The sequence below is a fragment of the Zingiber officinale genome, chromosome 7A (assembly GCF_018446385.1).
Source record: "Zingiber officinale cultivar Zhangliang chromosome 7A, Zo_v1.1, whole genome shotgun sequence".
In the NCBI taxonomy this organism is placed as follows: domain Eukaryota; kingdom Viridiplantae; phylum Streptophyta; class Magnoliopsida; order Zingiberales; family Zingiberaceae; genus Zingiber; species Zingiber officinale.
The window spans coordinates 57361894-57433982 of NC_055998.1; the positions used below are offsets into that span (position 1 = coordinate 57361894).

General features: G+C 39.0%; 1 protein-coding gene across 4 annotated transcripts; it reads left to right on the forward strand.

The window, feature by feature from the left end:
* Positions 1-10702: 10702 nt before the first annotated feature.
* Positions 10703-44121, forward strand: LOC122001417 (3beta-hydroxysteroid-dehydrogenase/decarboxylase-like). Of its 4 annotated transcripts, XR_006117356.1 has the most exons (11): positions 10706-11328; positions 11442-11612; positions 12585-12701; positions 12799-12878; positions 17912-18107; positions 19310-19412; positions 19568-19742; positions 21060-21216; positions 43248-43314; positions 43403-43736; positions 43852-44121. XR_006117356.1 is itself a non-coding variant. In XM_042556138.1 (10 exons), exons 1-10 carry the CDS (start codon positions 10855-10857, stop codon positions 43549-43551), a joined length of 1689 nt encoding a protein of 562 aa, XP_042412072.1. In that variant the 5' UTR covers positions 10706-10854; the 3' UTR covers positions 43552-44121. The 4 variants fall into 4 exon arrangements, 3 of the variants coding, with proteins under 3 accessions (XP_042412073.1, XP_042412074.1, XP_042412072.1); XM_042556138.1 differs by having other exon boundaries at positions 43403-44121; XM_042556139.1 differs by lacking the exons at positions 43248-43314; positions 43403-43736; positions 43852-44121 and adding an exon at positions 37628-38131 and having other exon boundaries at positions 10703-11328.
* Positions 44122-72089: the final 27968 nt, after the last annotated feature.

Below are 72089 nucleotides of genomic sequence, written 5' to 3' on the forward strand. Positions count from 1 at the left end.
CATGCCTTCGAGGTTTCCCAAATAGTCCTACCCATTGAGCTTAATACTATACCTTGGTCTAACTAGTTAGGATTCATTTAAGGGTAGCTTCGGTCAGTTCCACTTGGCCAAATGCACCAGGTCGAAGCCATATCTTCCTAGACATGCGATGCCCAAGCTTCCCTAACGTACTATCATCCAAAAACTTCACCAGTACCGTGGGTCAAGTTAAGCCTAGCCCGTTTTGATCTAACCTTAATTACCCTGCTGAGTAATCTACTCTTGTTTTACCCATTTCGGGTAAATTAGGTTCAGTTACCCTGTCGGGTAGTTCAGTTGGGGGTGCCAGCGAGTCTGGATCCTCCATCTATTTTTATTTAACTTAAGTTGAAATTTACTTTTAATTTTGAATTGAATTTCGATTTTAATTTAATTTCAAATTTTTAATTAAATTTTGAATTTTTAATTGATTTTTTAATTGATTTTTTAATTTTTAATTTAATTTCAAATTTTTAATTAAATTTTAAATTTTGAATTTAATTTTAAATTTAATTTGAATATTAATTTGAATTATGTTCTTAATATTGTTTTTCTATTAGCTCCCCCTGGATCATAGCCTCGATATGGTCTATCAAGGTAATAGACTTGATACTTGGGGATCCAATAGTGACCAGTTCCAACTTGATTAACCAAGTTGGATTTTGGCACCCATGCTTTGAGAATTTTTCTATTATTTCTATTAACTAGCGATAAATATGATTTGTATTTTATTTTAGTTTTAAATCCAAGTCCAGTTTTGTTGTAAACGGCTCGCTGTTTTCCAAGAATCAGATCCAAATTCTTGGAGCCCAAGGTGAACCGTTCCAACGTGTCCTGGAGTTCTTTAATTTGAGCTTTCAAATTGGAATTTTCTTCCTCAAGTTGTTGGACTTGAGTTGAACTTCCAATTTGAACTGACTCAGTTAAAGAGCTCGAGTCAGTCGCTTCCTTAAGGGGGTTGTTACCTCCTTTTGGAGCGACTTAACCCGGACGTTAGATTTAGCCAACTTTTTTACTAAGTAAGGTAATAATTCATGCAAGTTATCTAATTGAAATTCTGCGAGTAGTGAACTTACAGTGGGTTTTGGTCCTTCGGAAACGAATACGGATTCGTGGCTTCGATCAGACTCAGTCTCAGATTCGCTCTCGATTTCTGACTCATACTCGGACTCAGTTTCCGCCACGGTTGCTAGTACTGGTAGAGCGAGGAAGCTCGTTGGTTCTTCTACGTCGGACCCGGATTCATCTGAAGACTCGGACCATATCTTTTCCTCTGTCTTACTTGTACCTGCAACCATCGTAATACCTTCCTCGGCCGAAGTAGTATTATTCTGCTCATCTAATTCAAATAAATCATTTATTAAATTATGCTTACTTACTTGAGCGTCGGAAGTGCCCTCGTGTAGTTTCATCAACCTTTGCCACAACTCTTTTGCACTTGCGAAGGGGCCGATGCGGTTCAGTTCTTCATTGGTTAGGCCACATTGTAGCATGCAGGTTGCTTTGGCATCGGCTTCAACTTTTTTCATTGTGCTAGAATCCCAGTTGATGCATGAGATAAGTTCTCCGGTGTCGTCACGTGGAAGTTCGAGTCCGGTCTGGATGATGATCCACATCTCGACTTGCGTCTTGAGGTGGTATTCCATCCGGTTCTTCCAGTATCCAAAGTCCTCGCCAGAAAAGAGCGGCGGTCGGACGGTGCAGAATCCTTCTTGGAATGCCATTTTAAAAGAACCTTGCACACAAAAAAATAGCAAAAAATTGTACCAGGACTTGATCCTGGATTAGCAGTGCGGTATAGAAGGATAGAAATAGAAGTTCACCAGTTTCGAGAAAAAATAATAAAATAATAATAAAATATTATTAAAAAATATTTAAAAAAATATTATTTCAAATTTTGCCAAATTTAATATTTTATCAATACTAATAAACCGTGAAAGTATGAAAATGAATTTTTCAAAAATAATTTTGGAGGGAAAAAATGAAAGGCGTAAGGTTTTATTTTTACCCTATACAAACGACAAAGCCACGGAAAATGCTTGAATGGTGGTTGCACCAGTTCAAAGCGACCCCGCTCTGATACCAATTGTTGGATCGAGACCGCGCTAGAGGGGGGGTGAATAGCGCTCGTGGCTAAATTTTACGTTTATCGGAATCGTGAAAATATCGGAGTTTAAAACACGCAGCGGAAAGTAAACAAATACACAAAGAGACAAGCTTTTTACTTCGTTCGGAGCCTAAGGCGACTCCTACTCGAAGGCCCGCGATCCTTGATCGCTTCCGGTGGGCAACAACTATAATCACGATAGAAATTACAAATTACACTGAAAGTATTGAAATAAACTTGTACCGACAACTTAAGAAAGAAGAAGATTGAAGCTCCGGGTCGTCGGAATGTCGCAGCAGCACTTCGGAATGACTTTGGTAGCAGCACGTTGAAGAAGGAAAGCTCAGAACTTGTTGATCTGAAGTGCTGGTCGAAACCCCCTTATAAAGGGTGTTCAAGGCGCCTCCATGCTGCCGAGTCTTCCGCGTGGATCAAATCTGATCTGGTCGAACTTCATCCCTTTAAGGCGCCTTATGCCCTGCTCAAGACGCCTTATACCCTCATGAAGGCGCCTCCATTGAGGCTTCGCAGCCAGGTCAGCTTTTGCACCCGAGGCGCCTCCAAGCTCCATGGAGGCGCCTTGGACATTGTTCATCCAAGGCAAATCTTCGTTATTTTGTACCTGCAAGACATGTTAGACCCAAACAACATCCTGCAACATAAAGTTAGCACAAAATAACAGAATGAATAATAAAGAATGTTTATGACAGTCTCCGGACTGTCCGGGTCTGACTTCGGGTTTCTGACCAGAAACCCTAGGTCGACCCGACGTCTACTGTTCCCTCTACGGGGAACGCGTCCTCACCTACTCCCCTCAGGAGAGATTACCTGATGCCAGTTCGATCCTCCAGATCGACTGGACTTTTGCTCGGCACTCGAGGCTCCCGGACTTTCTGCTGGACATCCGCTTCCCGGCTAGTCCAGTCTTTCACCTGGTTCGCGACACCAGGACTTTCCACCTAGGGTTACCACCCCTTAGGACTTTTGCCTGAAGCCATCGACCTGCCAAGACTTTCCGCATAGGGTTACCACCCCCTATGACCTAGGGTTACCACCCCTAGGGTTTTCCCTTTGCCTAACCGCAGCTAGGAGTTTTCTCCACCTAGGGTTACCGCCCCCTAGGACCTAGGGTTACCACCCCCTGGGGTTTTCACCTGCCTAACCGCAGTTAGGACTTTCCTGAAACACTCATTCAACATGTTAGATAACAACACGACTTAACTTTGAACCCTTTGCCATTATCAAAACTTGGGTTCGATCGTCGGATGCTTCCTGCACCAACAAAAGAAAAATTTTAAACGCGCGATATTCACCCCCCCTATCGCTTCAAACGATCTATCAATAGGGTCACACACAAAGAGCAATCAGATGGAGATTAGGTTCATATGATGGGCCAAGAGGATTAGGTTCATGTGATGAACCAAATTGGATTAAGAGTAATCCAAATTAGACTAATTGAGTTGGACTCAATTTGATTCATGTTTCCAATGAGTCTAATTAGATTATGATTTATTGAGTCAATTTAATTTAATGAATATAGATTCATTAAATTAAATTAGTTCAAATCAAATGGTTAGATTTGATCAACCATGGGAGATAAGAGGTCAAGTTTGACTTGATTAGAGAAGGGAAGATGAAGGGTCAAGTTTGACTTGACCAAATGCCACCTCATTGTGACATGGCATGGGGTCGGCCAATGATAGTGTTCCACATCATCAAGGCTTCTTTACTTGGTCAAGATTGGCTTGATCAAGTGCCACCTCATGAGGGAGACCAAGAGCCATGACTCTTAGTATCCCATGGAGGTTTAAAACCCTCCAAATGTGGTCGACCACATAATGGTGCTTGAATAGCATTGTGTGCTCGTTCAATCTATCTTCTTCCTTCCTCTCTTCTTCTCTTCTCTCCCTCTCCTCCTTGGCCGAGACTCCTTGGGGTGCTAGCACACTCTAAGGTTTCCTCTCCATCTCTTGTTTGTGTGGATACTTCTAGAGATGTGTACACTTGAATACACTTGAGATCCGACGGACCTTGGACAAGCGGGATTTGTGAAGGGCTTTGCTTCAAAGGTATACTCACTGTCTTGTAGATCTAGTGTAGATCTAGGATAGGAAATATGTACATGTAAATTTTTATATCTTCGCACGGATCCGTGGCAAGACTTCAGGGTTTTCGCAATGTAAAAAGTGGTTTTTGCGGCCCGAAAGTCCCAACAACAACAATGACACTTGCGGTTTCACATCAACCACAAAGGCAAGGACAAAGTACGTGACAAGGGTAATGATTTTAACCTCTTTGGATTTAGGATTGTTAATCATAGGACTCATTATGGTATACTTGATATGAGAAAAAATTGTCAATACATGATATTTAGATGATCATGTTTTGACTAGCCTAGGCCTTAGGGATAATATTGATTGGATGATAAATTACATAGGATGGAATGAATTGATAAGTATGACATATCCAACTTAACTTAGGATAATCCTTGAATTTAGAGGAGGTTGATATTTTGTAAGGTAAAGGATATCAAGAAGGTCGAATTACTTTTCATTTACTTAACAATGATCATTATACCTTAGAGGAATTTGAATTTGATGTTTATAAAAAAAAATGACCTTGTAATCAATGAATATTATCATATGAGGATTGATCATTGCTGAAACATCCCTAATTTATCCCTCATGTTTTTTTTTAGATAACCCCTTTCGGCATCTGCTATGTAAATAACCCCAATACAATTCCATCGAAATAGACTATCTCATTTAAAGTAAATGACAACATCCCAAACATAAGTTCAACAAATAAGAACAATGTATTCTCGAACATCTCTCTATACAAATAAAGAACCTCCCACAAAGGAACAAGTAAACTCTGCACTCTTAAATGTCCGAACTGTGCCTTGCATCCATCTCGCCTCCTCGTCTACACCGTCCGCATGCCTTCCGTCATATCCTGGGTGATGTCCTCACCTGTAACGTAGGCATCATGAGTCTACGAACGACATCTGTAAAGTAGCAGGTATAGTAAATAGTAGGCAAATAAATTATCTTAAATTCAGTAAACCATAGAAAGATACGATATGTAAAGGTTCCTACATAGCTAATAATGGTGAATATGTCACATATCTGATAACCACAATTAGAGCCAGTCAATAGTCCCATGAACCTAGAGGTACCTCCTAGAGAACATGCAATCAAATAGCCGAAACTAACATAAATTCCAATATCAGTCAAGTTTGGATGGACCCTCCCCGGAGCTCATCCCGGGTCACCCATCCCGTACTGCTACCACATATGCACATATTCAACCAACTAGCTACATAAAAACTTATTCTACCCATAACATAACATAACATAACATAACATTACCTCCATTCATCAAATTCTGTAAACAGGTCAATTTTACCATATTAATCCATATCCAGTCCAACTGTTTCCAAAAGAAAGTTTATGAGCAGGTACCATAATTAACTTGTAGCAAGAATCTAATAATTAGCAACTATGCTTGCAATTCAAAAATAAATGCTTGAAGAAAAAGAAATCATTACCCGTATCAATTTAACAATCCCACCTGTAATCCATACAAATTCTACCACCAGGTATGACATACAAAAAAAAAAGAAATTGAAATTTCTTCTACCGAATTCCTCCAAACCGTATCCACAGGTAGTCCTAACAGCATTAGATCTTCCAGGAAATAAAACTTACTAACAAGGCTGTAAACTCTCAAAAACCGCACAAAGAACACCTACACAAATGAGTCAGCTTAAATCTTTCTACACGTTATAAAGAAATCAACCAACAATACAACAAGACCTTCACGAAATCTTCGAATCAAAAACCCGGAACGATTTCATATAGCAGAGTAAGTGTATCAAGTGGAACAACACCAAGATTTCAGAGCAAAATTCTCAAGGAGACACAAATTCAACTCTAAATCTTCACAACATGTCCCAAACCAAAACCAGAACTCCATGGGAAACTCAAATCACAACAACATTTCGGTCTAACATTTAGACAAACAAATAACGCGCAACTCACTAAACCATGTTCATCACTGAAATCACGAATTCAAACTCAATCCCCAACTCATAGAACACCAGCCAAAACATTCAAGAGAGTATACCGTGGAATACGAACTTCATCGAACTGAACTCACTGCCAAAACTTCAGAATCGTATGCGAACCCAAACAAAACCTTCAGCCGAAACCTCCAACAAGACACATCTCTACAGAGAAGAAGCCAATCCAAAACGTCTACCAATCCAAAACGTCTACAAGGGAAAACCAATCGGATGCTTCCACAAGAGAAGAAAACAATCGAAAGCGTCAACCAGAAAGCAAATCGGAACATCTCCAAGGAAAAACCATTCAAACCGAACGTCTACAAGAAGGGAACAGGCGAAACCCATACCAAACCTCACCTTCCTTAGGTTTCTCCACCCCTCTATACCTCATAGATCTCAAATTATCACAGTAGATACACTTGCAAAATGAATCAGCACTGTAAACCTTACAGGAAGATGCAATAACAGCATAGAAACTTCAAGCCACATTATTAGGACATCGCTGAAACCTTAAGAAATCTTTGCGCTGAAACCATAACACTGGACCACAATCCCTCAATCCACCATGAAAGCCCAATCTATTCTCGAACCAAATTATGAACGCTCAAATCCGAATCGGAAACCAGAACAATGCAAGTCAAACACGAGATCAATCCGGAAAAGAAAAACTCGCATCACAATTCAAGCAACTGTTGAGCATCTCATTCGAGCATTTAGACAAACATATAAATCGCAGGAACCCGGAGCACTAACACCATGGATCAGTAACCCAAAACGAACACAAATCCATTCAGAGTCAATCAAGCTTCGGCATCGAACAATCGACTTCTACCAGTTTCCTAGACCTTACCTCATAGAAGTCATGCCCACATAAAAGAAGTACTTGCCTTTCCTCTTCCTCGTACCACCGCTCGAAGCTCTCGTCGAGGCTTTTGCGCCGTCGGAGAAACTGTAGCAAGCTCCGCGTCCAGTCGCGCCATTTCCAGAAGCTCGTCCGCAGGTAGTGGCGCCTGACCGAAGCTTAGGGCACGGTGGGAAGCACCGTGCGGAGGTGATTAGCGAGGAGGTGTCGGCGACTTCGGGGAAACTATGAGAAATCGGGCGAGAGAGGTGAATACCTAGGTTTTTTTATTCCTAACCTTATGTTAATTAAGTTAATCAACTCTCGACATAACCGAGTATCATAAACTTCCCTCAAATTTAATAGTTATATCCCTTAAAATATGTTGTATAAATTCAATTAAAATTTAGAAAAATTCTTAGAATTCATAGAATATTTCATAAATTAATCCTTTAATTAGCACTTGTGCAACCTTAGACAGTTTCATAAATAAATTTGTTAATGTCACTCATGGGTCCTTACAATTGTCATAGCCTGAGCTCTTGATTATGATTTGATTATGACTTGAGAAAGCTAGAGAAAATTCGAGGATTACATGGAGTCTTGCATTGTAAAGCATATGACTATTTGGAATGGTGATTTTTCCTACTAGCTTCTTAAGGACCATTTAACCCATCTCCTGAGCCCCAACCTCAATTATCCACACAAGTTGTCATATTTATACATTCTTTTCTTTCTTTTGTTAGTTCTTCTATAGGGCATTTGGCATATGATTTTTTTTGACATCATCACTACCCTCTCTGCCATTATAGAGGAGCAAACTAAGCAGAAATAATTGGAGCTATACTACTAGAGAGACAATGATCATTATCACTAAATGGAGGAGCGCCCTATAGATGGGCAAATATCATCGACAATAAAATGACTTATATTCTTTGCACACATTACTTGGTAACCTCCTTAACTTCCCTCCTTTTCCATTTCCTCTACAATAAATTTTGAAATAATTGAGGACAATGTTTTATTCAAGTCTAGGGGGTTTGGGTTTAGTTAGTTTGTTAGTATTTAGTTTAGATTTGTTAGTTTTTGTCATGTATGTTTTTGCATCATAAAATTTTCTTTTTAATCATGCTTAATGTTAGTATGCATGCATTACTTGTTTGTTTCCTATAGCATCACATTAGCATGATAGACTTTATATTCTTGTGATAGTATAAGTATGCTTAGCGATCTATTTTCTTTTATCAGTAGTAGTATAACTTAAGTATTATTTTTGCTGTAAGAGTTTTGGTGTTGGCCTAGTTATTTAGAATCTTTTGTCACATCATGCTTGATTTTGATAGTTGATATATATGAAAATAGTCATGATTCATAGAATCAGACCAGTACTATTGTTTCCTAGGTTATCTCTCATTGCATTTTGGTTATTAGAAAGCTCGAATCATGATACTCATTGGGAAAAATCAAAATTCTAGAAAAAAAAATGTGAATAAGCAAGTTTCTCAAGCATTGCACATTAAAGATAATAAAGATTAAAATATGGGATAAAAATAGTTGACATAAGTGGAAACTGATAAGGTACCCCTTTGAAATCGAGTTAGGTTATTAAAGAAATACCTATCATGTTTCTCTTGATACCAAGTACTCCTTTAAAACCTTATGTAGACACTACAAAACACTTTAGGGGAATGAACCTTATGTGTGGCAGGTAAGTGTCTATCGCCGAAAGCATTAGTAACACCATTTTCTAAAGACATCGACAATGCAACGCTAAGCATCTCTTCTCTTTCTTCCATTTTGGATTGTAAGCATGCTTTATTTTATGTCTTTGATTTGTAAATCCTTTACTATAGAGTAGACCTCTGATTCTTAGGATGTAGGAAGTAATCATGATATGTTGTTGATACATGAACTATGTATTTGTTTATTTTCTTGTTCAATGAAGTGTTTATAATTTGTTCTATGTATGTTGTATCTTGTATATGTTTGACAAAATATGTATGTGATGCATGAATGTAGATGTGAGGGATTTGTCTTTATGTTAAGTTTGACTGGACTGGATAACTAGGGGATCCTTAATGATAGAGGATATCTACTTTTTGGACATACTGTGCCCTTAGTGACAAAGGGCATCGATATTACCCCACTTTTTGGAGGCCTTGATATAGCGACCAATCCTTTGCTAAAGAGGCTAATTAGAGCTTTAGGATTTTTTTTTCTCAAATTAATGTTAGCAAGTGACTTATGTAATCTAGCGATTGTATGACCGAGGGACCCTGTAACAGAAGGTATCCCTTTAATCGGACTTTTTAGGTTACCTCTTCTAATTAATATCATTAATCTATCATTAGGAAGTATATTAGATAACTTTAGCGATTGTATGACTAGGGGACCCTAGGATATCCCTTTATCCAGACTTTCTAGAGTTATTTTTTTACTTAATGGCCTTAGAACTATTGTTAACTCTATGGTGCAACCTATGCGAGGTTGTACCAGACTTTAGTTAGAATCCCTACACGAGTGTAAGCATGGAGTTAGGTCAATGAAAAATTTATAGGGTCATTAACTAGCATCATAGTAATACCGAAACCCTATAATCTTCCCCCCAAACCAATTTCTCTCTTCAATCTCTCTCTCTCTACACTCTCTTCTCTTCCTCTCTCTCTCCTTCTCTCTTTCTTTCTCACAAGAGTTTAACGAAAATAGTTGACACACTGAATTACAAAGCTAAACTCAAATAGAATTGATTACAAGTGTTGTTCTTATTTTTTCGGATCAGGGCTGTATTTATAGTCCTGATTGGGGCGCCTAGAAGGGGTTCAGGCATCTGGACGTGGATAAAATTTTATCCAGATCGCAACGAATCGCGACATGTTGAGTTTCGATAAACTTTTTGATCCGAGCACCTGGACCAGGTTGGGGTGCTAGGACTGTCTGAGCGCTTGGACTTGGTCTAGGTGCCCAGACTTAGGTCAACTTCCATGTTGACTTTTTGGTCCGGGCTCTCGCTCTGACTCTGTTCGCTTGGATGATTTCAATCATCCAGAATAGGGCTCACCGGAACCCATTTTTCAATATTCTCGAACAACCATTTGCTCTTGCTTCTCGTCCCTCGGAACCGCCACACGCTTCCTTCTCGTCCGCCAGCATACTCTTCGGCAGCACCTCATTCCTCGGATGTACCGAGCCTGTCGACTCTCTTTTGTGTCGTCTTTCTCACTAGTTACGTCTTTTGCTTGACTTTCTGTGCTCCTAAACTTCTGCACACTTAGACACAAGGATCAAGTCATAACAGAACCTAACTTGACTTGATTGATCACATCAAAATTATCATGAGGTATTTACATAACATACTACCACAATAAAATATGTGAGTAGTCCAGTACTCTCGTATAAAGCTACACTTAGAGTTTTCATTTTTAGAACTTCATTTTACCATATTTATTATTCCACTTTAATCTTTTTTATCATTTTTATTAAATTCTAAGTTGATATCTTATTGATAATGTAAAGGCATTTTAAATAATTTATATTAAATAAAATATTCATTTGATTTTAATTGAAAATGGAAAAGCTTATTCAATTTTTTTTTGAATAAGATGATTTTAGCCAAATAAATTTTAGTTTGCTCTTTATTCCTTGCTGGCTGCCTGGCTCGTGGCTACTTCCTTTCACAAAATCCTAAACTGGCAAAACCTAATTAATATCGCTCATCGTTTTGTTTCGCGAACCCGATCCTCAGACCTTGCTAAACTACCGTTACGTTGCTATAAAGCCGTTGCCTTTTTCGCCTTCTACTCCTGTTCGCCTGACTTCGCCATGGCGATCGCCGATCCCGACCGTCCTCCGACCTCTGCGGATCTCGCGATCTGCACGGTTGTCTTCGGCCATTCCACATTCCTTGGTCGATCTCTCGTCTCCTCCCTCCTCAGCTCCGGCCGCTGGACCGCCCGGGTCGCCGACACCCTCCCCCCTCCCTCTCCCGGCCCGATCCACCCAGACCTGGCGTCCTACTGCCATGTCGACGTCACCGATCCCTCTAGCCTTCGTTCCGCCGTCGCTGGCGCTGTTGCCGTCTTTCTCGTTGATCCCCTCCCTTCCTTTCCCTCGCGGCCGCCAGCTGGGGACTTCCCGCGCCTCCATGAACTTTCCGTTATCGGCGCCAAAAGCCTCATCTCCGCATGCCGGCAGTCAGGCGTCCGGCGCCTCGTGTATACTGGCTCCGCAGACGTCGTCTTTGACGGGGAGAATGATGTTTGCGACGCCGACGAGTCGTTGCCCTACCCTGATGCGGTTTGTGCCTCTGGACGCTTTAGTTTTTATTCTTATTACTGATTTTTACAGAGCTACGGTGCAATTTAACGGGGAAAGACATGCGTTTTAAAGGTTTTGTTGATCTTCATCAGTATGAGGATGCGATAAATGAACTTCGGATGCAAGTGGAGGTACTGGTGTTGAGTGCTAATGGAATGGATGACTTGTTGACCTGCGCACTACGGCCAAGCATTATTTTTGGGCCAGAAGACCCATATTTCGTGCACTTTATTGTGAAGGAAGCTAGATCTGGAATAGCGAAGGTTTGGAGATGGCTATCTTGAACTCAATTATTTGAATATTCTATTCCGTGTCCTCATTTTTTTTAATACTTTTTCAATAGAATAATTAAATTTTTTTTAGGTTTTTTCACATATGAGTTCTAGTATTGACGGAAGAATGGTTAGCTGGCATGGGAGAGTAAAACAGAGATTCATCACTAGGCTTAGCCCCTTTCAAATAATTAACCATATATTTTCCTTCCTTGATCATGCATTGATTTCTATTTACTTGAAAAAAAATTTATTCAATCTCGTTCTATTAACATGGATTTTGCAGGATCCATTTGTGACTTCTGTCATCTGATCACAATTCAATTTTAGATAGAATTATTGCCTGGAAAAAGCTCATTTGAGTGAATATTGATGGAGTGGAAAGATCAACATAAATATAGTCTATATTATGTAATTGAACCGGAAGCTTCACCTTTTTGTTGATAGGAATTCAGCAAATCTGAACAGATTAGAGTTCTACAAATAGCTGAATTAATGATTTCTTTTCTGATGTCCTGCACTAAGGTTGGTATTTTTAGCTTTGTTCAGATCAATAAGCTATGAAAGTGCATTTATACATATAAGTTGAATTTCTTGACAGTCGTAAATAGGTAAATGTTTGTAGAAAGTGAAATTTTCATGTCTATTATAATTCAATTCTTGATTAATTTTGAACTTTTAAATGATTATTTTGGCATAGTTGAGGTAGAACTTTCAAAATGATTGATTGATGGGAACAAATGCTTAAGGTGATATAGAAGAGGATGGTAGGTTCATAAAAATAATCAAAAGATGACCATGAGGCTTGTATAAGACTTATTTCAAGGGTGAAAATTTGAAGTATTTCTTCTATTTGTCTTTTCTTGTAAGTCGACTATATTATGACTAATTTATGTGCATCTACATAGTCAAAATGTTATGGGTTTTTTTCCTCACATCCATGTAACGATGCTTTTGTTCCAGTTTGTCATAGGAAATGGTAAAAATATTTGTGATTGCACCTACATAGACAATGTGGTGCATGCCAACCTTTCTGTGGAATCTGCTCTTAGTTCGTCACCAGCTTCTGTTGCTGGAAAGGTATTAGCATGCACTCTGCTGGATGGAAAATTCATACTTCATATATCTGAACAAACTACAGCTGATGCACTACTTTTTATTCATTGCCCTATTGCAGCCATTTTTTATTACAAATGACGAACCAGTAGAGCTATGGGAGTTCATTTCTTACATATTAGAGAATCTGGGGTACAAAAGGTAATGTTCGAGGAGATTCATTTGATTTATAGTTAAAATTACTTTATTGTTTGTGGTTATACCAAAATTTACTTGTTATCACACTTGTATCCTAACTAGATGTGTTAATCAAATTAGAAAGTCAATGCTGAATCACACTAATTATTTTCCAATTAGTATTAGTTGTATACATCAAGTGAAGTTTCTTTAGCACACTCATTTTCGTCCATGGATGAGGTTTGATTCTGATTTTCTTGTTGGACATGACATCATGGTTTGAAATCTTGTCTTATGTCGGTCTGCACAATCAAAACATAGCATTATGATAGAGTATCAAATTTGAATATTAATCAACATAGATAATCTCTGCTGTGTTGATCATGCTGATAAGTAGTGTACCGCGCTGACACTCAGCATGTTTTGGCACATGGCAATACAAATCTAAGTAGTGTTTGATTTTTTCTTCTTCTTATTTTTCTAAAATTTAATTCAATTATTATCTAATTGCTATAATCTTAACTAAAAGTATGCAAACTAAGTGGAAGTCAATTATAGGTGTCACGTCCCGACTATAAGGTTGCCCAATAAAAATCGGACAGCACCTCACTTGTAGCAGTGACAAATGAAACATGTATACAATGTTACAAGGCTACTCATAAGCTATCAATAGCCCACACGACTGGAACATACACAACCATGTAGTTATATGCACAGCCCACATAGCTGGAACGAAAAGAACATAACCACACAATTGTATAATAAACAGCCCACATGACTATACTAAAAACACAGCGGAAGACAAAAATAATACACAACCTACACTGCTAGTACAAACACAAAACCATGCAAGATAATAGGCTGTCTATATGTCGGCATGACTTACACCACAATAAAATCTGAAAATGAATTAAAGTGGCCACAAGACTCAAAATCATATATAAAAGAACATAACACAATACCAAATCCAAATACAAAATACCAATAGCACAAAATAAAATAGCAGTAGAAAATTAATCTCAGATGTGACGTGGGACTGGCGATCCCCTAAGCAACTCCTCCATCATCTACTTGTTACCTGGCGAAAGAAAAATCAGTATAAGGGGTGGTGAGTGTGGATCACTCAGCAGGTAATAAGAACATGGTAGTGCATGGACAAAAAATGTAAGGCGATCAAAGATATACAGTCTTAGTAGGGAAATAAGATCATGATCATAAATGACATGATAAATACACATACCAGTATCGATCTAATACACATAATATAACGATCAGTAAATCACTAGGGATTAGCAACAAATCTGCTCATAACACCTAAGCAATATATATAACAGTATAACCATGTATAATAAGACAGTAATAGATCATCAAATGTGAGAGCAACGCTCCATCACAAGAATTCATCATATGTGGGAGCAACGCTCCATCATAAGCAATCCATCGTACGCGGGAGCAACACTCCATCACAAGCAATTCACAGTATATGGGAGCAGCACTCCACCACAAACAATCCACAAGTGGCCAAGACATCTAGCTATTTAGCTAAGGGCTGTGAGATCACTTTACCACATATCACTGTGAGTAGTCCGAAATGTTAGGGTCCCTGTCTGCACGAGATCACTCTACCACAGATCACTGTGGGTAGACAGGAAGTAGCTATCTAGCTATGGGCTACGCAACTTTACCACATATCACTGTGGGTAGCCCAGGATATAATAACCCGATGATAAAACCATAAGCAAACCATCATATATGGAAGTGATGCTCTGCCACAAGAAAATACAAGTGCCCAAGACATCTAGCTATTTAGTTAGAGGCTGTGCAAGTCACCCTACCACAGATCACTGTGGGCAGTCTGAAATATCACGGTTCCTGTCTGTGCGAGATCACTCTACCACAGATCACTCAGACAGGGAGTAGCTATTTAGCTACGAGCTGCGCGAGATCACTCTACTACAGATCACTGTGGGCAGCCCAGGATATAACACTAACCGTCGACTGACTTTGACCTCAACCTACAACAGAAGGGAACCCTGGTCAATAGGATACATGCAAATCCAGATGCATAATAATCATTGTCAAGTGGCTCCGACTACAAGGGAGCAATGGTCGTCAAACTAGCTCATTCCACATTGGAGCAATGGTCGTCAAACTAGCTCATACTGCAAGGGAGCAATGGCCATCAAACTAGCTCATACCGCAAGGGAGCAATGGTCGTCAAACTAGCTCATACCACATGGGAGCAATGGTCGTCAAGCTAGCTCATACCGCAAGAGAGCAATCATACCACAACAGAGTAATAGTCGTCAGCATGCATATAGTGCAATGATGAACATAATGTAAATAACCATGATACCGATACAATGATTATCAATGCAACAACTCCCTCAACATAGGTACAATATGATCAACATGATTCTCTAATAGTACACACCAGACACGTGTGCATACACTACACGGGTATAATCAACATGATACCTCTAATAATATACACTAGACATGTGTGAACACTCAACATAGGCATAATCAACTAGAAACCTTCAATAGTACACACCAGACACGTGTACACACGCCACAACACAGGTATAATCGATAAGATACCTCCAATACTACTCATCAACCACCCGTACACACACAACAAACACGTGTACACTCATAACATAGATATAATCATCGAGATACTTCCAACTAAACACACTGGATACGTGTGCACATAACAACAAAGGTGTAATCGACAAAATACTTCCAATAGAACTCACCTGACATGTATGCACACACAATAGATCCAAACACATAATCCATCAATCACATATAACCATATGCATGAAAAGATCCAACATGTGTCTACCACATCTACGATACGTAGCAACACCTATACACGTGCGCACACTAATATATGCATAATAAGCATGATAACTCCTATAACACACACCAACCTCATGTGTGCACTACTGCATATAAACAATCTAAATGCAAATTCCTACCGTACATACTATACACATGTGCATCCTACAGAATAGGAATATTAAACAGTGAGACTGTATAGACAATAAAGAGATCATCTCAAAGATCAAGCATATAAGTATCAAACACAGATAAAATACAAGTGGAGTCAAAATAAAACAACCTAATCTATTAGATAATCCATGCACTAAGTTCAAAGAACAATAAAAGCCAAAGAAGAAGTACCCGCCTTTATCTGTAGCTCGCGTCAAATAAACCTCATGTTAAGTCACTCATCCCAAATCAAAGTCCTCCAAAATTTCTCCAATCTGAGAACACAGGTACTGACCCATGGCTAGAGCTACCGGAAAATGGTGGCCAGAATAGTGCTGAGGCCAAAGCTAAGAAGCAGGGCAATGATTAACACAAAAAAAATCCCAATAAGGAAAATAGAAATCAGATCTTAACCATTTTAAGTCCAATCGTGCCTTACCCAATACTGTGTTGGTAGATCCTTCCCTCCTAGAGATTGAACCCCCGGCTGCCCGATAGTGTTGTTTACAGCTAGGCTCGACTCAAAGATGATGGGCGACTGAAATGGGCTGGTGCTATGACGCTAGAGGGAGAAGGGCTCGACAATGGCTGGCTAGATTAGGAGGTGGCAACGGGTAGGGCGATGATGGATGCTTCACCGACGATGAAAGGGGGAAGGACGAGAGACACGACGGCGTGATGTGGCTGTGGACTAGGGCACAACTCGTGGTCGGTGGTGGCTAGCAACGCGAGAGGGAGAATTGGGCGATGTAGCGACATCACTGGCCTGATCGTGTTGTTGGTATTAGCCCTAAGAGCCAATTATGAGATGATTAGGTTTTTTGGATTACTCATTGAGTTAGACTCAAATGAATCCACTCATTGGATTGAGCACTAATTATATTGAGTCTAATTCAAATTAGACACGTTGGATTAATGGATTAAATTCATTGGGTTATTGAATTAATGGGTTAGACTCATTGGGTTATTGGATTAATGGTTAATCCAATATAATAATCCAACCCATTAAGAGGAATACAAAGAGACAAAAAAACTTGGAAAGACTCTTGATCTTTCTTTCTTCCTCCTTGGTCGAATTCTTGCTCTTGGCTGAACCTCCATGTGTGGCTAGCACCATAGTGGTGGTTCTTCTCCAAATCGTGAGTTCGTGAGATAGACGGAACATGTTCGTGTGGATACCATAGAGGTGCGAACACTTGATTGCGCTGAGATCTGCATCCAAAGAAAAGTTACTGTCGGGATTGCGAAGGGAAGACAAGAAAGGTATAAATCTCATCAAACTTAGTATATGTGTTTTTTCTCCTTCGCATGGATCTTTTAGAGAGGATCTAGTTTAGTTTTTCCGCTACGCTTTCTGCGTGTTTAGTGCGCTAGATTCCTAACACGCGTGGCCTCCAACGATGGCGATGGTGTGGAGGCAATGACGCTAGGGCATGGCTCGGAGGGGCGGCGGTTCGGCACCGGTGATGATCCAACGGTGGCGACGCGAGTGGAGAGAGCGACGGTGATTGGGTGTGACCGACAACACCCTCGATGACCGATAGTGGCTGCTTCAGCGCCGACGGCTGCTTCGCTGGTTGGCGACGAAGACGAGATCAGCAAGAGGTAGAGGAGATCGGGAAGATGTGCTGTGTGGTGATGTGCGGTGATGAGAGGAGAAGGAAAAGGAGAATCAGATTTTAGGGCACAATAAGTTTAATTATTAATCTGAAATGGTATTTAAATTGTTACACAATAAATGGGTTGGCAATTGACTTGAATAAATTGTATGAGTTGGTGTGTTGAGACAGAGTTAACAGTTGATGGATGGGAAAACTAAGAGATGATAAATTTATTAACTTTGTTAGAATAGGATGGATTTGGTAAAAGCTGAAAGTAAATAGTAGATTTTTAAAAGTTGAATAGTTTGTGACCATTTTAGTAATTAATCCTTTTCCTTTAGATGCTTCTTGATGCATAACTTATGACACTATGTAGTGTGTTGTGTCACCCTTGCAACGTTAAGGGTAACTAGCTTTTGCATACCTTGGATTTAGCTGATGTTACATGGAAAATTTCAGGCCTACCTTTCACATTCCTGCCAAGCTTGTATTGCTAGTTATCTCACTTTTGAAGAGGGTTGGCGACAAGTTGAATGGTGGAGTATCTAGTCATGTTCTTTCTGCTGCCACTGTGCATACGCTCTCTAGCTCGAGGACATTTGATTGTTCAAAAGCTAAGAACCAATTTGGTTACTCATCCATTGTTTCATTTCAGGTAATTCCTTTGATGATTTTGTGCTCACACTATTATCTTTTACTTGTGTTTTCTGTGTATTTAACTGTAGTGAACAAAAAATTATTGCTTTTTATTTACAAAAAATGAATATGTTGCATTATACTTCTCAAACTAAATTGGTCAGTAATTTTTAATGAAGATAATATCAGTATATAAAGTACAAATTATTTTATGGAGGTTTTAATTCATTGTGCATAGCACATGTATCCACGTGCTTTCCCATAATGGACTAGATGGAATTTGCTTGATAGCCACAATATGCAATGAGTTCTTTACCTCTGTAGTTTAGTTACTTTTTTTTATAATTTTTATCTTCCCTAATTGTGGGATAGAAAGAAATAATATTTTATATTTTGAAAATTTTGTTTTTGTAGTTTTTAACTTTATAAATGTATTCTGCACTAAGAAACAAGGGAAATGACACCTACATGTTACCAGTAACTATATTCATCGTGTTAATTTGGACATGCTCTCCTTCCATTCTAGTATTGGCGGGTGTGCGTAATTATTTTTTATTTCCACCACATTAAGTTGGACAAGCTGACCTTCCATTCTAGTATTGACTGATTGTTGATTATTACATTTTATTTCATCAGTACATACGACAAAATTTTAAGAATAGGACAAGATTACAGGAGAATTAACTAGAAATTTATGAGCTTATAGGATCTTGAACATAGTCCAAACCATCACGTGAACATAGAATAAATATTTTTATCTAACCATTTGAAATTTATGTTGCCCATCACTTGGATGAATAATTATGTGGTTTCTAAACACTTCATTGAACAAGAAGTTCAATGTAAAGAAATTTAGATTGGCCAGATATATAAGTCATGCTCCATTAAATGAATATATCCTCTTAATTAAATCCATGTGAAAAAAAAGAAATCGATGAGGAGTCAACAGAAAATAGTTAACTGGGCTCTTTGAATTATAAAACAATTTATCCAAATCCGTTCACAAAACATGAGTTTTCCCCCCTTAATGAATGCATTGAGAAAATTTTCATTTATTTCTGTTCACTTATGTGCAATACATCAGTTTGTGTTTGGAAGTAACTTGAGAAGGATCTGGTCATTTATTCTAACCATTTTATATAGTAAATGTCATTTATGTGTGTCAGTATGCTTCACTTTCGCTCATGTTGCCTAACTCCAACTTATTTAAAATGGTGACAGAAAGGTCTAGATTTGACTGTGAAATCACTCCCACGATTAGAAGACTTGGGTAATTCACAAGAGACCAGATCAGAAGCGGATAGAATGTTGGGAAGTGGAGTAGGTTGTTTCATTTATTTTTTGTTGTCCAAGAGCATTTAATTTCTTTGATTCATAGATGATCCATCATTTTTTTTTCAGTATCGTTGTTGCATCCCTTGTTCTCTTTGCCTTGTATATGGTTTCTTCCTTGACTTCTTGAATTTGTTTTATTTTCAGTGGCTGATATACTTCTGTGGAGGGATGAAAAGAAGACATTTGCTTTGGTAGTTACCTTGTTCGTGCTATTCTATTGGCTATTCCTTTCTGGGAAAACTTTTGTTGCATCAAGTGCCAGAATCCTTATGGTGGTTTGTCTATCTCTTTTTATCCATGGAATTCTTCCTTCACAAATGTAAGTATCATGTTGTTTCATGGATGTTAGCAATCTTCTTGTTTTTAAAATTCCCAGTAAATCTACGTACGAGATGCATGTCCTGGTTTCAAATTTCATGTTGAATTGCTGTGTCCAAACTTTGTGAGAGCTGAGGATAGACTAATTAATGAAGTATACATACAAAACTTGAAACGATTTCAACTTTTAGTTTGCTGTTTGAAGTTTGTGGTCTTTAGTCAAAGCATGGTTTTTAATATCAAGCCGTACTGGTCAACATGGGCAAAACATCTTGACACGACTGATATGCCAATGGATTAGCAGAATTTCACATTGTGAGCACCGTCTGCAGAAGCTCATCACAAGAAGCTCTGAGATGCATCACAAGTTTCTTCCCTGAGAAGCTCTGAGTTCACATATCAAAATATTTCTGATTGCATCACGACTGTCCTTTGAATCATATCAACGGCACTCTCCTTAGAATTGCATTGTGAGCGCACTCCACAGTGCCAAAATCCAAGTTTACCCTATCTCTTACATCAACTAGTGAGGGAGATGCCAGGTGTGTGTGTTGCCACTCATGTTTCTCTAGTGATAATGATGCCTCATCTAGGCATTCTTTCTCAGTTCCTCCTACTCTTCTTCTTTCCCTCCTCCTCCTCCGCCTCCTCATCCATCATCCTTCTCTTGTTTCTTATTGGGGCAATTGACACCTTCTGTTGGCACAGGCCAAAACGGCATGAAATAATTTTGTTCTGGATGGGCACCAAAATACGGCCCAGAATTAGATTTTAAACCTTGAGTCAGAGTGCCTTTTACATAGCAGGATATGAAACCCAATCTTCTATCAAGTGGAACCTATTAACTTTATTTCTAACTTATAATCAACTTCTGTAGGAAATGATTCAATGCTGGGAAATCTTGCTGATTCTAACCAAACATTGAATTTTTTTTTTCTATATTATCATTAATTAATTAGGTACTCTGTGCTTATTTTGCAAAGACTATTACACCCATCTTCCAATAAGTAAATATAGCTCACTATTGACTCTCATATATTAGCTAAGAACACATTATTTTAGCTTGTAAGTCATAGTGGACTAATTGCTGACTACAACTAGTTTATTCTACTTTCTATGTGGAAATCAATCCTTTTACAACTCTATGATTTTTTCATCAAATGAACCTGATAATTTGTTTTCTGTATTCCAGAACTTGAATACTTAAGCACACAAATTATAGGTTGTTTGATGTTGAACTGAAAACTTCAGTTGGAGACTTTCATTTTCTCTTCATGTGAATAATGTCTAAATCTGAATCTGGGAACACTTTGTGCAGGTTTGGTTTCAACCTTAAGAAGATACCCTCCTCCTGTTTTGAAGTCTCAGAATCAACTATGAGATGCATTTTTTTGACTTTAGCATCCTTGTGGAATCAAGGAATTTTAGCAATGAGGTTGCTAGCTCAAGGTGATGACTGGAGTATTTTCTTCAAGGTCAGAAACTTAACCTAGATACTGCAATTGAACTACTTTGCATGCAAGGTTTATGCTAATTTGATTTTGCAGAAAAATGCTATGTTAATTGTTTTGATTGGTTGGCCATACAATTTAGTATTCTGTAATAGCCTAGAAAGGAAAAGTGTAACGGATGAAAAAGGAAAGTGCAGTTCAAAGATGATCTTGAAGTCATCACTGCATCGCAAATCTTGTTCTGCATGCCACATTTAACCTATTTCTCATACTTATATTCTGTCATCCCCAGGTTTGAAATCATCAATTTTTTAAAATTATTTCTTCCAAGATTGCAAGAAAATTAGTTACTTTTGCTATTTCATCATCTACCAAATCACAACTATATGTTAGAACTTTTCTCTCTTCTCTATTTATGACATATTTTTCTCTCTCTCAAGAGAAAATGACGAAATTTTACTCTAACCAAGGGCTTCTTCAGTTGGAAGGATGGATGGATCTATGACTACGTGGGTAGATAAAAATTATTTTGCCTTTCCACGTATTTGTTTGGACGGATGTATGGTCCATCCATTCATCCACTATTTCACTTGTTTAGTTGGAAGAATAAGTTGAAGGATCCATATAATTAAATTTGATAAAAACATAATATACCTTTTTCTCTATAACCCATGCTATCTTCTCTCTCATTTTATCCAACTTTCATACAATAATTTATAATCAATAATCTATAAAATAAAAATTATATAGTTTGTAGATTTTTCTTTTTAGATGAACTGAAACTTTTAGGTTTTAATAAATATTGTCTATAAATCAAATTTCAATTATGAATTAACTTAGCAAAAATAAATAAGTTTAAAGACCGCACATGATACTATAATTGAACAAGTTTTTAATTATGAATAAACAATTCATAAAGTAGAATGTATTTAATTTGTCGATGTTTCTTTTAGATGAATTAAAAAACTATATGATACGGGTTATAGTGAGCGAATCTAGAAGATGATGTGGTAGTCAAAGTCAAGATGATGTGGCGATCAAAGTCGGGATAGAGGAACATTCCACACTTGGTCCTATTGATCACATAGCCTTAAAATTCTCGGGTCCTGCCTGTGCGACTCTGAAGCATGGCGTTCGAATAAGGCAGGTTGGGTATACATCCGGTCGAGTATAAGGACTCTAGGGTTTTACTTTGAAACTAAAGAAATAATGCGCTCGGTCAGTAAATAGCTGGCCGGGTTCAAAGGAGCCCAACCAGATGAAAGGTCGGCTGGATAAAGGCCGGTTGAACATAAGACTCTCTGTGTACGCTCGGTTGGACAAAGTTCGGCCGGGCCTAAAGACAGCCTCACAAAGACTTTAATATGCAATCGGCTGGATAAAGGCCAGTCGAACATAAGGCTCTATGTACGCTTGGTCGGGTAAAGTCTGGGCGGGCCCAAAGACATAACCTCACAAAGATCTTAATATACAATCGGTCGGATAAAGGTTGATCGAAAAGAAGGCTTTATGTGTACGCCCGGCCAGACAAAGACCGGGGGGGCTTAAAGACACTCAGTCTCATAGATCTCTTTATACTAAATTAGTCGGATAAAGGTCGATCGTACGTAAGACTCTTTTTGCACGCCCAACCGGGCAAAGGCCAGCCGGGCTTAGCGCCCTTAACCTCGTAAAGATCCTAATATAAGATTGACTAGATAAAGGTCGTTTGAACATAAGACTCTCTGTATACGTCCGGTCGGACAAAGATTGGGCGGACTCAAAGACATTTAGCCTCATAAACCTCTTTATACTAGATTGTCCGGATAAAGGTCGGTCGAACATAAGGCTTACGCCCAATCGGACAAAGACCAGTGGGCTTAAATACACTCATCTTTAGGAAACACTACATATACGGTCGGTCAGGCAAAGGTCGACCAGATTTAAGTTAATGCCATATTGTCCCTAAAATAAAGTTCTAACATACACGATGTTAGATCTTTAGCATATTATGAGTACTATATTAGTCTCTGAACATATCTTGGCAGTATTTAACACACAACAGAGTAGATTGATACCAATACAAATTAAAGGTGCTTCATTTCATAGGGCTTACTATAAATGCCCGGCCGAATGAAAGATCAGTCCAAAATATATTCAATGAAAGACATTCTAGTTAAATAGCCGACTCAAGGACCGGCCAAGATATATTTAGTAGACAAGCAGAAAACATTCTGACAGCTTGTCAAAGTTGTCAGGGAATATTCCTTGGGGATTTCCTCACTAATTGATCCGTTACAACAGTATACTCCAACAACCTCATCAAAGGCCTAAGCTATAAATGACAAAAGATGTAAATTTGTTGGTAGAAAAAAGATTCCTCGGGCTATCATTACAGACTGCACTCTTTCCATCGCCTAATAAACTCTAACGCAATAGGTTACCTCATGATCACGGAGGTTGTGAGAGGTGGTATATAAAGGGGGGATTCTCTCCGTTGATAAAGTACGCAATTTTGTATCATCTAGACCTTACTTTGACGCATATCCACTACTATTCTTCTTCGCCAACTCGTCGGAAAGTGTACTGACTTGAGCATCGGAGGGCCTTGCTAGGGATCCCTTCCTTGGTTTTTGGTCACTAACGCTTTATCGAATCGTCTGACTGTGTACAGGATTAGAGGAAGGTTCTATTCTAAGCTAAAGAAGTATTCTGCATTAATAATCAAGATTGTTATTGTCAATTATAATATTTCTCGTACTTTTATTGATACAGGCAGCTTAGTTAATATTATCTTTAAACAAACATTCGAGCAGCTGCAAATAGACCCGAGCGAGCTTCAGCCTAGGGTGACTCCTTTATACGGGGGTTCACAGGCAACGAGGTTCAGCCACTTGGTCAGATAAAATTGGCCATATCTTTAGGGGAGGAGCCTTGATGAGAACGTGTCAATCAATCTTTATGGTAGTGGATGCGCCCTCCGCTTACAACGTCATTTTGGGTCGACTGACCCTAAATGAATTCCGAGCCATAGTTTCAACCTTATGCCAAAAAATAAAATTCCCTGTGGGTGACCAAGTGGGAGAGGTGGTAGCGCGTAAGTGCTATGTGAAGATAGTGAAGACGGAGGCTAGTGCCGCTCGAAAAATGCAGAGGATGGAGGTTAATACTATTTAAGAGAAGCCGCCTGTCCTGATATATGAGGAAAAAGGAGTCCATATTCAACCTGGTCGTCTAGAAGCTATTACTCAGATAGCAACCGACCTGGCTCCTGAGCTTAAGGCCGAGCTGGTGGAATGTCTAACATACAATAGTGATGTGTTTGTCTGGACTCCCAGAGTAGTAATGGGTGTGTCCCCAACCATCATGGAGCATGTGCTCCATGTTTATCCCGATGCCTGCTCTGTCAAGTAAAGGAAGCAAGATTTCGAGACTGACCAGAATAAAATCAAGGAAGAGGTGGACAAATTGTTGGAGGCGGGCTATATTCGGGAGGTATAGTTCCTGAGTTGGCTGACTATTGTTGTCCTGGTCTCTAAACTCTAAAACAAGTGGCGAGTCTATATCGACTTCAGGGATCTTAACAAAGCCTGCTCGAAAAATTATTATCCCCTACCTCGTATTGATCAAGTAGTAGATTTTACTTCTGGCCGTGCGTTCATCTGTATGTTGGATACTTATTAAGGATATTACCAAGTCCTGCTCGCCAAGGAGGATCAGGAAAATGTTAAGCTTCATAAAGGGCACTTATTGTTATAATGTTATGCCATTCAGACTAAAGAACGTAGGGCTACCTACCAAAGACTTATGAGCAAGGTTTTTCAAAAGCAAATCGGGAGATATATGGAAGTCTATATGGATGATATACTCATCAAGTCTCTCCGAGTTGTAGACTTGTGCGCGGATATAGAAGAGACTACAAAACTCTGAGATAGTACAGACTCAAGCTCAACCCCTGCAAATACTTATTTGGGGCTAGAAGTGGAAGATTTCTGAGCTACATAGTCATCGAGCGAGGGATCAAAACTAATCCCAACAAAGTACAAGCTCTACAGAACATGGTTTCCCCATGCAATTTGAAGGAGGCATAAACACTGACTGGTCGAATCACCGCTCTGTCTCTCGTTTCATCTCCCGATCGACTGATCGAAATATGCCCTTATTCAAGATACTTCGCTGAGCGACCAAGTTTTAATAGGATGCTGATTGTGACAAGACGTTCGAGGAGCTGAAAAATTATTTAGCTACTTTGCCCATATTATCTAAACCAATAGTGGGTGAAACTTTGTGGGTTTATTTATTAGTTGGTGAGGCAGGAGGGGAAAGAGCAATAGTCTGTATACTTTTCGAGCCATTTATTAAAATGAGCAGAGTGCCATTATATCGCACTCGAGAAATTAGCGTATGGATTGGTTTTAGCTGCTCGAAGGTTGCGTCCTTATTTTTTATCGCATTCAATCATTGTATTAACTAACAACACTTTGGGTCGAGTGCTTGTCAACCCTGAGGTGTCGGAAGATTGATCAAGTGGATAACTGAACTAGTAAGTATGACATACAATACCAACATCGAATAGCAATTAAAGCCCAGGTCTTAGCTGATTTCATGACAGCAGTGCAGGTCCTGAAATCGAACAAACTTGAAAAATATATATAGATGGATCCTTTACCCCGCAGGGTAGTGAGATGGATATTCTTATTATATCACCCTAGGAAGATTGAATGCAATTATCTATTCGATTAAATTATCGAACCACTAATAATGAAACAGTGTATGAGGTATTAATAGCTGGATTGCAAGCTATTCGGCACGTGGGAGCTGCTCGAGTCTTAATCTATTCAGATTCTCAGGCAGTTCAGCAACTGTCTGACAATTTTGAAATCAACAATGAACGACTCAAGTTATATACAGAGGCATTTGATAAATTGAAAGTTGAATTTCAGGAAGTAATTATACAGAAGATTCCTCGTTCAGACAATCAAACAGCAGATGAGTTATCTAAATTAATCTCTGCTGTAATTTCCTGGAATTTGGATAATCCTGTTGAGCAAACATTATCAGTATCTTGCATTGAGCGGCAGGCCGATCTGGAGCTACAATGCGACTGAAAAACGCCAATCATCTTATTCTTACAGCAAGGTACTCTACCAATTGACGGGGAACAAGCACGTTTGCTCAAGAAAAGGGCTGACGGGTTCACTATGATCGGAGATCAACTTTATGAGAGAGCCTTCTCCTGTCCTTTACTCAAGTGCATTGGCCAGATGATATGCAGTACATTTTACAAGAAGTGCATCAAAGTTTTTATGGTAGTCATGTGGGAGATCGGTCTCTTTCTCGTAAAATATTATTGACAAGTTATTTTTTGGCTTACTTTACAAACTGATGCAGCTCAACTAGTAAGAACTTGTTTATCTTGTCAAAAGCATCATAATATCCCTCATCATCCTACAGAGTTGCTTAAAACCTCAATTGTTTCTTGTCCATTCGATCAATCGGGTATGAACATAGTAGGACATTTTTCCTTAGCACCTGCTCAAAAGAGATTTTTATTGGTAGTTTTGGATTATTTTTCAAAATGGGTGGAAGTCAAATCCTTAGCCAAAATAACTGAGGAAATGGTTATCAAATTCTTATGGCAACATATTATCTGCAGATTTGGTATTCCATATAAGCTGGTTTCCGACAATGGAAGGCAGTTCCAAGGCAGAAGGATTCGAGAATGATGTTTGGGATATGGTATCAATTAGGCCTTTACTTCTGTAACTTATCCACATAGCAATGGTTAGGCTGAAGTAACAAACAGAGAAATTATCAGAGGGCTTAAAACTAAATTAGATCATGTTGGAGGTAGTTGGGTGGACGAATTACCCTGTGTGTTATGGGCATATCGTACAACTCCCCGAGAATTGACAGGTATAACTTTTTTTCATCTGGTTTATGGTGGTGAAACAGTGGTCCTAGTCGAAATTGGCGTGGAATCCGACCGACGACACTTATATGACGAGGATAATGACGATCGACATCTTATGGAGACTTAATAGAAAAAGTGCAAGACAAGGCGACAACTCGGCTTATATCATATCGCCAAAGAATGTGGCAAAATTATGACAGAAGGGTTATACCTAGATTTTTTCAGGTGGGTGATTTGATCTGGAAACTCATCAATCCGGTCTGAGATGTTAATAAATTAGAGCCATAGTGGGGAGGACCATACAAGGTGATACAGAAGCTTGCCATAGGTTCTTATTATTTCTAAGATGTAAAGGGAAGAAACCTAGAATGACCTTGTAGTATTAACCATTTCCAGCCTTATAGAGCTTGACAAGTATGCCTGGAACTTACTTCTGTATTTTGTTTAACTTTTTATATATTTAATAAAAATGTAGGCGGATTCATCTGAGAAATTTTTTTAGCATCCCGAGCAATCGGGTATGTTCTATACAGTCGAACTGCGACTTTAAACCATATATAGTCGAATGATGACTTTAAACTCTATACAGGCGAATGACGACTTTAAACTCTATACAATCAAATGACGACTTTAACTCTATACAATCAAATGACGACTTTAAATTCTATACAGTCGAATGATGACTTTAAACTCTATACAGTCGAGCGGCGATTTTAAACTTTATACAATCGAACTGCGACTTTAAACCATATGCAGTCGAATGATGATTTTAAACTCTACACAGTCGAATGACGACTTTAAACTTTATACAGTCGAGCGGCGACTTTAAACTCTATACAGTCGAACTGCAACTTTAAACCATATACAGTCACGACTTTAAACTCTACACAGTCGAATTGTGACTTTAAACCATATATAGTCGAATGATGACTTTAAACTCTATACAGTCGAGCAGCGACTTTAAACTTTATACAACCGAATTGTGACTTTAAACCATATATAGTTGAATGACAACTTTAAACTATACATAGTTGAACTGCAACTTTAAACTATATACAGTTGAATGACGACTTTAAATTCTATACAATCGAACTGCGACTTTAAACCATATACAGTTGAATGGCGACTTTAAACTCTACACAGTTGAATTGTGATTTTAAACCATATACAGCTGAATGAAGACTTTAAACCCAAGTAGAAGTATCTATTCTGTTTATTTTGTTCGGCATTATGTGCTCGTCCGACTCATTATTTAGTTCGAGAATTCTTTATGAAAATTGTTTATGAATATCTGGCCTGTTTATTTCGCTCGGCAATATGTGCTCGTCCGACTCATTATTTAGTCCGAGAATTCTTTATGGAAGTTATTTCCGGCCTGTTTATTTTGTTCGGCATTATGTGCTCGTCCGACTCATTATTTAGTTCGAGAATTCTTTATGTGAATAATACAGTCTGTTTATTTCGTTCGACATTATGTGCTCGTCCAACCCATTATTCAGTCCGGGAATTCATTATGAAAATTGCTTATAAAGGTCCGGTCTGTTTATTTCGCTCGGCATTATGTGCTCGATCAACCTATTATCCCGTCCGAGAATTCATTATGAAAACTACTTGGCAATATATGGAAGATACTATTGCTCGGTTAGACTATACAGCTTGACATAAATAATTCACTCAACAGTGTATTCAATCCAAGAATCCCTTATAATACCATTCATCTGCTTAGCTGGGTTATTCTACTCGATGTTATTACCTCGCCTGACACTTTATACAGACTAATGTATATTTCATAAGGAACACACATGGAGTTTAATCTTATAAGTAATATTGGTGATTCTGAAGATACGCAAGGAGAACAGGTGCTACCTAATACTACTTAATACATAGCTCAGTATTTAATTGTGATTTTCCTTTCATAAATACATATAGTTACATATTAGGAAATTCAAATATATTATTCAAAATCGTTTAGGAGATCTTCTGGGAGCTCATCGAGAAGTTGTTGATTTATAAAATATAGAGGAGGCTTCGTTGGTAGATATCCTCCTAACTGTTGAATTACTCCCTTGGCCGCATGGTTAAGCATTCTTGAAAACCTCTTGCCCAACTTTTCGTTAAACTTAATAGAATTTAAATAGGCTCCCCTCCCGGTCTCAAAGCGTTCATTTTCCCCAGCCTGATAAGCAGATAACTCGGCTTGAACAGTGTCTGTTTTAGTTTTTACAGTGTCCAACTGGGCCTGTAGGGATTCTATATGGATTTCTTGTACATTCAATTTCGTTTGCTGCTTTAGTAGCAAGAAATTCTTAGTAGATAATTCTTGAGTTAGTTCAGGAGATCTGGATGCATGTGCAAGCCTTAGCTCCTCTAATAAAGTAGCCTTATAAGCTAGGTCTGAAGGGCTTTATCTTCCATTGCTCTCTCCACCTAGAGCTTGGACTCATTGCCTTGCAACTGGAACTCTAAGTTCTGTTTGTCTATCTATTGAGATTTCAATAGTTGATGGCAGTCTTACAAAGTCTTTTCCATACTAGAAATGAGCTCGGCCTGTTCCTCTATTTTTCCCTGCAAGTGGGTTGTTTCGTTATCGGAAATAGTGGAGGCAACCTGTAGTTCTTCCACACGATCTTTCAAAACTTTGTTGGTCCTCTCCAGATCCGTAACCAACTGGCCCAAATGTAAACCCGATGCGTATAACTGGATAGAATAGCAATAGAGTTATATTTCACAACAGTAATCTAAGAAAATTCAGTCTTAGACTTACTGCAATAGCTTTTTGATTGTGTTCATTAGCACACTCTGAAATTGTAGTCCTTTGTATTTGTCTATGTGCTTGCATCCATGTCTCAGCCAATGAACCCTTTAACTTGAGTATCCCATAAGGTAAAGGAGAAGTGGGGTCCAATCCTTGTTGGGATGGTAACCCATGGGATTGCTTGAAAAGATATGAATTATGAAGAGCTAGTTGAAGGTGTAAGCCTTGAAGGAAGAGCAAGAGGGAGCTCGGGCAATTGTGAATAAACAAGAGTTGATTGGATGGGTAAAGATGCTGATATTTGTCTAGCAGGCTCGAGACTTAGCTCGGGTATTGATCCTTCAGACCCCTGACCGGCCAATCACCTACTAGGAGTTCGGTTAGACCGGGGAGTAGTTGAAGAAATGCTTTAGGCTGGTAGGGGAATAGTTGCGTAGTTAGAGGGATTGCCGTTGCCTCGAGTGGCCGAATAATTAGGAGAATCACATGAGACATGGGTATAAGAAGGCCTGGCCTCATCATAGCAATTGTAAAACGAGAACGACTATGTTCTTGAGACCCAGGCTCTTTACTTCGATCAAAAGAGATCTCATCCAAAGCAAGAGGAGATTGCTCGGTGATGGGTAGCTCAAGTACATCATGACCCGAAGCCTCTATTCGGGGCTTTTTGTGTCTGATAACGAGAGGAGTATCCGATTCTGAGGAGTCGAAAGGGGACTCACAAGTAGGTTCAGCCGTGGGGAGTGTACCAGTAGGCGAGGAAGCTTGCTCGAGTTTACGCTCCTTCAATAAATCCTCCCCTATCTTGTTTAAGACCGCTCTTGTTAACCGAGTGTTTTTATAAAAAAAAAAAAGCTAGGAGAATGACCTCAGCTATAAAAATAAGTAAAGGTTAAAAGCTTATATAACAAATAGTCAAGTAATAACAAATAATTAATTACCAGGAGGATAAAGATTTTTATTCACCAAAGGTGCCACTTACTTCTAAGTTGACCGGAGTGAGTCCAAAAATAAATAAGAGGCCTTCTATGGTCAATGCGGATAAGTTGAACTTTACACCCTTTAACGTCTCCAGAGCCTCACGAAGTGTTGGATATGCGGAGATGCTACCTAAGTTGGGGAGAGGGGGAAGATCTTGTTGCCAGGTCACAGGGTAAGATGGAGAAGTTGGGAGACTTACGAAGAAATATTTATTTCTCCATTCCTCTTAGGCTGGAACTCTGTTAAACAAGATTGCCTTAGGGCGAGCCTGAAACTTGAACATACCATTCGCTACCTAGCGAGGGCAGAAATAATAGTGGAATAGGCGGGGGGAGATAAGGGAATATTAAGTCAGCGAAAAGTAATAACGATACCACTTAAGATGTTAAGGGATTAGGCGATAAGTTGGTGTAGCGGAATATTAAAATATCGGCTGACATCAACAAAGAAAGGATGTAAGGAAAAATGAAATCCTGATACAACTTACTCCCTAAAGATGGCGATGCTCTCTGTTGGGGGACGATGAGGACGATCTTTTGGAGTGGGAAGGACTATGTGGTAGGAATACCGTAGTTGATGGTGAAGTCACACGCATCCGCATCATCGATGGTGAAGCTGAAAGAACATTGCATATACCACTCATTATCCTCACCCATTTTTGAAAAGAAAAGAAGATTATAGGAGCCAAAGGAGGAGAGCAAAGAGTCGGAGAAGAAACAATGAAGACGAAGATTAAAAGAAAACTTAAGGTTTTTTTTTGTAGAATGTTTATAAGGATCTTGCGAAAAGGTGTTTTAAACAAGGTCGTCAGATCATAACAGCAAAAAAGACGGGATTAATTGTGAACCATGGAATAATGAAGATAAGGTGGTGGAAAAAGGAAAAATGGTACACCTATAATGACGTATACACACGTGTCATCAATAGAAAGCCCACAGTGGTAACTAATTCGACGGGCAGTCATCTCGAGGTAGCAGTTCTTTTATAAGGCAAACCTGGTTTTCTGTATAACTCTTTAGCCATAGACCCGAATGAGCTTTTATAACTTGAACGGAAAAATAGTAAGTTAAGACTTGATCCAATTTGTGCGGATTAATTCTTCGGCCCAAATGAATTCAATTTTGACCGGACTTAAATACCTTTTAAATAGGAGTTTGTTTGTTCTAAGGATTCTGGTATAAGCTGGCGTAACCTTGAGCAAAAGTCCACTCAGCCTTGAGGGTTGGATGCCATAGTCCGCTCGACCTTAAGGGTCGGACGCCATAATCCACTCTGCCTATAAACAATCTTTATCTCATTTGGCTTATTGCTTGGATAGGCTTTAATGCATAAGCTAAAGAGGGGGACATCAGTTACTAATCGATGTAATTTTAGAATAAAGGTGCTTAATAAATTTAACAAAAATTTAAAGACTAACATACAGTGAATATTAATACTCGAGTCATTAAATTCACAAGTTAATAGAAAACAAGCCGCATTATGAAAGATCGAGATATAGGTCAGGCGGAGCATTTTGAGTTATCTGGTCATAATCTACGGAGTTGGCGGGAGGATCAGGAGTTAAGAATCCGCCTTCGTTTAGTTGTTCCATTGCACCTTGTGCTCCAAGTATAAGTGCTCGGACGATGAAACGAGCAATCGATATATTAAACTCAGGTGTTTGGAAAAGTTTATTTTTCTTTGCTTTAAACCGCACATCCGCCCTCGCCTGATAGGCTTTTAACTCTGCATGGATTGTTGTCACCTCCATTTGGGCAGTCATCAAGGAGTCCTGCTTGGCCTTTTGAGTCGCCAGTTCGGATTCTTTAGCAGTTAGCTCGGTAGTATGTGCGACCTCCTGTGTTTGTAATTGAGCGGATAGTTGCACATTCTTGGCAGTTTGTTCGTCCAACTTTGTCTGTGTAGCCATTCGGAGATTTGTCTCCAATTGAAGTTGAGCTTTAACAGAATCCAGGGTGACCTTCCACTGGGTCACTTTCTCGAGCTCAACTTTGACCAACTCTCAAGCCTTTTGGAATTGAGCAGATAATTCTTTTATTTTTTCGGAGGCCCTTATGGAAGTTTGCTGTTTTAGCAGCTCATTTTCTTGAGCTAAATCATGCAATTGTTGAGTAACGCTCATGCTAATTACTCAGCGCTGAAAAATAAGTACGATTATAAGCAGTTGAAATAAATGAAAGATTGTCAATTAAAGTTACAATACCTTAGTTTGCTCATATGAAAACTCATCCGATAACTCTTTAGGGGGAAGCTCACGAGCCGATTTTTGGCATCTGACCAAGCGTCTATTAGACGATCTCCTAATAATATGGGGAGAGTAGAGGGAAAGAGAGATGTGGGAGAAATTGAATCTTAGGCGGAAGGTAGAGAAAAAAGGATGGGTGGTGAGCTAGACTTTGCTTGTACAGACGCAATGGATTTTCCCTGATGAGAGGTCAATAAGTCTGGAGCTGGTGAATCACCCGACAGGTGTTGAGAGGATGGGATAGAGAGAGGACAAAGTCTGTTCGAGAGATGACTCTCGTTCATCCTCTGGGACGGTATCTTCCAGAGCAGAGAGTGCTTGTCTCTTGGGAGTAGGAGTAGGGGAAAGGGTGAGTTTCCTCCCCTTGCGCTTTTTCTTTAGGGCAACTTCCTGCTCCGAAGGAATAGTGTCAGGTATTGAAGGTGGAGCAGGTGGCAACTCTCCAGAAACAGTGGCTTTAGTTGCGCGGCTTGCGGGAGTCCCACTGGCAGGGACGATTGAGGGTAAATCTTGCTCGGTCAATAGCTCTTGCTCCTTAGTGAGGTGCTCTCCCTTGGCTAAGGCAATCTCTTTAGAAATCAGGGATTTCAAAATCGAGGCCACTGCATAGAATAAAAAATGTCTCAATTAGTGGTAACAAAATAATCAAATTATTGCAACTTACTAAAAGAGTAGGATAGTTTTTTCTGGATGGAGCTTAAACTAAATAGATACAAAAATCTCTCTTGCAACCACTAGTGAATTCTAAACTGTTGGCTACTCAATTTAGGAAGATAAGAAACAAAGATAGAATCTTGTTTAAGATTTGTAAGATCAAGAAAAGGAGGAAACGAAGATTGTCAAGCAGTAGACCAAGTGATAGAATCGGACATTTCTATGAAGAAGAAATGAGATTTCTAGCTCTGAAAAGGAAAGCCTCAAGTTCTAATTTTTTGGGGTAAGCAAATAAGTATAAATTGCGCGGGTAGGTGGAAGCTGAACAGGCAGAACAACATAAATATCCCACATATATACCGGAAGGCATTCGGAACAAATTGATGTAAGAGAATACGAAAATACTAACTTACCTCTGATAGAAAGGGGTGGACAAGGAAACGTAAATCGGCCACTAATTGATCGGAAAAGAAGGTGATATGATTATCGGGAGGAAGGTGAGGACGATCTTTCTGGGAAGGAAGATGGATACAATAGTTATGAGGAATTTCATATCGGGAATATAGGTAAGCCCGGTTAGAGGCATTAAAACTTGAAGAGGTGGAGGAGTACCAAGGGACGAAAGATTCCTAGGCCATAATAGAACAAAATTTAGATAGAGGACGAGTAATTTATTGGGATATCTGGGTCTCGAGAAGGAAGGAAGGTCACCGGAGAGAAAGATCGAAAAAGATGCAAAGCAAAGTGCGGAGGGCACAAAACGTTTAGGGTTTTATAGAGAGGAATTTAATCGCCACCGTTAGGTTGAAATGACCCGCTTAAAGAGGATCGTTGATTTGTAAAATTGAGCGTGCCAGTGTATTATACGAGGCGGTCGACGGCAGCAAGCGTTGCAGAGAATGAGTGGTGAGGTCACGTGGCATGCACCCATAAACATGCATTTATGAGGGGACGTGACAAGCAAAACATTTTGTGGCAAAAAATGCCTTTTCGCATATCCTCGGTACTAGCCCTAGTAGAGGGCAGATCGTTTTGGAAAAAAGCATCAAGTATCTAAGGCACAATCAAGAACATGAGTCTTGAAAATCACCAAGTATAGAAGGTGAGCGAACGAGATTAAAACTCGAGTCCAGTCAGTCGTCTGCATCTCCTTCGACTAGACTTAAAGGGGAGGCTAGTGATACGGGTTATAGCAAGCAAATCCAGAAGATGATGTGGTAGCCAAAGTCAAGATGATGTGACCAGGTACACATCCGGTCTAGTATAAAGACTCTAGGGTTTTACTCTGAAACTAAAGAAATAATGCGTTCGGTCAATAAATAGCTGGCTGGGTTCAAAAGAGTTTGGTCGAATGAAAGGTCGTCCGGACTCTAGGCACTTGAGTCTTATGAAACTCTTAATATACGATCGGCCGGATAAAGGCCGGTCGAACATAAGGCTCTCTATAGCCTCGACTGAGCAAAGTCCGGCCATCCTCAAAGACCTTATGACCGGTCGAATAGAAGGCTCTATGTGTATGCCCGTCGGGCAAAGACCGGGCGAACTTAAAGACACTTAGTCTCATAAATCTCTTTATACTAGATCGGTCGGATAAAGGTTGGTCGAATAGAAGACTCTATGTATATGCCCGATCGGATAAAGACGGGTGGGCTTAAAGACACTTAGCCTCAAAAATCGCTTTATATTAGATTAGCCGGATAAAAGTCAGTTGAACGTATGACTCTTTTTGCATGCCCAGCCAGGCAAAGACTGGCCGGGCTTAGCACCCTTAGTCTGGTAAAGATCTTAATATACGATCGACCGAATATAGACTGGTCGGACGTAAGGCTCTTTGTGCACGCCCAGCCGGGCAAAGGCCGGCCGGGCTTATCGCCCTTAGCCTCGTAAAGATCTTAATATAAGATCGACCGGATAAAGGTCGGTCGAACATAAGACTCTCTATATATGTCCGGCCGGATAAAGATCAGGCGGGCTTAAAGACATTTAGCCTTATAAACCTCTTTATACTAGATCGACCGGATAAAGGTCGGTTGAACATAAGGTTCTCTGTGTAACATTCGGCCGGTCAAAAACTAGGCTAGCTTAAAGACACTCATCCTTAGGAACATTGCATAAACTGTCAGCCGAACAAAGATCGACCAGATTTAAGTTACTTGATGTTATATTGTCCCTAAAATAAAACTCTAACATACATGATGTATCATATGACTTCTTGAATGAATCTTTGTCTCTGAACTTATCTTGGCAGTATTTAACATACGACAGAGTAGATTGATACCAATACAGATTTAAGGTGCTTCATTTCGTAGGGCTTACTATAAATGTCCGGTCAAATGAAAGATCAGTCCCAAATATATTCAATGAAAGACATTCCAGTTAAACAGCCGGCTCAAGGACCGGCCAAGATATATTTAGCAGACAAACAGCAACAATATTCTAACAACCTGTCCAAGTTGTCAGGGAATATTTTTTTGGGGATTTCCTCACTAATTGATCCGTTACAATAGTATACTCCAACAACCTCATCAAAGGCCTAAGTCATAAATGACAAAAGAGGTACATCTGTGGGTAGAAAAAAGATTCCATGAACTATTATTGTAGACTGTATTCTTTCCATCACCTAACAAACTCTGACATAAGGGTCCACCTCATGATCGCGGAGGTTGTGAGAGGTGGTATATAAAGAGGGATCTTCTTCGTTGGTAAGGTACACAATTTTGCATCATCTAGACCTTACTCTAACGCATATCCATTATTGTTCTTCTTCTTCGACCACTCGCTGAAAGTGTACTGACTTGAGCGTCGAAAGTTCTTGCAAGGAATCCCTTCCCTGGTCTTTGGTCACGCTTTGTCGGATTATCTGACTGTGTGCAGGATCGAAGGAAGGTTCCATTCTAAGCTAAAGAAGTCTTCTGTCAGTTAACAAATTATCCACCAGAGTCAGCGTGCTATCTCCCTAGCCTTCAGACAGGATCACTATATATTAACTATAAATCAAATTTCACTTATGAATTAATTTGACAAAGAAAAATAAGTTTAAAGGCTACACATAATACTATCAGCCTGATAAAAAGAAATAAAGAAACTGTCAATAATCAGACTATTTTAATGATTAAAACATTTTATTTTAATTTTTGTTAAAAAAAACTTCCAAAATTCTTAATATAAATTTGTAATTCATCCATTTTTGTTCAAAAAATAAATCAATATTTTAAAAAAAAGATAGCAAAAGTTAGGGTAACAAATAGTGGAAGTTGCTACTAAGCTGGAGGATGATATTAGTGCATAGGCAATGTTGTGCAAGAAAAACTCTGAGTTTGTGGTGGCATGTGAGAGAATCCACAAGGGGACAATCAATTAATATGAATATAAAAGACTATACGGTTAATTTTAGAATCAACTAAGTATTCTCATCCATGCTTTCCTTGATCCTCCCAACTTGGGAAGGCTAAAAATAAGAGATAAATCAGAATCTTTTCTCTTCAATTTATACCACCCGACTGATCTATATTTCCAACTGAATAATATATTGATCTATCCGTCCACACATGCTTCCATTTTTATTTATCATCCAAACAAACAAGCCTTTAAGTAATTATTCTTTTCTTTTGGAGGTGTGAGTCTCTCTTTTACCCTCTACGTTTTCAATTACCAAGTTTTCCCCTATAGATTATAAGGTTTAAACTAGATTAGTTAAGTCTCTTTTAATGTCAATCTCTTTCTTTCTTCTCTTGTAAATTTCACATTTTCTTCTTTTCTCACAAATGAAATATGGGGGGAAAAACTAGTTGCATTTTTTCCTCTTCTGTTTTTTAAGAGAAGATATGGAAACCCTAACATATGTCATATGTACAATCTAGCAATTCTCCTTCCCTAATTCAATGCTTCTTTCTTGGAAGATTATCAGTTTGAGAGGAAGTTAGTCAACAGACTTCAGCAAAGATCATACCTTCAGAATCTCTTAATAACTGTTCTAGTGTTGCATTTTCTCCAAGCTGAGCATGATCAATGCCTTCATCAAAAGTTTCTGCAGCACTCATTCTTCATTTTAACTCGGTGGGTTGATAAATATGGGTGCAATTGTTCAAGGCACAGTTTCTGCAGCAGTCATTCTTCATTTTAACTCGATGGGTTGATAAATATGGGTGCAATTGTTCAAGGCACAGTTAACCTATTAAGTTTTTACAATTGGGGCTTGTTTACATGGATGCAATTGTTTTCTTTTTGACAATAATGAATTGTTCCTTGAGTTTAAGCAACAGAACATGTGGTAGGTTTGGAAGCTCACTTTTAAATATTACCCCTTTATTGTTAGACCATAGTATTCCATATCACTTAAAATTCTTTGGTTCATATATAACTAAACAGAAGCACAATGGTGAATAGAGAACTTCAGGTTTATTTTTTTTTATATATTTTTGAAAACCTTCATTCCAGTGACAATGATGCTGCTGCTATTTTGTCATGGAAGTTGCTGTTGGTTAGATTTCTTTATTTTTTCCCTTGGGTTTGGTAACCTTCTTGTAACTTCAAAGTTTTCAATTTTATTTATTTATTTATACTTGTTAGAATAAGTATTGGGGTAGTTTGGTCTTTTGGTTTATTTCTTCTTTTCTATATAAAGGCCTAACTCGTGGTTCCTAAAGACACGAGATTTTAGGTTTTACTTTGTACATGGTATCAGAGCGAGGTTAAAACCCTAAACCTAATTCCCTTGTCTCGGCGCCGCTTCTCTCTCACCACATCTCTCTCTCTCTCGCCGCCGCGAGCATCTCCTTCCTCGACAAGGGCAACGCGGTCGGTGACTCCTTCCGCGGCTTCCGCCTCTCCTGGACGGTCGACGACGCGCCGCCGCCTACGTCGCCTCGCTGCCCTCCGTCGAACGCGCACCCGTTGTCGCTGTCTTCTCGCACCGCCTCCTTCCGCGTCGCCTCCTTCCTCGCTGCCGCGCGCCTTCTCTTTTTCTGCCGCGCGAGCTCTCCAGCAGCGAGCGCCTTCTCTTTCTCTGCTGCAAACTCTCCAGCAGCGGGCGCCGTCTCCTTCTGCCGTGGCCTCTCCAGCAGACGTCTCTTGCAAGCATCTCTCCATCGAGGCCATCTGCAAGTCCATCATAGGGCCTCGAGTTGGGTAGCGAGCGTCCCGGTCACGTGGTCGCGTCCTCCCTCACCCTCCGCCACGTCTATGAGATCGCCAAGATCAAGCAAACAGCCTTTCTCCAGCAGCATCTCTGTCATCAGCAGCCAAGAACCTCCACCAGCAGCATCTCTGTCATAAGCAGCCCTTGCCCTTTCCGATTGAGGTGGAGCTCCTTCCGGTTGTTGTTTCTGATTTGAGAGTTCAAGCAAGCGCAGTCTGGTTCATAGTTCTATTCATGGCTACATCTGGCGCTCCAAAGCCAGATACCTCAATCTTTACCAACCATATTACTGCACCCCTCTCTTCCGAGCAGTTGGATGGTAAACATTATATCTCCTGGGCATCTCACATTGAACTTTGGCTTGTTGGACAGGGGTATGAGACACATCTCACTCAAACTGAAGAAGATGTTCAAGACGCCGATCGTCCTCTGTGGAAGAAGGTTGACGCTCAGTTGTGTTGTATTATCCGAGCCACCATCCATTCATCTCTTAGGAATGTCTTCCGTACTCACAAAACCTGCAAAGCTGTTTGGACACAAGCTCAACAACTCTTTACAAACACTTCTCGGCGACTCTATCAAGTTTGTGAAGATCTCATGACTATCCTCAACGCCAATCAGATTAAGGATTCAATGTCAACTTATCTGGGTTCAGTGTCTAGCCTTCTTTGTGACTTCAATGAACTGCTCCCACCTGCGGCCGATCCTGTTGAAGAGCTTGAAAATCGGAAGAAATTTTTTATGTCTTTGGCTTTATATGGTCTGCCCACAGATTATTCTCATGTCCGTGACCAGATCCTGGGCAGCCCCACAGAAGCTACCATGGAAAATACCTGGGCGACTCTTCTCCGTGTCCCGGCTCTTGACGATGCTTCGTCGACTTTGGTCTCTCGACCAAAGGACCTCCACCTCGCAGGGTGCGAAGGACGCCTGGTGTGATCACCACCGAACACGATTGATAAATCTTTGGAGTTTACATGGTCGTCCTCCTCGTCCTAAGATTGTTCGAGTTCTTGCTCCTTGACTTCACGATTAACACGATTCGACTTGACACCTTATCTCGACTTTCCGAAATGGTTTGAGGATCGGCTTGAGTTCGCTACCATTGGTACTTCCTTTCGGCATATCTCATTCTTGGTCCTTGGGTTCTTGATTAGGGGCCACCGTCATATCACGGTAATAAATCCTTTTTCCTCTCTCACTACTTCGTAATTTACAATGGTGGCGATGGTTCCCAAACTCAATCCGGTATTGGTATTGTTCATCCTTCTTCATCTCTTTCAATTCATAATGTTCTTTATGTTCCCGGCGCTCCTTTTAATCTATTGTCGATAAGTCAACTTACTCGATCTCTTGATTGTGTCATTTCTTTTACTACCACGTCTGTTTCCTTACAGGACCGGAGTACGGGGAGGATGATTGGCTTCGGATGTGAATCTCATGGCCTATATCGACTTCAACAACCCTCTTTTGTTGGTTCGGCGGCGGCATCTCCACTTCTTATCCATGCTCAGTTGGGACATCCAGGTTTTAATAAGTTGAAACAGTTACATCCTAGTCTTTCTCACTTAGAGTCTTTATCTTGTGCGTCGTGTCAATTAGGCAAACATGTTCGTAGTTCTTTTTCTCCTCGTATTGAAAGTCGGGCTATGTCTCCTTTTGCTTTGGTTCATTCTGATGTTTGGGGTCCGAGTCGTGTTTCCTCTACAATGGGGGCAAGGTATTTTGTTACTTTTATAGACGATTTTTCCCGTTGTACATGGTTATATCTAATGAAAGATCGTTCAGAATTGTTTTCTATTTTTAAATCCTTTTTCTTTGAAATAAAAACTCAATTTGGTACTTCCCTTCGAACTTTACAAAGTGATAATGCACGCGAGTATTTGTCTACTCAGTTTCGTACCTTCTTGACATCTCATGGTGTGCTGCATCGCACGTCTTGCCCTCATACCACTCAACAGAATGGGGTTGCAGAACACAAGAATCGTCATCTCCTTGAAACCACTCGGACTCTTCTTCTCTATTCTCATGTCCCTCATCAGTTTTGGGGTGATACGGTACTTACTGCGTGTTATCTCATCAATTGCATGCCTTCGTCCACTCTCCAGGGTAAAATACCTCATCAGGTACTTTATCCACATCAGTCCCTTCATCCTCTACCACCTCGGGTCTTTGGTTCTATTTGTTTTGCTCATGCTCTTGATCCTGGCATTGACAAACTCTCTCCCCGGTCTCATAAGTGTGTCTTCCTTGGGTACCCACGATCTCAGAAAGGGTACAAGTGTTATTCCCCTACTCTTCGTCGATACTTCATCTCTGCTGACGTCACATTCTTTGAGTCGGTTTCCCTTTTTGGTCCTTCCGCTTCACAGGTTTCTCCCTCTCCACCTGCACCAGTGACTATCTTTTACCCTCCGGAGGCGCCTCTATCACCTCCAACCTCGTCTCCTCCTTTGCAGGTTTATCAGCGTCGTCCTCGTTCTGCTCTGCCGCCGACCAACACTGACACTGCTGTGGGCACATCTTTGGAGCCAAGTCCTTCGTCGTTTCCTCCGGTCCCATCTCCTGACTCTGATGTTCCTATTGCAGTTCGAAAGGGTATGCGTTCCACTCGTAATCCTTCTCCTCACTATGTTTCTTTAAGCTATCATCGTCTTTCCCCATCCTATTATTATTGTCTGTCTTCCCTGTCGTCTGTTTCTCTTCCAAAGACTGCAGGTGATGCCTTTGCTCATCCAGGATGGAAACAGGCTATGCTTGATGAAATGAGTGCATTACAGAGCAGTGGGACTTGGGATCTCGTTCCTCTACCTCCTGGGAAGTCAGTGGTTGGTTGTCGATGGGTGTTTACGGTAAAAGTTGGTGTAGACGGCACGGTTGATCGGCTTAAGGCTCGTCTTGTCGCTAAGGGCTATACTCAGGTATTTGGATTGGATTATGGAGACACCTTTTCTCCTGTTGCCAAGATGTCTTCTGTGCGTCTTTTTCTGTCTATTGCTGCAATTCGCCATTGGCCCCTTCATCAATTGGACATCAAAAATGCATTCTTACATGGTGACCTGCTCGAGGAAGTTTACATGGAGCAACCTCCGTGTTTTGTTGCTCAGGGGGAGTCTTCTGGTCTTGTATGTCGCTTGCGGAAATCTTTATATGGTCTCAAGCAGTCACCCAGAGCATGGTTCAGTAGATTTAGTACCGTAATTCAGCAGTTTGGCATGACTCGAAGCGAGGCTGATCATTCTGTTTTTTATCGCCACTCATCTACTGGTTGCATCTATGTAGTGGTTTATGTTGATGATATTGTCATCACAGGTAATGATCATCTTGGGATTTCACAAGTAAAACAACATCTTTTCAAACATTTCCAGACAAAGGATCTTGGCAAACTCAAATATTTTCTAGGGATAGAAGTGGCACAGTCTAAAGATGGGATCATTATATCCCAAAGGAAGTATGCAATGGATATTTTGGAAGAAACAGGAATGTTAAACTCAAAGATAGTTGACAATCCCATGGATCCTAATGTCAAGCTCCTACCAAATCAGGGGGAGCCTTTTTCAGATCCTGAACGGTATAGGCGATTGGTAGGGAAACTAAGCTACCTTACTGTCACTCGTCCGGATATCTCATTTGCAGTGAGTGTACTAAGTCAGTTTCTTAGCTCTCCATGCAAAGAACATTGGGATACAGTGACTCGCATTGTTCGATATATCAGGGGCGCACCAGGAAAGGGTCGTCTATATGAAGACAAAGGACATACTCAAGTCGTGGGATATTCTGATGCAGATTGGGCAGGATCTCCCTCTGATAGAAGATCCACTTCTGGATTTTGTATATTTGTCGGAGGTAACCTTGTTTCTTGGAAAAGCAAAAAACAGAATGTTGTGGCAAGATCCAGTGCAGAGGCAGAATATCGAGCTATGGCTATTGCTAGTCAAGAACTTATATGGTTAAAACAGTTGCTTCAGGAACTAAGGTTTGGAGAGGTTACACAAATGTCACTCATATGTGACAACCAGGCCGCTATGCATATTGCCTCAAATCCAGTCTTCCATGAGAGAACAAAGCATATTGAAGTTGACTGTCACTTTGTCAGAGAGAAAGTCATATCTGGAGAAATATCTACTAGTTTTGTCAACTCAAATGATCAGCTAGCAGATATATTTACTAAATCACTTAGAGGTCCTCGGATTGACTACATATGTAACAAACTTGGCGTATATGATCTATATTTTCAAGTTTGAGGGGGAGTGTTAGAATAAGTATAGGGGTAGTTTGGTCTTTTGGTTTATTTCTTCTTTTCTATATAAAGGTCTAACTCGTGGTTCCTAAAGACACGAGATTTTAGGTTTTACTTTGTACAATACTTATTAACTCCTTATTGATGCAGGCAGCTGGTTCTCTCTATTTAATCAAACTTTTGTTGCAAATTCCTATCTCAGTATTGGCCGGCATCGGTAAAGAATCAACTAAATTTTTTTTCCTATATAGAGAAAGATTAAGCTTTTTCAACAACTAACATTCTTGTTATGTCAACATATGCAGGATTGACGTGTCTATTCAGTGTCTTCATTATTTATGAACAGTGTGAGGAGGAAATTAACAAACTAAAAGAAGTAGCTATTATTGGATTTGAGATCTCAAAGGAAACCTTGATTGCTAGACTCCAGAAGTTCTTTGCAAAGAATGCCTAAGAGTTGACAGTGGCTTTGATTGTAGTCAGGTTCACGAATAAGCTATAAATCAAAATCACGATATTTTTCTCATCTGAAGCAATTGGGTCAAGCATGATTATTCACAGGAGCAATAGAGATATCTTTCAAGAGAATGCCTGGAATTGAATCTGAAGTTGGGTATTTCTCAATATCTCCACCATAAGGTGTTTTTCTTTAGCCAATCGATCTACATGTTCTTGGAACAAAATCCTATACATCGCCTGTATATTTTAGGTGTCTTTGTTTTTAAGGTTGTTGAAATACATATAATTTTTGCAGTATCCATATCAGGCTCATGCGACCAAATAAGCTTCTATTAATATCAGTTTCACATCCAAGAAAGAGGTAGATCATGTTTCTCCTTTTCTTTGGTTATAAGGTGGGTATGTAGAAAGGAGTTTCAGTACCAGTCAGTGTTCTCTTATTTAGAAAAGAATCATGCTGTCTTCAATTCATGCATCTACTGGACCTATGATTTTTGTAATTTTATTATTATCATAATTATTCTTATCACTGTCAAATTCAATAGAACTGTAAAATCTTTGCTTCCGAGGACATCATGGTAATCATACTGTCTAATTCATTTTATGCGATCTGAATGTGTATCATGTAGCAGTGCCATTTTATTAAGCACACAACACTCATTCATGCCGCTTTAATGCATATCATCGGTTGTTATATGTGATTATTTGTGTATTCCAAAATGATTCTCAGGTCACTAAATCCTAATCTAGAACTTAGTCAATGCCTAGAACTGGCCTACTCAGCATAAAGTTTATGCCTGTTACTCAGGTGTCTCTGTACGCTGTAAATCTCTGATGCTAGTATCCATCATCCATCTCTGTACTCTTGTAGGATGTTGATATTGTCTCCCCAAGGCGGTGCGATAGTTAAGGCATGAGGTGTTGTCACATGAGGTCTTGGGATTGAAACTCGGCGTGATCGAGCATAACCTCCCTTATGTCTTGGTCATTCGCACTAATGGCTAATAGTCACTCGTGATTTACCTCCTCCGTGTTGGCCTAAGGACAGGTTGGTGGGGGCGTTGGAGGCGAGCGAATCGCCTTTTGCCACATTGTAGGATGTTGATATCAAATTTTGACATTAGAGTTAGCATCTAATGTAACTATAAACACATCATATTGCACAATTTCGAGTCATAGGCACTTGTAACCACATCCATACCAGATACAAGTACCTGAGTCAAAATAAGAGTTAAAAAACATAGATTTTACCAACTGAACTTCCTAGCAGTGCCTGAAAACTAGGTGTGTTTGGACTCTAACTACTCCCAGTTTGTGGTTGCTTTTGATTCGTTTAGTTAGAATGTTTTATGTTGTGCTAATCATACGGGAATTTTAGTTGCTTCTGTTATTTTAATTTTTTAATTATTTGCACAAGGGTATTCATTTGTTTCAAAGGTGGATTGATTTTTCTGGTTGTGTTCAGAGTTGCAATTTTCTTTATGCCTAGGTCTCTATGCGAGAAGGAAATATTTTATAGAAAAAGTAGAGAGAATATTTCTCTAATCTTGATCTCCAATTGAAGTCATGGAAAACAAAATAGAGTTTTCCCTTTACTTTTTTTATAGTGAAGGAAAAATGAGAAAAACTTGAATTTAAAAATGAGGACCTAGGGTTGCTGATTTTAAGAGATGGCCATCGTTACTTGCAACGATCGTGCGACTCACAATCAGGATCAAGTTGAGGTCGTGAGGTAGATGAAGAGAGAAAGGCTCTAATAAATCTGGCATCTAAACTGAGAAAATGGCGTTAATAAAATCTTGCATCTAAAGTCTACTAACCTAAGGTAGACATGACTGTGCTAGTTCAACCCAAGCATAGACTTGTTTAACCCTAAACATAGTAAAATAAGTTCAAATTAGCTGATTAAACCCAGAGACCCTTTTTTCTTACACTAAAAGACCCAATCGATCAAAAAAAAAAAAAAAATTGTTGGTTTTATATAGTTTTTATTAGGTGCTAAAATTTGAAATTAAATTATGAGTAAATGGAATAACATCTTCCCTTTAACATCTTGCCACGAAGCAATTGCACAAATACAAAGATGCTACAAGGAGACTCATCAATAGGCTAATAACTATATGCTTTAAATGGATTTTTAAGATCTACTTGATTAACTCAATGGACTTCTATAACAAATGCCTACATTATGATAAGGATTTGACATTTATAAAACCAAATATGCTTATATAAAAAAGACCAAGAAAGGAAGTGCACTTGTAGCTTAGCAAGAAAAGGTGAAACACCAAAGAAAAAAAAGTAACTAAACTAGTTTAGGAGATGTTCCTTCAAATAGTATGGATATTCATACTTATGCTTTGTTTACTGCAAGTGCATATTGATAAAGGAAATGATTCTTTATGGAAAAAAACTTTTCCTGCAAAGCAAGAGAAAAGAAAGGAAAGAACAGAGAAGGGAAGGGAATCATGTTGAAATGAAGGAAAAGAGAGAAGAAAGCCTCCCTTTGTTAGCGGCCAACGACCACAAGCAGTGGTGTGAGGAGTTTGAAATTAGGTCGCCAGAGATATCATCACCGAAAGCTAAGCACTTCATGCTTGACAACGATGCGGAGGCGAGCAAGCTAAGCTAAGATCCAACAATGGCCCGCCATGCTTTCGCAGCACTGCTTTTTTGTTTCTTCCAAGTACACATTTCACCTTTACAATTAAGAAGAAAACAAATTATTTCTTCCTTCTTTTTTGTTTGTTCTTAGATCTTTATTCTGTTCTATTGATTTCTTCACTACACTTCTTCCATCCAATGCGAAAAATAGTTCAGAAGAACTTTCTTAATGTTGCTTGCAGAGAACCTCGATCTCTTTAAAAGTTAGTTCCCTTGTTGATTCTCTTTCTCTGAATTTTATTTTGCATTGCCTCGTGATGCTTTTGGTGCGCCCGCATAGTTGGCGAAGGCACTGGATGAGAGGATGCTCTGCCACTTGTTGATGGAGACGAACAACATCGGGAGCGGGCAGGGCAGCCATTATGATGGTGCCAGTGAAGTTGCGATCGAGGTACTGCTTCTTAGGCAACAGCAAGGCCACAGAGGGGGGAGGTGGGGGGAGGACGATGACGATAAAGAAGAAGAACTGCAGGTTGGCGACGCGATAATGGGGTGGTGGAGATGCCCTGGTAGCCACCTCGCTTGGTTCATGGTTGGTGGGCATGGTGGAGATGAGCGTAGAGGAAAAGAAGAGAAAGACATTTTACCCAATTTGGGCATATAAAAAACACCCCAACAAATAATCCACAGATAGATTTACAAATCCATCCATCCACTATTTGATAGGGAGTAAATAAAGGAAGAGAAGGGTAATCCATCTTTTCTAATGAAGTAAATTGTGAAGACTGTTTCTACAGAGAAAACTTTCCTACACTTTTTACATATGCTCTCCCAAGTAAATAGGGCATTAGTGACGAATCTAGTGAAAAGACACGTAGTAAAAAGAATGATGAAGAAAAAGTAACAAATGAGTACAACTAAGAGAAATAAAGATGAGATTAAGGAAGATTTTATAGGAAATAAAAAAAAAGTTTCTGCCATCTACTTGTGGCTTAGTGATGTGTGTCTTTCATACATATGTTTTCGATACTATTTTGCATGCATTTGTTTTATTGCACGAATATACTTGACATATATTCATTATATTTGCGTTGTTTTTATTTTTTCAGAGATTTACTCTTTGCATATTTTTATAAACAAAACGCGAATTTAGAGCTAAAATAGAGACAAGAGCCTTGGAACTTGATTTTATAGCATAATGCATGTTATGACCATGTTCCTTGACACAATTGTGTATCATTTGAAAAGTTTGGTATGTAACAAAACGACAATTGGGTTTCTTGAAGGAAACATGGGCTGGCCATGTTTTTAAGTATGACAATGTTTCTCACTTTTGCTCGCTAACATGCCCTCCAACAGTCAATATAGTGGATAGTGCGGCGGCATTCTTCTCTTTTTATGGATTTATATTTTAGGAAAGTGCCCTAACTTTTTAGGAAAGTTGATTAGTTTTGGAATCTTTAAAGATCACTATAAAAGAACTAAGGGGACACTTGTTTAAAACATCTAGATATTAAAGGGGTTCTCCCTTTCTCTAAGAGGAGTTTTCTTTGTGACAAAGAACCCTAGGAGAGTTTCGTTTCCAAAGAGCCGTCGAAATTCCGTCCTCTCGAGAGTTTAAAGTTTATCCGAAGACACAAACACAAATGACAACTAAGCTTTCTCTCTCTTTTCTCTTTAATTTGAGTTGTAGAATGCCTTCTTCCATCTCTATGAAGTAGTTCTCTTAATTCTAGGATGAAGGAGTAGCCTAATAATTTTTTGACATTTGCTTTATATTTATTCATCTTTTTTATTACATGATGTGTTGATTTATGATCTGTCTTTAATATGCATACATGACTATAACATTAATGCGAATTTTCATATCCCAAGGAATACGAGGAAGAATAGAGAGGTGAAATCAATTCCCTGACTTGTAAAGTTGAAGACATGAGGGGGTTATTCATGAAAATAGTTTAAAATCTCATAAGGGCACCATTGGCATCATAAAACTTAACGGGTCTATCCCGATTCGACGTCACAAAGTAGGAGATAGCACTTAAGGGACCGTGTGACATTGTGATAGGAGTTTCCTTGAGAAAGTAGTCACTTTAGTAAGGCTACCTTAAAAATTTGCACGACATTTGGTTATGCGCACTAGTATTATTCTAAACGTCTATATCGGGTATCTCAGGATAGACCACCATGATTCTCTTGATTTTGATTGATTTAGATAATGTGTTTCACGACTTGAATTGGTATTCGATTTATAGTCCGAGTGAGTGATAGTTTATTACTTGACGATAATCGTGCACTTGTGAATTTCACATATCAAGTTCTTAGTGTTGTTGTCGGGTACTATTTCAAATCAAATCGATATTAGTTCTATTATGATTTGGTTCATCTAATTTTTTTTATTATTTTCACTTTCTTTCACAAAAAAAAAAAAAACAAATGAAATAAAAGATTTGCTCTTTATTTTTTTCAGTTTGATAGCTAATCTTTCCTTTTCATGTTTCGTGTTGTTGCTATTTTTCCTTTTTCTTTTTTATTTGCACTTTAGCAGCTATTTTTTTTTTCCTCCTTCTTGTATTTTTACTTTGTTTTTTTTTAATTTTTTTTTTATTTACATTTTACTGTCATTTTGATTCTTTTTCCATTTTTTTAGGTGAATAAATCTGATGCCAAAAATAGAAGCTCTAACTCAAAAGTATTATATGCATCTAATGCTGTGAATTTTTCTACTTGTTATTGTAAGTTTGTGGTGCAATAGGTAATGCAACCGATAATTGTCCGATAATATTTGCACCTTCGTATGAAACAAGTGATACAATGGGATACCATCCCCAACTACAATTGGTGGCCGTAGGAGAATCATACACTCGTATCCTTGGATTCCATCATACATCAAAATCTAACTTAGAAATCTTGATAGAAAATTTCATTAAATAAACTGAGGTGACGACCAAGCTATGATGGTCTTAAACAACAACATCAAGCGGTTAATGGTGATGATCAAACGGTTGATAGATCAAATTTTAGATCTATTCGAGACTAGTCCTTTACTATAAGGATTGGTGAAGCTTGGGAGGAGCCTAAGAAGAGCAAGGATAATGAAGATGATAAAGAAAAACAAAGAGAATGAAGCCACTCAAATACCACCTAAAGAGAAGCTTGAAGAATTTAAAATTAAGACTTTGAGTACAATATTTTAATTCAATTACTTTCAAATCTCAAGGATCTAGAGAAGCTTTTATTATGCACTGCCAAAGCCATAGTAATTGATGTTAAACTCTCCTTGACGATTGACGAAGGTAAAATTTTATTTGAACTATATAAGACTACTAATCAAACTTTTATTGAGCATGTTTGTTGTCGGGTAAATAGTTCATAGTAGGTAGCGATAGAAGGATACCGTGGGCATCCCACTTGTGAGCATTTGAAGTTAAATGTATTCAATAAAGGACTGAGAGTTGGAGTTAGCAGGTGTCTTGTTCCTCCACGAGCAAGGTTTAAGACATATGACAGATTGTGAGACCGAGCAAATTTGATGAAGGACAAAGAACCTTTGGTAGGAGGGTTCGCAAGTACCTTAAACTGACACGAGCAATATTTAAAGGATGCTCTATTAAGGAGTCCATTGAAAAAAGAGAGAGGCACAACTACCTCAAATCATCCATTCCTAATTAAAATTGACAGGGGCTAAACTAATGACCTAAAACAAATGATTATTGAGAGGCAATTTAAGTTTTTTTTTATTCTTTGTTTGAGTTTTTCTTTTATTTCTTCATCTTAGTTTCTTGTTTGATTTATTATAGGGCTAGGAGCATCCACAAGTTGGTCATGGCAACCACCACAGGTGTGTTAGGAGTTCCCGAATGAAACACAGCCTAGCCGTGTGGAAAAGCACAACCATGTTCCATAACGGGTGTGGCAAATTAAAGGATCTAAAAAAACACAACCTAGCCGTGTGGAAAAGTATGGTCATGCCCCATAATGGGTGTGGAAAAAAGTAGCAAGAAATGCGGCTAGACCGTGTGGAAAAGCATACATGTGTTGACTTGATGTGACCAAATTTAAGAGACTATAATTTTTTACTTGGGATAAACCACAGAGTCCATAATCTATTAAATCAAAGCTCATTCAAGAGAAATACAAAGTAGAATCCTTAACGGCCTAGTCTTAGATATGAAAAATATCATGTAAAGCCTTTTCAGAGGGTCATACTTACTTGAGGACTTTAGAAGAAAGACTCAAGCTCGCACAACAAGAGGAAGTACAAAGCTTCGGATAAGGGTTACTATGCTAACCCCTTTGACATTATTTTTCTAGATGCTAATCATAGGACTCGTTATGACATATTTGCTATGAGGAAAATTGTTAATACCCGATATTTAGACAATTATGTTTTGATTAGTCTTGGCCTTAGGGATGATATGTCGAGTAGGATGGAATGGATTGACGAGTATGAAGTATTGTACTTATCTTAGGATTACCCTTGATTTTTTTAATGCGATGGAAGTTAATATTTTACAAGGCGAATGATATCAATAATGTCGAATTACTTTTTGATAATTTAACAATGATCATCATATGACCTTGGAGGAATTTGATTTAATTTTGAATACCTTATGGTGAGGAAAGGAGAGAGTTGAGGAATATTGTCATTGGAGGATTGATCGGTATCACCACCATAGCCCAAGTCCTTGATTATGATTTGACTAGATTTGAGGAAGCTAGAGGTAGCTAGAGAATGAATATGGAGGCTTGTGTAGCTATGCACATAATTGTTAGGGATGGTGATTGTTACTGATAGGTTCTTAAGGACCATTTACCCTATCCCCTAGCCTATTGATACGGAACCCCACCTCACCCATCCACACGAGTCACCCCACCTAAATATTTTTTTATTTCTTTTGCTAGTTCTTTTTATAGGGCATTTGATGTATGATTTTTCAAGGATCATGATTACTCTCTCCGCCATTAGAGAGGTACAAACTGAACAGAGATGCATCTCGGTATGCATAATGAGAGTGCGTAGCTATACTATCAGAAAGTCGATGAACACTAATATCGTGAGGAGAAGCACGACCGCTAGATGGAGTATCTCCAACATATTTATGAGATTTACACCAGGCACGTATCATTTGGTAACCTCCCTCATTTCCCTCTTTCACCTCCTCCACAATAAATTTTGTAATCCTTGAGGAAAATGCTATATTCAAGTCTAGGGTGTTAGTTAGTTTAGTTAGGTTAGTTTGTTTGTTTGATAACTTTCTTATTTTTGTTTTGCATAATTCATCATGTTTTTTTTCTTTTATTTGCCGCATCATCATGTTTACCATGTCATCCTCCGTTGTTTGCTTGTTCATTATAGTATGACATTAGCATGATGGATTCTATTTTTTTATTAAAAGCATGCTTGTACCTTTAGTGATTTTTTTTCCTATCTTAGGTGGCATAACATGAGTGCTGTTGAGTTGGATAATTTTGGTGTTAGCCTACTTGTTTAGTATCTTTCATACACTTTATGCTTGATTTTGATAGTTGCTATATCTAAGAATAGCTTTGATTCATACATTGGACTAGCACCTTGGTTTTCTAGATGACCCTCACTACTTTTTGGTTACTAGAGAAATACTGAGGTTGTGGATCTCATTGATAAAAATTAGAAAAAAAAAAAAGTTGAAAAGAAATTGTGTGTTGTTGAAAGCTTAAAAAAATGATGAAAAAAGTGTTTGGATCATGAGTGGAGATGACATAGTACCCCTTTGAGACATAGTGATTGGGGAAAACTTGAGTTAGATGATTGATATTTGAGGAATATTATGATTATTATTTGATTATATTTTATTTTGTAGGAATTGAAGAAGACAACAATTGAGAAGAAGAGCACCGGTTTAGTCCAAAGATGGTTTGGTTCAATTGCAATTGTTTAGAGGAGAGCAAGAGAAGAAGAATCCCATTTGTATAAGCCTAAATCAAAGCATAATTCGAGGAACCCAATTTCAAAGCCCTAATTCAATTTTTTGGGCTGGTTTAGTTGGTTCCAACTGGTTCAAGTGAACCGGTCCATTCACTTGGAGGCTTAAAAGGAAATAATCAGTTTAGAGCAAAGGGGGCTCGGGCATTGTTTCATGTTTCTTCTTCATCAAAAATCTCCCGATGCCCCCTCCCTGATTTTGTTATTTCTCTAATGGCAAGGGAGGCGATACCTGATAGTAGCTGCGAGCGACGACGATGACACCTTCGGTCATGCTCAACTCATCGGGGTGGTTCTCTGACCTTACCAGAGTGGTTGCAAAGGAAGGGTTTTAAGGCGAGCGAGGGCAGCGGTGAGCTTTGATCTTCTGCACCTCACCGGAGTGGTTCTCCGGTGTGTACTTCATCTCCCAATGTTCTTCCGATGCCCCTACTTTATGTGGTTTGGATGGGCAGAGGAAGAAGAGCGGCAACGGTTCATCATTTTTCTCCTGTGAAGCCACCTTCTGAGATCCAACACCGAGGGCCACAGAGAACTCCCTGTAGACGTGGTTTGTGGAGGAAGGAATCTTCCTAGTGAACTCAGGTGTCTGTTCGACATCTTCTTTGGCAGCAAGTCCTATATATATTGTTTCTTCTTCGGTTTCATCCAACCTATTCAAATCAGTGTGGTTTGTGCTAGTGAGAGCATCGTTGACTGTATTAGACAATATCTCCGCATCTACATTCAACTTCCATTGGAGTGGTTCTTCGGTGGGAGACTCATATCATTATCGTTGTTGAAGCAAGAGCCGCCAACATCTTCGTTGTTGTCCACCGGAGTGGTGGTTCCATCTCCGGACCCCCTTGTGACGGAGGGGGTAGTCATTTGATTTGATTGCGGAATTGGGTTTGGTTAATTTAGTTGAATTTATTTTTTGATCTGTGTTATTTCCTTATCATGTTTGATTATTTAGTGTTGCATTTTGTTTAGCTTCATTTATATATGATTGTTAATTCTGTATCATAGGGCGATAATGTAGTGCAGCTTGATCATATATGCATAATTAGATTTAGTTTATTGTTGTTAAATTATTTAGTTCATTTATGCTCATATCATGCCTATTGAGGGTTATTCTTATGTTGTAGTAGTATGAGTACAATGTGGTGCAGGAAAATCTTTAATAGTTAGATAGGATAGTTGGTTAATTTCTTTATTCATGTTTATTCTATAAAAGTGATGCTTATAGAGTAGAGTGATACTGCGTTATGGGTGTATCTTTACTAGTTAGTTAGGATTTCATTTATTGCATGAGGGTTAGAAAATCCCAAAATAAACCTCTGGTTTAATTTCATCTGAAAACAAACATCCTGCCATTAGTTCCACGAGAAAGATAACCCGGGCCATCTACTATACTGCCTTAGTATAGATTAATGGGTTCGGCCGAGTATAAATTATTAATTTAATTTGGGCAAGCGATAGTTGTGACAACAATCGGTGACCCTTTAAGATCAAAGATTATTGTGAATATTAATTAGTTTATCTCAAAGATGAGTGATCTTTTGAGATCTTGTGTAGATAATGTGAAGTATTAAGGGGGAGAATCCTTGCATGTTTGATAGATAAGTGCCTCTTGTACTCGAGACTTTGGGAACACAATGAGATGAAGACTTGATTAGGATTGATAATTGAAGCTTAAAAGTCGAGTCACTTTTTCAATGTGTATAAAGAACATTCAGGTTAGGTCGCATTGGGATGATTCGTGTGTCTTTGCTTATTAATGAAACCACTAGATAGGATTTGATAAATTCACTAGAGATTATGATGTATCATTCACACACATAGGTTTAGATTGTAGGTTTTACTTGAGGACAAATAAAAGTTTAAATCTGGGGGTATTTAATGTGTATGTTTCATGCTTATGTTTTTGATACTATTTTGCATGTATTTGTTCCATTACACGAGCATATTTGACACACATTAATTATCTTTATATTTTTTTCATCCTTTTTGTTTGGAAATTTACTCTTTACATATTTTTATTGATAGAATGCAAATTTAGAGTTAAAATGGAGACACAACTATACATCATTTGAAGAGCTAGGCGCGAAATGGAGCAATGATTGGACTTCCAAAAGGAAACATGGACTAATCATGCTTTTAAGCACGATCGTGTTTTTCACTATTGCTCGCTGAAGTGACCTCCAACAGTTGACATGACCTAACTATGTTTTTCAACACGGCCATGGATCATGTGGCGACAATCCCCTCTTTTTATGAAAAATTTGTATTTTAGGAAAGTGTCTCCAATTTTTTAGGAAAATTTCTTAGTTTTGGTATCTTTGGAGGCTATAAAAGAACCAATGGACACTTATTTAAAACATCCAAGGATCAAAGGAGTCTCCCCTCCCATAGAGGGGTTTCCTTGTGACAAAGAACCCTAGGACATTGTTGTTTTCTAAGAGCTATCCAGATTCTATCCTTCCCAGAGCTTAGAGTTCATCTGAAGACAAACACAAATGATGACTAAGTTTTCTCTCTTTTTTCTTTTATTTGAGTTATAGCATGTCTTCTTCCATGTCTTTGTATTGTAACTTCATCTCCGTGAAGTAGTTCTCTTAATTCTAGGATGATAGAGTAGCCCAATAAATTATTGATACTTGTTTTATATTTATTCATCTCTTTTATTGTGTAATGTTGATTTATGATCCGACTTTAGTATGCATATATGACTATGACACTAGCGTACATTTTCATATCTCACAAGATATGAGGAAGGACCGAGCGGTGAACCCAATTCCTCGACCCCTAAAGTTTGAGACTTAAGGGATTGTACATGAAAGTAATTCAAAACCTCATGAGGGCACAATTGGCTATCACAAAGCTTAATCAGTTTACCTTGATTTGATATCACAAAGTAGGGGATAACACCTAGAGGAATGTGAGGCATCATAATAGGAGCTTCCTTGAAAAAGTGATCACTTTAGTAAGGTTACCTTGAAAGTAGGCGTTGGGTTTAGGTAGACACATCAGTATTATTCCAAAAGTCTATACCGGGTACCTTAGGATATACCACCTTCATGATTATCAAACACAGAAGCAAAGGAGTGAATAATATTTAGGCATCAATGATCATCATGGTGAAATCAAAGTTCTAGAATTGCTTCCCCAAATACTTTTTTCTCCTTGGAACTATTCTTGGTTTTTTTAGTTCATTTTTTTTTATCACGATTCACTTGATTTCAATTGATTTAAATAGTTTACTTCGCGATTTGAATTGATATTCTATTTATAGTCTCAAGGAACGATATTTTATTATGTGGCACAGACGTGCACTTATGGATTTTAGACATCACCTAGCTTGACCCAACATTTCAAAATCTAGGCCATTTATGGTCCATGGCTTAGCTGAGCTTAGACAATATAGGTTGGGCTAAGAAACAAGAGCTTGACTCATATATTAGAGAGACCCTCATTTTTTTAAGTTGCACTAAATATCCAACAAGCCTTCATCCTGACTAATCCTAAGGGTGATTGGCCTGGTTCCATGAAAGTTTTTCATCGGTTATCCAGATAAATCGGGAAAGCATATGTGGAGGTTCATCCTGACAACTAGTATTCTTGAATCCGCTATTCATTGAGGGAAATTTTTTTTATAATACATAGTCTCGAACTTTAGATATCTAAGTATAGTATCCCACCCTTAAGGGTGGAGAGGTTTGAATTAAGATGTAGATGTATTTTCAATAGTAAAAATCTGGGAAAAAAACGTTTCAATGCCACTAGAGTTTTTTTAAAAAAAATTGAAATATTTTAGTCAACTTTAATCTAAAATTATCAGATTAACCTAAAACATTTTAACTTTTTTTTAACATTTCCCTATAAAATACCTATAGAAATTTCCTTAAATTCTATAAATCCTATTTTAATATATTCGATAATTATTGTTTTATTTTTATAATTCTAAAAATTCCCTATAATTATCATCTTCTATAAACTTGAACATGCTCTTACATATTCACTTTGCATTTAAAATATGCTATAAGTCTCATCTAGGAATATGCCCCCATTGATTTAAGGAGAGGCCCCATTGATTAAAGGAGTAGAGGTAGTAAAAATCCTTTCTTTTTTTAAAAAAGTTTAAATGCCCCTAGACTTTTTTTATAAAAAAAATTGAAGTATTTTGGTCAACTTTAATCTAAAATTATCAAATTGACCTAAAACATTTTATTTTTTTTAAACATTTCCCTATATACCTATAGAAATTTTCTTAAATGTTATAAATTTGTATTTTAATATATTTTCCTTATAATTATCATCTCCTAAAAACTTGAACATGGAATGAATGAAGCAACTCTGTTGTCCAAGTACCTATTTTGTGACTCTAAGCCCTAAAATATTAAAAATTTGAAACATGCTAGCTCTTACATATTCATTTTGCATTTAATATATGCTATGAATCTCATCTAGGAATATGTCTCACATTAGTACATTTAACCTCTTCCTCTTTTATTCACAACTTGAGATTAACTTCGGTATTCTCATGTACAAAGGATATTGATTATGTCAATCAAAGTTTTATGCCTATTATCATATTCTCAGTATATTTGCAAGAATTAAATGCATAATGTCATATATATAAGTTAGCACCCAATTATACTATTGACATGCACAATATGTAACTCATTGGTATAGTTCTTTCCGGCGACACCTTAAGATGGAACCTTTAGAAATGCCCACATATGGAACCAATGGACGATGATGAATATTTTGATTTATGGGGAAAGTACATGAGTTTTGGAGTTCACCTTGTTTAATTTCTTATACTCATGATTTTGATAGTAAGTTTTACTTACCTATCGAAAATGAAATGCCTCGCTACTTGTTTATACATTTAGTATGTTTTGATACATACAAAAGGAAGAAAATATTATGGTTTAAGTTAGTAAATCTCCTCTAAATGGAAAATAAAATTGTCATCTCAAATGTAGCTTACTTGGAGGGTGCAAAGTTCAATGGGATGGAGAGAGTGTTGGAAATATGAATGAAATAAATAGGTGGAGACGAAGACATTTTATTGTGCATGAGTTTTTAATCTCATATGAAGTTTCTTGGTTTTATTATTGGTTTAAATTATGACATATGTATTGATGTTATAAACCTATGCATGGGGAGAGACTCTCTCACGCATAGGTGTGTTAGGATCGGTTGAGCTAGAGGGGGGGGGGGGTGAATAGCTCGTCGCGTTCGTTCGGTGCTCGTTCCTTCAAAGATGTGCAGCGGAAATACAAAGAAACAATCACACAACGCTAACACGGTTGGTTTACTTGGTATCCACCTCACAAGAGATGACTAATCCAAGGATCCACACCAACACACACACCCTCCACTATGAATAACACTCCTTTATGGTAACTACCAAAGGCGGAGAAGCCCTACAACCCTCTCAGTACAAGAAGAAGAAAGGGAAATACAAGATAAGCAAAAGCTTACAAGATATGCAATAAAAACCTTAACCCTAACTTCTTCCTCTTGCAATAGATCCGCCTCTTGACTTGGAGAACTTCCAAGATCCTTCAAGAACTGGTGATCTCGAGCTTGGAGAGAGATGTGGAGGAGCTGGTGAAGATCTGAGTTGAATCAGTGAAGAGATGTCGTAGCCATCGCACGCCTGCAGCTCAAATACGACGCAACGGTCGGATCCCGATCGATTCGAAAACTCCCAATCGATCGGGGAAGCTTTGGATCGATCCACGGATCGATCCAGAGCGCCTCTGTGCTCTGGAGAAAACGCCTAGATCGATCCACGGATCGATCCAGCGCTTATCGCGCGAACCAGCAGCGTCCCAATCGATCGGCTGATCGATTGGGACCTCTGGATCGATCCACGGATCTGTTCGCTGGGAAATGCCTGGATCGATCCACTGATCGATCCAGCTCCTGGATCGATCCATTGATCGATCCAGCTCTTGGTTTTTGCCTAAAACCAAGTCCTAAGCCTCTCAAACCAACATCCGGTCAACCTTGACCTATTGGTACATCATGCCTAGCATCTGGTCACTCCTTTGACCTACTAGGACTTCCCACCAAGTGTCCGGTCAATCCCTTTGACCCACTTGGACTTTTCTCTTTGTGCCGAGTATCCGGTCACTCCTTTGACCTACTTGGACTTCCCACCAAGTGTTCGGTCAATCCCTTTGACCCACTTGGACTTTTCTCTTTGTGCCAAGTATCCGGTCACTCCTTTGACCTACTTGGACTCTCACCAGATGTCTGGTCAACCTTGACCCATCTGAATTTCTCTTGCCTGGCTTCACTCACCAGGACTTTCCCAATTGCCTAGCTTCACTCACTAGGTCTTTCACCTGGCTTCACTTACCAGGATTTTCCTTCTGCCTAGCTTCACTCACTAGGACTTCCCAATTGCCTAGCTTCACTCACTAGGACTTCCCAGTCAAGTATCCGGTCATCCTTGACCTACTTGACTCTTCTTCATTCAACTTTGCATTGTCAAACATCGAAACCCAAACTAAGACCAAGCTTGGTCAACCAGGTCAACCTTGACCTGAGAGATGTTGCACCAACAATCTCCCCCTTTTTGATGTTTGACAATACCAACATTATCACTTACAATACCACATGTAAGTTAGGCTAATCTCATAGCCTAAACCTTCTTCATGCCACTAGGTAATGAATACATAAGTTAAGCCCTTCATTCTACCCCTAAGAGGGCAAACTCCCTCTAGGTAATGAAAGCCTAACTTACTCCCTTTCATTCTCCCCCTATTGGCACACATCAAACCATGCCCCATTTTTGGGCACATATCAACAAATTCACTTGTTGAAAACTCTCCCCCTGAAGAATTGCTCATCGTTGTTCACAACTTCACTCGTTGTGATCAACACGATAATGAAGGTCCCATACCCTTCATTAACCTTAACCCTACATTCTCCCCCAATGTAGGCAAATGCCCATCCTTGAACATTATCCACTTGAAGCCACTTGAACAATGAGGATATCCACTCCCTATTAAAGTTCAAACGCTCAACCTTGAGCATGTTCTTAACGGAAGGTTGACCACCTTCCCAGGTTCATGAAAAATAATTTTCATGTCTTTAAAGAGTCCCTCCCCCTAAAGACATGGTGGTAACTTCTATCATTGCACCAACAATGACTTGGAATCCCCAAAACTTTAGGAAACCCAATTTTAGAAGTTTTGAGGTTCAAATATTCAAAATTTGAAGCAAACCTCAACCTAAACTTCAACTTAGCCTTCCTTAACCAATCCATCCTTGTTTTCCACACGAAAACACCCTTTTTATGTATACAAATGTATTTTCAGGGGTTTAGAATGGTTACCTAGACTAAAATAGGTTTAGAGTGCTGAAATCAGGCCTTCCCAGCCAAAATCAGCATCCTGGATCGATTGGAGTTGGGTTCCAATCGATTCAACCTATCTGAATCGATCCACTGATCGATTCAGGATGTGTGGATCGATCGGCTGATCGATCCAGCGAGCTTCTGCTCGCGAGAATTGCTTTATGAATCGATCCACGGATCGATTCAGGTACTCCAATCGATCCGTGGATCGATTGGAGCTCTGATAGTTGCTGAATTTCAAATTCAGCCAACTTCAGAAACCCCTAGAAAATTCTACAAAAATCTAAAAATCATGAAATTTTGTGTAGACATTATTTAGGGTATACTTTATCATGGAAAAAATAGTTTTCTATGAAAATACATCATATTTTCAAAGATTGACACAAACTTGAGAACTTGCAAAAACTTTAGTGTTTTCTTTAAGTTTGTGTATAACTATTCAATGGTGATTACTATCAAAAGATAGCCTTCACCAATGTTTTCCAAAATTATTTTTTAAAAACATTTTCAAAACCAATATTCCACCATGTTCCTTGGGCTTAATGCACATGTCTTGTACATTAGCTTTCCCAATGATGGGAAAACACATAACTATGTGTTTTGATGAACTTAAAACTCAAATAAATGCATTAAATCAACATGTTGAGTTTTTGTTCATCATCCTAACATCTCACTTGTATCTATTGTGGACAAAACACATACAAGTCATCTTATAGGTCTTTGTGAGATGTAAAATTTGGTTTTGCCCTATTCTAGGGATCATGCATAACTATCTAGGCATTTTAGAGATATTAGACATCCACCCAGGATGTCACTTGTTAATAAGTGTTGTTAAATGCCATTTGTCCTTAATTACAAGGAATTAAACTTAATGCATGATTATGCTATGACATACATCAAAATGAATTAACTTTCAAAAGAAAGATTCCTATAATTACATGATGTATGTATGTCATGACATGGTATTTTTGGATTTTTCATAATAAGTCATGAATGCACAAATAAAACATGATGTCATGGCATATAATGGGCAACCAAACATGGCAAGATTTAGCATAATTAAAATATACCTAGATTATCTATCTAAGTATCCTTAACCCTTAGCTAATCCTAAAGCATAAATCCTAGATTGCCTAATTTCCTTAAGAAAATGCCAAAACCCGACTTGACATTTCTTTAATCTCTTGATTTGTTTATGCCACTTAAAGATTAAGCATATCCTCAAATGTTGACATATTCCATTTTTCCTCAAGAGTAATCACATAAATCAAGGTCCGGATTGCCTTAAATTTCTAAGAGAATACCAAAATCCCAACTTAGTATTTCTCTAGGTTTTCCCAATTTATGTCATTTAAGATAAAATCAATTTTTCCACCATTAGACACATTTTACTCTTTCAAGGAGTAAATAATAATTCCATTTCATTTTCAAAGGTTAACAAAAACCTTGAAAATGCTCCTTGAGTGTCAATTTCCTCAAAGTTGGGTTAACTACCCTTCTAATCGGAGTTGACACTCTCTAACCCATCTATGGGGTAGAGAAGATGCTCCTAGGAACCCAACACCTATTGGTGCTCCTTGGATGCTCTAGGTACTCACTAGGGATAACTTCTCTAGATACCTTCCTAGTGACCTTGTTGGGCTTCTTAGAAGCCTTGGTCACATTTTCTAGGTCAACTCTAGGGATAGCCTCCCTTGTGGCCTTGTTAGTGACTTTCTTAGACTTCTTAGAAGTCTTAGTCACTTTGGTTGCAAAGATACTTCTAGGGATGTCTTCCCTTGTATCCTTGACTTGACCTCTAGACTTAGGGTTTGTTCCATAACTATATGGAACCCTATGGTAAGAGGGCACATCCTTCTTAGCCTTGGGTTTGTATCCCACACCTCTATGACTATTAGATGACCTTTGTGCTCCTAGACCTAAGCTATGCTCATTTTGCCCTTTTAGGATATTTTCCATCCTTTTTAGGGTCTTTTCCATTTTATCAAGCCTTGACCTCAAGACTTGATTTTCTATCATTAAATCCTTAGATTTTGATTTTTCATTACACCCATGAGCATTTTTGTTTCTAGACTTATAACTATGGTCCTTAGTGTGATTGCCTAGATTTTTATCTATCTTCCTAATCCTAGGTGTGGTAGTCTTAGCATGTAGGGCCACATGCTTTTCCTTAATGCCCTCATGCTTTCTATTCTTATGGTAAATTGCATTAAAATGATAAAAATTAGAACTATCATGCTTTTTACCAAAACGTAAAGGGGTAGACTCAATAAATGTTACCTTCTTCTTTACCTTGGAGGCTCCCCCTTGACTAGTGCCTCCTTGAGCCTTGACCATCTTCTTCCCCTTGGGGCATTGACTTCGGTAATGCCCTTTTTGTTGACATAAGAAGCACACAATGTGCTCCTTGCTCTTCTTTGTCCCGGGGGTGGTCTCCTTGGGCTTCTCCTTGCCCTTTTGTGTCACTTGGCCCTTCTTCTTGGCCAATTTAGGGCATTTACTTTTGTAATGCCCATGTTCCCTACATTCAAAGCATATGATATGATTTTTATTATTAATTGAAATGTTTATACCTTTGCTTGTAGGGGTGGCATCTTCTCCTTTTGATCCGGAGGTAGAAGCTTCCTCTTGATCCGAAGATATTCCTCCATTCGATTTTACTTGACTTGCGAAGGTGGAAGCTTCTTCATCCTCATCTTCTCTTGACCCGGATGTGGAGGATTCTTCTTGCTCTTGCTCCGGTGTCAATGAAGATTGCTCCCCCTCAATCCTAGAGGTGGAGGCTTCACGTTCTTCCTCATCCTCTTGAAGATGAAACAAGGAATATGCTCCTTCCTTGCTCTTTTGATTGCACTCCTTTGAGGATGAAGCTTCTTGGACTTCCTCTTCTTCGGAAGTTGAGCATCTCTCAACTTCGGAGTCCTCCTCTTGATCTTGCTCCAATGAGTCGCCCTCTTTGGATTCCTCTTGATTCGGTACAGTGGAGGGTTCTTCATGGATTGTTGCCAATTTGCTCCAAAGCTCCTTGGCATCGTTGAATTCTCCGATTTGAGCCAAAATGTGGCTAGGCAATAGGTTGACCAAAAGCTTGGTCACTTTATCATTTGCCTTGCTCCTTTGAATTTGCTCCAAGCTCCATTTGCTTTTCTTGAGAGGCTTGCCCTTGGAGTTTGTTGGAGCTTTGAAGCCTTCCATTAGAGCAAACCATTGCTCTATCTCCATCATAAGAAAATTTTCAATTCTTGATTTCCAAGAATCAAAGCTTGTGGATGTGTACGGTGGAGCCACCCTTGTGTCAAATCCAAGTCCATCTTGGAATTGCATCTTGAAGTTGAGCTTCTTGAAATCTTTGACTTTTGATGAATTTGCTTCAACTTCTTCACCCTCTAGCTTTGCTTGTTTTGTTTGCCCCTTCCGGCGATGATTCCGGTGAAGAGCGACCTTGCTCTGATACCACTTGTTAGGATCGGTTGAGCTAGAGGGGGGGGGTGAATAGCTCGTCGCGTTCGCTCGGTGCTCGTTCCTTCAAAGATGTACAGCGGAAATACAAAGAAACAATCACACAACGCTAACACGGTTGGTTTACTTGGTATCCACCTCACAAGAGATGACTAATCCAAGGATCCACACCAACACACACACCCTCCACTATGAATAACACTCCTTTATGGTAACTACCAAAGGCGGAGAAGCCCTACAACCCTCTCAGTACAAGAAGAAGAAAGGGAAATACAAGATAAGCAAAAGCTGACAAGATATGCAATAAAAACCTTAACCCTAACTTCTTCCTCTTGCAATAGATCCGCCTCTTGACTTGGAGAACTTCCAAGATCCTTCAAGAACTGGTGATCTCGAGCTTGGAGAGAGCTGTGGAGGAGCTGGTGAAGATCTGAGTTGAATCGGTGAAGAGATGCCGCAGCCATCGCACGCCTGCAGCTCAAATACGACGCAACGGTCGGATCCCGATCGATTCGAAAACTCCCAATCGATCGGGGAGGCTTTGGATCGATCCACAGATCGATCCAGAGCGCCTCTGTGCTCTGGAGAAAATGCCTGGATCGATCCACGGATCGATCCAGCGCTTATCGCGCGAACCAGCAGCGTCCCAATCGATCGGCTGATCGATTGGGACCTCTGGATCGATCCAGAGGCTCTCTGTTTGCTGGGAAATGCCTGGATCGATCCACTGATCGATCCAGCTCCTGGATCGATCCATTGATCGATCCAGCTCTTGGTTTTTGCCCAAAACCAAGTCCTAAGCCTCTCAAACCAACATCCGGTCAACCTTGACCTATTGGTACATCATGCCTAGCATCTGGTCACTCCTTTGACCTACTAGGACTTCCCACCAAGTGTCCGGTCAATCCCTTTGACCCCCTTGGACTTTTCTCTTTGTGCCAAGTATCCGGTCACTCCTTTGACCTACTTGGACTTCCCACCAAGTGTCCGGTCAATCCCTTTGACCCACTTGGACTTTTCTCTTTGTGCCAAGTATCCGGTCACTCCTTTGACCTACTTGGACTCTCACCAGATGTCTGGTCAACCTTGACCCATCTGAATTTCTCTTGCCTGGCTTCACTCACCAGGACTTTCCCAATTGCCTAGCTTCACTCACTAGGTCTTTCACCTAGCTTCACTTACCAGGATTTTCCTTCTGCCTATCTTCACTCACTAGGACTTCCCAATTGCCTAGCTTCACTCACTAGGACTTCCCAGTCAAGTATCCGGTCATCCTTGACCTACTTGACTCTTCTTCATTCAACCTTGCATTGTCAAACATCAAAACCCAAACCAAGACCAAGCTTGGTCAACCAGGTCAACCTTGACCTGAGAGATGTTGCACCAACAAGGTGCACAGGGGTGAATGCAAATATAGAGCTCGGGTTATACTAAACAAAGGTTGACTCGTGTGTGAGCACGACCTGCGCACATCGAATGCCGGATCGGTAGAGGTAAGATTTACCTAAACGAATAAACTAATGTTTTGCCATGTTTTTGGCTACTCAGGTGGAACAGATGAATTAATTTTAATTAATTCAATCCATTTGAAACTACTGACAATTAATGACAATAAATAGTCATTAATTCATTTAATTAAAACTGTCAACAATTAATGATAATAATGATCATTAATTCATTCAATTGAAATTATCGATAATTAATGACAACAAATGACCATTAATTGATCCAATTGAAACTGCCGACAATTAATGACAATAAATGAGCATTAATCAGTCATTTTATTATGGCTAAAGGTTGAGCCCTTATAAGGCTGCTATCATTGAAAAGTTGCCTCCAAAATGGAAGGATTTCAAAAACTACTTGAAGCACAAGAAAAAGGAGCTGAATATGGAGGAACTCATTGTTAGACTTTTCATAAAAAAGACAACAAGAGTTCATAGAGAAAGTTTTTCTCTTAGGCTACTGTGAAAGCCAACGTGATCGAGTACGGTCAAAACTCGAAACGAAAGAACCCCAAGACTTCCAAGATGAGACCCAAAGGAGGTATTAAGAAATTCTCTAGGAAGTGCTTCAACTATGGTCGAGTCGATCATAAATATTCAGAATGCAGAAAGTCGAAGAAGAAGCAGGAGGCCAACCTGAACGAGGGACTAGAAATGGATGACCTCTACGCTGTTGTTTCCGAACTGAACCTGGTCAGTTCAAACCCACGGTAATGGTGGATTGATACTACAGCCACCAGACATGTCTGTTGTAATAAGGAGTTGCTTCACAACTTTGAAGAAGTCAAAGGTGGGGGGATAAGCTGTTCATGGGGAACTCAGCAACCTCGGACATCATAGGCAAAGGAAAAGTGGTGCTAAATATGACCTCGAGCAAGGACTTTACTCTAAACAATGTATTGTATGTTCCAGAGATTCTGAAGAATTTGTTAGAACCCCATGGTTGTTTTGATGTGGTTAACCAAATTTAGTTAGGTCCTGTTGTGTTTGATTTTTGTATCTAAGTATGCAGGAGCATAGGAACACAAGAAGTTGAGTGGAAGACACAGCTAGTGAGAAGGACGACGCGGGAGAGAGCCGACGGGCTCAGTGCGTCTAAGGGATGAGGTGATGTGGAAGAGTACACCGATAGACAAGAAGGATGTGAGCGATGTTCAAGGGATGAGAAGTTGGGGAGGAAGCCTGCTCGAGGAGAAAGCTAGAAGATGGGTTCGGGTGAGCCCAATTCCGGATGGACGGAATCACCCAGGCGATCGAAGCAGTGTAAGAGCCAAAGGGGGAGCTACGGATGTAACGACCCGGCCCTTTGGCCTCTTGGGCGGCCCTTGTGGCGGCCCAACTAGCGGCCCTTATGTCGTCGGCCCATTTGGCGACCTCTCATGTCGTCGACCGACGACCCTTGGCCGTGCCGTTACTCACTAGGACTTTCCACCCCTGGCAGTGGATTTTTGCCTCCCCCAGGATTCGAACTCTAAACCTCCAGGCTTAAGTATTAGAGTTTATGAATCCTGGTAACCAAGTGAGATGATACCAACTGTAACGACCACCCTTCTTACTACTACTACTACTCTCTAAGAGTGACCGTTACTTATCTACTAACTCTACTTAACCAGTAGAATTAAAAACCACGAGGAATCCCTACCGAAAAATTTCGGCAGAGTCTCCCCTGTACCGGTGACCAAATCATCGATACAAACAAATTATACTCAGCCACAGGCGGCTGGAATATATATTTTCACAACCACGCAGTATAATATCACAAATAAAAGAAGGAAACTACCCTAACAATAGCAAACAACAATATCACTCCATCAATAGAACCCAACTACAAATGCGGAATAAACTTAATTACAATCTTAACTCATAATAGCATTTGAAGAAAACTAAAGAACTCTAAACAGAAAAGTCTTAACAATTCCTTAGCAAACTCTTGATCTCCCCATAGTGCAGCCATCACACACCTTCATTACCACCACCTTGTCGCCTTCCTTGCTAAATCTTTTCCTTTCCTTTATCTGTAGTAGGAGGAAGTGCAGTCTATAAGCATAAAGCTTAGTGAGCGCTATCTACTCACAAAAACTCGATATGCATGTATATAAATAAAAACATGCTAAAACTGAATGCTAACATATAAAACTACTCATGCTCATAAACCAATAAAACTATAACTGCATACTGAAAGCAAATAAAGCTAAACATGCTGAATAATCTAATAGCAAGAAACAAATAAAACTACTACTGCATGCTTCAAATAACAAGAAACTAAACTTTCTAATTCTAAACATATTTGAAGCTTATTTCATTTGTTTCAAAACTTATACTTTAATACTTCAAAATAATAATAAACTTCTTTTGGGCCCGACATTGTACCAATTTGCGCGCATCCTTAATAAAAGTCGAGGTAGCTAATCCCGAAACTACTAAGGTACTTCTAGGCGATCTTGTGCCTAGGGGCGATCTAGGAGCCCACCCATTGGACCTTGTGTCCTGGACCTTGTGTCTGGTACATGCCATTAAAAGTAAAATACTTTCTTTTTAACTATAACTTCTTTATACTTGCCCTTACTTGGCATTTACGCAAACACTTTGTGTGCGCTTTTGATTTTCAATCTTCTGGAATTGAAATCAAGTCTAGACCTTGGTCTTTCTTGCTTATAATCACTCATAACCCTTAAAAGAGTTTAATAAAACATCATATGCATGAAAATTCTAGAGTTCACAGAATAAACACAATTCTACATATTAAGCTATACAATTCTGCACTATAAACTCTAAAGAAACTAGAAACTGATTGTTTTAAAAGGAAGGCTACTGAGTTCAGCTAATAGAAACCGAACCTAAGGTTGTCCATGTTATTCAAGAAAACCAAGAAACTAACACTACATACTTTGAACAAAGGTTGTTCTTGCCCTTTGGAGTAACAAGAAAAATGTTATTCATGCTTACGGTAGTACAGGAAGGTTACAAAACTACACTGAAATGCTAAACTACACTAAGAAGGAATTTAAATCTGTGTGTCAAAGAATTAATAACACAAAGTCTAGCAACATGTTAAGGATTAATAACACTAAATCTAGCAGCATGTTAAGGATTAATAACACTAAATCTAGCAGCATGTTAAGGATTATCAACACCACCGAACCTGCATAGCAAGCTCCAACTCAAGCTAAAACTTGCTGGGATAGGGTCATATGGAAGGGTGTACTTTGCAATTCTAGACAATGAAAAGCATGTTGCTGTGAAAAACTTGATGCTTCTGAAGATGGCTCAAATGATATCCAGATTAAAGCATGAAAATTTTGTTGAGATTCTAGGATACTGTGTGGAAGGAAATATGTGTCCGTAGGCCTATGAGTTTGCAACTATAGGCTCTTTACATGATGTTTTGCATGGTATGGCTATAGCATTTATCTGCTATTTCGTGTACAGCAACAGAACAACTTATAATTCACACATTAATTCCAATTGTCCAACAAACTGAAACCAACTCAGAAAACAACCACCCTTCACCACTAAAACCTCAAATCCAAATCAAAACTGAAATCCGTAGCCCTCCCAAGAAGCATGAACCACATTGTACTCATGATACAAGCTCCTAGATTTGTCCCCCAATTCACCACGAGCTTACAAAAACAAATACCACCAATGAATAGGTTACAATCTACTAAATCCATCCTAGAAATTTTCAGCACCTTCACCAAGAGCAAGATCGCATTAAAGAAACAAATCTAAACTATTCTCAACCAAAAACATCTAGTAGGAGTAGTGCAAGGAAGGCAAATCGGGTTCAAAGACTTCTCAAATCTGTCCCATGGGATCAAAACCACTACGACGAAGCAAAGCCGCATCACATAGCATGAAACTAAGTAGCATAGAATCCGATCAAAAGCACAAAGCACCTAGAATCTGTCCCAAAGCTTTCGGGGAAAAGGAAAGGAACAATCGGAGCTATCCTACTGCAGGTGAGTAGCAACTCACCGTGATTTGCTTGGACTTACAACCAATCGGGACAAACTCTAGGTATTCGGAAAGATGAAGTTCTCGGCTTCCTCTTGTGCTCACGCGTGCTCCTCTCTGTCGGGATGACCACCACGAATGAGGTTGGCCGGAAGACAGCTTCGCCGGCGCCGGAGGGAACCCTAAACATGTAAGTTTTTTTATTGTAACGACCCGGCCCTTTGGCCTCTTGGGCGGCCCTTGTGGCGGCCCAACTGGCGACCCTTATGTCGTCGGTCCATTTGGCGTCGTTACTCACTAGGACTTTCCACTGCCTAGATTCCTCCCCCAGAGTTGAACTCTAAACCTCCAGCTTAAGTATTAGAGTTTATGAATCTGGTAACCAAGTGAGATCTCACTTGGTTGCGGGATTCATAAACTCTAATACTTAAGCCTGGAGGTTTAGTAAGTGAAGCTAGGCAGTGGAAAGTCCTAGTGAGTAACGACACGGCCAAGGGTCGTCGATCGACGACATGAAAGGTCGCCAAATGGGCCGATGACATAAGGGCCGACGGTCGACGACCCGAGGGTCGCCAAATGGGCCGCCTAATGGGCCAAGAGGGTATGGTCGTTACAATCTGGACTGGACTATGTCGTCGACCCTTGGCCGTGCCGTTACTCACTAGGACTTTCCACCCCTGGTCAGTGGATTTTTGCCTCCCCCAGGATTCGAACTCTAAACCTCCAGGCTTAAGTATTAGAGTTTATGAATCCTGGTAACCAAGTGAGATAAGCCTGGAGGTTTAGAGTTCGAATCCTGGGGGAGGCAAAAATCCACTGACCAGGGGTGGAAAGTCCTAGTGAGTAACGACACGGCCAAGGGTCGTCGGTCGACGACATTAGAGGTCGCCAAATGGGCCGACGACATAAAGGCTGACGGTCGACGACATGAGAGGTCGCCAAATGGGCCAAGAGGGTCGGGTCGTTACAACGGAGCTGCTGGAGGCACCCTCAATGTGGCGCTAAAGGCATCTTCGCGCCTTTCTATGGGAAGGCACCTTCAACCACCCATGGAAGGCGCCTTCAACCCTTTGAAGGCGCCTTAGACTAGGTAAAATGCAATCGTTGGCGAAGATAAGACCTTATCTTCGCTTGCCTCGCTGGAGGTGCCTTCGACCTTGTTGTAGGTGTCTTCCATCCTCGGATAAGATTTTTCAAGAGATGTAACCTTGGACCTAGGAAATAGACAATAACACAAGTATTCATTTCCTACTAACTTTTTGTTTCAACGAATGTAAGAGGCTTCTCCACCTTCACCGAAGGATATCTTTTAGTGTTTAATTGGCCTTGGATTAACAACCACCTAGGTTGTAACCAAGTAACTTTCTGTGTCTCTTTATTTTATTAGTCATTAAACTACTTTAAGTTAATTGTGCTACTAATCTTGTTTGAAAGATTGAGAAACGCCCATTTACAATTTATAGGCAATTCACCCCTATTAGCACAGCCTGCTATGTACAAAATAGAACCATAATAAATAAAACTTGTAATAAAACTTCATTTGAACTCTATTATAATAAACAACCTAATATTAAATACTTTAAAGTATTTGGATGTCCAGCCTACATACAAAACACTAGAGAATACTTAGAAAAATTTACCTCAAAAGTAGAAGATGGAATCTTTGTAGGCTACTTATTAAGCAGTAGAAGTTACAGAGTATATAATAAAATTATACTAAGAATTGAAGAAACCACTAATATAAAGTTTGAAGAATCTACCTTAAACTTAGAGCCAACTCAGATTCAACCAATTAACTTTATAAGAGGTAGTACAAGTCAAGAAGGAGCAAGTGAAAAACTAAATCAAGAATATGAAAAGAAACATCAACCACAAGAAAATGAACCTAGTAGAACAATAAGGGTTAACCCAAACCATCTACTTGAACAAATAATTGGTGACCCAGACCAAAGAGTCCAAATTAGATCAGCTTTCAGAAACCAAAGTCAAATATCTTGACCTAGACTGGATCATAGCCATGTAGGAAGAATTGGCCCAATTTGAGAGAAATAAAGTCTGGGATTTAGTATCACTACCTGAAAATAAAAAAAGTAATAGAAACAAAATGGACATTTAGAAATAAACTGAGTGAAACTGGAGAAATTGTTAGAAATAAAGCTAAACTAGTAGCTAAAGGGTTCAGTCAAGTAGAGGGACTTGACTATGATGAAACATATGCCCCAATAGCCAGACTTGAATCCATTAGAATGCTACTTAGCTATGCAGTCCATAAAGGATTTAATCTTTATCAAATGGATGTTAAGTCCGTCTTCTTAAATGGGCTAATAAAAGAAGAGGTCTATGTAGGTCAACCACCCAGGTTTGAGAGTCTAGATCATCTTGACCATGTCTTTAAACTTAAGAAAGCTTTGTAGTCTTAAACAAGCACCTAGGGCCTGGTATGAGTAGTTGACCTCCTACCTAATTTCTAAAGGATTTAACCAAGGAAAAATTGATCCAACACTATTTATAAAATCAATCAAACAAGATATCTTTATAGTCCAAGTATATGTAGACGATATAATCTTTGGTTCAACCAATTCAAAATTTTTACAAGAATTTATAATCCTAATGGAACAAGAATTTAAAATGAGCTTAGTAGGAAAACTAACTTACTTTTTAGGGTTACAGATTAAATAAACTAGTGAAGGAAATTATGTTTATCAACAAAAATATATCAAAGAATTACTTAAAAAATTTAGAATAGAAAATGCCAAAGAAATAAAAATACCAATGGCAACTAATATAACCTTAGATAATGATCCAAATAGAAAACCTGTAGACCTAAAATACTATAGGAGTGTCATAAACAGCCTCATATACTTAACTGTAAGTCGACCTAATATTTTATTTATAGTTAGTATGTGTGCTAGATACTAAACCTATGCCAAGGAATCCCACTTAACTAATATAAAAAAGAATTTTTAGATATCTAAAAGGAACACTAAATGTAGGAATTTGGTATCCAAGAACAACTAATTTTGAACTAACATGCTACTCTAACTCAGACTATGCTAGCTGCAAACTAGATAGAAAGATTACAATTGGCGGATGTTAATTACTTGGCCCATTACTTGTCAGCTAGTTCAGTAGAAAGCAACATTGTGTTGCTCTATCTACTACTGAGGTAAAATATATAGCAATAGGAAAATGTGTTGTATAATTATTATGGATGATGCACACCCTAAAAGATTTTAACTTAGACTTCAAAAATAAAAAAGTACTAATTGACAATATTAGCTCAATTAACTTAACAAAAAATCCAATGCATCATTCTAGAACAAAACACATCCAAATTAGACACCACTTTATCAAGGATTATGTAGCTAAAGGCGACATTAAACTTAATTACATTGAGTCCAAGTCTAACTTAGCTGACATATTTACCAAACCTCTCCCTGAAAGTGAATTTAGCAATTTCCATCGACAACTAGAAATGTGTTCTATAGAATAAGACTATTGTCTTCAAAAATAGTTTTCAAGTAATTTACAAATTCTAAGGAAAAATCCTTACCTATATTTTTATAAAAAAAACTTCCATTTTCTTAGCATTTCAAAAATCAACTTTAGGATCAAATCCATAGAAAGTATGTTCCTATAGATTTAGGACTTGAGCATCTCACAAACACATTATGACTCCCTTGATT

Bases quoted from the DNA above. Each gene is read 5' to 3' on its own strand.
- LOC122001417 (XM_042556139.1), top strand. From the start codon at position 10,855: ATGGCGATCGCCGATCCCGACCGTCCTCCGACCTCTGCGGATCTCGCG. The intron at 12,702-12,798 runs GTATTAGCATGC...GCCCTATTGCAG, and splicing joins CAGCTTCTGTTGCTGGAAAG to CCATTTTTTATTACAAATGA. The intron at 12,879-17,911 runs GTAATGTTCGAG...GGAAAATTTCAG, and splicing joins GAGAATCTGGGGTACAAAAG to GCCTACCTTTCACATTCCTG.